Source organism: Lampris incognitus, chromosome 1, assembly GCF_029633865.1.
Source record: "Lampris incognitus isolate fLamInc1 chromosome 1, fLamInc1.hap2, whole genome shotgun sequence".
Classification (NCBI taxonomy): domain Eukaryota; kingdom Metazoa; phylum Chordata; class Actinopteri; order Lampriformes; family Lampridae; genus Lampris; species Lampris incognitus.
The window spans coordinates 101,506,224-101,578,312 of record NC_079211.1 but is presented as its reverse complement, the minus strand read 5'-3'; the positions used below and the strand labels follow the sequence as shown (position 1 = coordinate 101,578,312).

Genomic DNA, 72,089 nt, shown 5'->3' with positions numbered 1-72,089 from the left:
GTTCTTACACACCCACAGTATTTTTTTAGCCCTCCAAATTGTGTGACGGGTAGCAGCAAAGCCTCGTGGTTATCTGTAATTCCTTCCCCCTAACATCTATTGTCTACATCTTGCAGCGAGCAATCACTCAGGCTTGCAAATACATCAGTGTTAGCCAATTGGTGTCTAAATTCAGGGGTTAGCCAGAGTCTACACTGGTCTGTCAGGTAAACCTCAGGACTAAAAAAAATCCCATGGGTGTGTAAGAGCAAATTTGTACGTAGGAACGATTGATGAGTGAGGCCCCTGGTCAGTGGGGAGGGGGAACAGGGGGGAATAGCCTGATCCTCCCACGCGCTACACCCCCCTGGTGAAACTCCTCACTGGCAGATGAAAAGAAGTGGCTGGCGACTCCACATGTATCGGAGGAGGCATGTGGTAGTCTGCAGCCCTCCCCAGATCGGTGGAGGGGGTGGAGCAGCGACCGGGACGGCTCGGAAGAGTGGGGTAGTTGGATGGGTACAACTGGGGAGAAAAGCGACTTTGAATGTTAGAAAAGTGCTATATACGTTTGATTTTATTGTTACTATTATTAAGGGGGAAATCCAGAAAAAGAAAAAAGAAGATATTTTGTTGTGGTGTTATGTGACCTACCTGAGCCCAGTGGAATTCACGTCAACTTGGTGAACTTAGCTGGCCGATAGTACTGATTTGGAAATGTGAGTCCTGATAAAACTGGTTTGCTTATTATTCACGACTCTAAATTCGAAAGGGTGGAGTCGTGGGCTGCTGCTGGGAATTAGACTGTCTTTATAATTGTGTTGTTGTGTCCTGTTTCCTACAGCCTTGGCTTGCATGAGCAGCCCGCCCGTTCAGATATCACCAGTTCCACCTAAGTCGTCTGATAAAACTGATTCTGAGGATTTACTTTGGAAGGAGTTGGTTCATTTATTATTCACGACTCCAGGCGTGGGAAAGGGCTGGCTTGGAAATCATCGGTCCCGCTTTTCAATCAGTGATGGTGTCGCCTAGTTTCGCTAATCATTATTCATATTAGACTGATTTGCTTCCCCGCCCCTGCATCTCCTTTTTTTTTTTTTCTTTCTTTTTCCCCCGCTGTTAAACGGTTTACAGAGGAGCTGCCTGCCTACGAGAGAGATCTGTCTTGTGGCCCTTTGCCCCCTGAATCAGAGTTTGAATGGTCTCCAAGTTCCTAACAATAGGCTCATGAATACCGGGGTGGCAGTTTATTTTTCTTCGCCCGGCTCTATGAAATTCACTGTCATAAAGGAAATGAAATCCACTTGAAAAGGAGGCCTTTTGGATCATTTGCATGCGAGCAGGCCCAGTAATGGAATGAAATATGACACGCCAATTTAATTACTGCTTGAGGATTGTCTCGCCTCAAAGTATAAATATTGATTCGGGTCTCTCTCGCTCGCTCGCTCTCCTGACATGCTGTCCCCTGATTCCTGTCTCCTCTTCTCCCGGTGGTTCTGTCCTCAAACTATTCCACCCCTATTTTCTCTCGTAGACTCGCTGTCTAACTATCTGTCTCTGACACATACATGCACACACACGCACAGAGAGAGAGACTTGGGGATGCTATCATTTTCCCCTCTCAATTTGTCGACCTCCTTCATCACCACTGCCCTTTTTGCGTCGCTCTCCTCTCCCCAGCTCGTCCATTTTTTTCTTCGGTTGACGCTGGGTGATGCAGATCGTGTGACGGGGGTGGAGATCGGCGGTATCGGTGGAGGCCCGGGTCATTATCACAGTCCGCCACTGAGGCCTCCTGCAAACTCCGGTGAGATCATCACCGCGCCCTATACGTAGGCGTGCACCCCAGCCATTAACAGCCCTCTCAAACTCACACAAGTTTTCCATAGGAAAAAAAGGGGTTTACAGTGGGGGAAAACGGGTCCCCTGAGGGAGGCATCCAGGCACGCCTTTACAGTTTAGGCAGAGAAAGGAAAGGGAGAGGAGAGAGATGGGGGGGGTGATGTACAAGGGCAAGGAGCAAGGTTAATGTCCAGCAGGCATATCCCATGTCGACGCTCATAAACTCTTTGGCCCCGACCACTTCCCCTCGGCGTTTACGACGAGCCAGACCCCTGGCTAACCTCAGCTCTCTGCGGACGGGAGATCAGCCGGGGATCAGCTGAGTGTGTGGACCTGACTGGCAATTGGCACGCAGCTTTGTGGGCGTCTGCCCAGCCGATTACAAGGCGGAGGGGCAGAGAGGTGGAGACCGCCTTGGGAAATCTCCAAAAAGGCAGAATCAGAATACACAATTAAACACAATGGGGTAAAAATGCCCTTTTAGGCATTTAAATGGCGATAACAGTGGGGCTTTTTTTTTCCCCTTCACAAAGCTGTTCTGAGTCAAAAAGAAAAAGCATTTAGCATCCTTAAAAGCCCAGGCATTTTGTAAACAATGCAGGTCCTCGCCAGGCCAAAGTGTTTCTCATGTTTTTGTTGAGCTCTTAACAGGCTGAGTGCCTAACAAGGGTGTACAAACAAGAGAGGGAGAACTGAATCCTTGTCCGTGGTTTTATTTGGACAAAGTGAAACGAGATACCCACATGGACACATCTCAGCCTTGGCTGACTTACTTACTTAGTCTTATCAAAACAGTTTTACAAGTCACAAGAAAGATTGCACGCTTTTGAAATGTACTTTTGGCGTCACCATTAGCAGTAGGGGTCTAAGTACATTTGAGAGGAGGGATTTGTGTCTCTGTGTGTTTTGCACAAATTGGAAGTCAAAGATACGCATACACCATGCCACTGCATGCTCTCTCTCTCTCTCTCTCTCTCTCTCTCTCTCTCTCTCTCTCTCTCTCTCTCTCTCTCTCTCTCTCTCTCTCTCTCTCTCTCTCTCTCTCTCTGTGTGTGTGTGCATGCTATCAGGGCGTTTGCCTTTTGGAAAGGCTGCACTTTTAATCCAATCCCCCTTACAGGGGGTCATGAAAACATCGATTTCCTAATAGCTCACTCATGTGAATCATCGTAATGTAGCCCTTCGACATAATGACAGCACTCGCCGGGCCGACGCGTTAGTTAACACCGTGTCCCTGGAGACATAGGGATGACAGGGACATGACCCATCAAAAATTAGTCCACCTAAAGGCAGAGTTGATGTCGGGGCCACTGCTGCAGACGCCACACCAATAAGCCTACAATCGCCAACGCTGACAGGCAAGCATACGAAATAATATGAACCTTCTTCAGCTTTTAGTAAAAAAAAAAAGGTATCTTGGGAATATATTATTGAGAAAAAGGGAAGACGAGGAATCAGAGGAATCATGAAGAAGCGGGTGCATGGAGGTGCAGTTTTACAAGGCCTTGTGGCGTTTTGTTTGATGCTTTAATTAGATACTGCGAATCTAAATGTACATGTGTGTTGAGAGGTTGTATGAGTTGGTGTTTGATTTGCAACGAGAAATCACTGAAGAGGCAGGTCAAATTCTCAGAAAGCAAATCTTGTGCAATATAGACTGGGTCTACTAAATCCACCCAAAAACCACTTGTATTGGTCTTTCGGCTGATGCTTGGTTATACTGGAGGCAGACGTTGTTGATATGAAGGACTGAATAAAGACCAATACGGACTAATAATAGCAGGATGTAAGTGAGGCCTGGTATGTTTGGAAGGCACAGTGGCCCAGTGGTTAGCGCTGTTGCCTCACAGCAAGAAGATCTTTGGTTCGAACCCCAGGCCGTCCCAGGTCCTTTCTGTGTGGAGTTTGCATGTTCTCCTTGTGTCTGCGTGGCTTTCCTCCGGGTGATCCGGTTTCCTCCCACCATCAGAGAGACATGCATGTTGGCGTCCGCGTAGTACAGCGGTCTATTCCGTTGCCTACAAACAAGGGGATCGCTGGTTTGAATCCCTCTGTTACCCCCGGTTTGGTCGGACGTCTCTACAGACACAATTGGCTTTATCTACGGGTGGGAAGCCGGATGTGGGTATGTGTCCTGGTCGCTGCACTAGCGCCTCCTCTGGTCGGTTGGGGCACCTGTTCGGGGGGGGGGGCGCTGGAGGGAATAGCATGATTCTCCCACGTGCTACGTCCCCTTGGTGAAACTCCTCACTGTCAGGTGAAAAGACGTGGCTGGCGACACCACATGTATCAAAGGAGGCATGTGGTAGTCTGCAGTCCTCCCTGGATCGGCAAAGCGGGTGGAGCAGCGACCAGGACGGCTTGGAAGAGTCGAGTGATTGGCCAAGTGCAATTGGGGAGAAAAAGATGGAGAAAAAAAAAGACATACATTTTAGGGCTAATACTCCTTGCCTGTGCCCCTGAGCAAGGCAATGGAAATAAGAAAAGGAGTTTGTCCCCGGACGCCGCAGCTGCCCACTGCTGCTACACAATAGGATGGGTTAAATGCAGAGAACACATTCATTGTAACCTGTACATCTGCATAATGACAAAATAAGGTGGCTTTCTTTCTTTCTTGTTTGAGGTAGTTTTGTCCTCCATCATGTTGGCTTCATCCCCAGCCCGACAAAGCTGCCCGACTTCTGCTGTGAACCAGGGCTTGTTTTTAATCTAACACACAGGCCTCTGTGGGAACCCAGCTGCTCCTGCAAACTTCTACTGTGGGACGTCAGGGTGGGATACCGTCATTTAGAAGGACAGGGGATGTGGACAACAGAGTCCATTTCAAGTGATGGGATGCTTTTAATCGGAAACCCACACACGGATATCCACCATAATTTTTATAACAAACAAACACAAATTATTGTGTTTGTTAAATAAAATCCATGGTGGAGCAAATGTCTCTGTGTGGATTTCCATTGAAATCAACAAGAAGGCCATATCATTCCCCTTATTATGCTGTTCCCAAATAAATTAAGCAAATGGATCAAGTACATTAAATTTGACTACAATGGTTTGAGTAGACTCCTAAGCGTTATTAGATTTATGCCATTTCTGTCATTATTGTTCAGCTGCAGTATTGTACAGCCTGAATAATGATGCTTTCATCCAGGCTCTGTGTATTTAGCAGTTCTGAGCTTATCAGCAGTGACATATTTACTTTCAGGGAGCCAAGCATTTTATTTGACTGTGCTGTTTGTTTTAGGTGCATCGTACACCAGACACTTGGAAGAATCAGCAATAACCTATTGCAAATTAAAACATGTTCAAACAAAATATCCTTGACCACATGACAAAGTCGCTATCATTGCATGTTGATTTAAAGTGATTGTCAGCTATACACAATCTCTCTAAGAGATTGACACACACACACACACACACACACACACACACACACACACACACAGAGCATGTGTGGAAAAACAAAAATGCTGAAACTAATTGCTGTGTGCAGCCACTGGCAAAATAAGAGCCATTTTGTTATACAGGGAATCTGTAAGTCTCTGAGTCTTCTTACATCGAGGCTGTCTCTGAGGACTGGATGAGTCAGGCTGACTATTGTACTTTCTGAAAGGATGAAAATGTCAGAGGGAAATATGATTGCGAATTATTCCTTTGAAAACCAGCCAAACAACAAGCAACAGAAACAAAAACACAGACATGCATCATTCATTTGTTATAGCTTACATGACATGGCTATGGCTATGTCAGAGATCTCCTGCATCGCCACCTTGCGGTGGTGGAGAAGCTTACGTGTTCCAATGATCCCAAGAGCTATGCCGTCCAGAGCTTGGCTCCTGGTAGGGTCACTCCAGGCGGATGGGTCAAGCGCGATCCAACAAAAACCTCAATGGCGGAACCAGCAGAAGATGTCTCCAGGTCACAATGGCAGTGAGGGTGGATGAAGGCTGCAACAGAGGGTAGTCCCCAATCACCTTGGTTCTCCATGCCATTGGACTCTGACCGCTCCCTGCTAAGGATTGTGTGGTGGCTGCAGGCGCATCAGCTACTTCATTTAAAAAGCTGTCACGTGCAGGCGCCGTCCCATTATACGGCTCCAGGATCGACCTCTACGCCCACCTTAGGACCCAGAGGGACCCAGAGGGAGGACGGTCATACTTGACCCCGAGGACCAGTGATGATGATGATGATATATCAGCTGACATGACAACAGTTAGCTTACCATAGCAGTGTGGCTATAAGGAGCTCAGGTCATACTTTTGGACAAACTCAACATGTATTCATTATATTTTCTCTTAAATAATAACAATAATAATGATAATAATAGTGGATTACATTTATATAGCGCTTTATCTAGACAAGTGCTTCACATTGAAGGGGGAAACTCCCCTCAACCACCACCAATGTGTAGCATCACTTGGATGATGCACGGCAGCCATTTTGTGCCGGAACACTCACCACACATCAGCTTGAGGGGGAGAGGGAGGGAAAATTATTACTCTTAATGCTGAATGACAAAAAGGTCAATCACAAATACTGGTGTGAAAAACAAAGGACTGCTGTCAGCTTCAGTAACAGATGTGGCACTGCATGAATCTCTGCATGCTCACTACAGGCGCTGTTAATAAGTTTGGTTTGGGTGCATCCACTTTTAAGAGGGGGTGGGTACCTTCTTTCAATCAAGCAGCCTATCATCCATGTTTCACAAGGACGTAGGTCTGACCCAGAGACTTGGACCCTACCTGTGCACACTCATGTGTGACTTCAAGGTGTTTGTGTATTCATCCAAGCTGCTGGTTGCGTCCCTGAAAATTGGCGATGTGAATGTCAGCCAGCACGGCTGAATTCTAATGGTGAAAGAGTTGAGGTCCGGTCCACCTAACAGTTAATTTTTGAGCTGTGTTTTTTTACGCCATTGAGTGGACAAATGCCAATGTTTTCTGCTAATGATGTTTAACAAAACAAATGACAGGTGGACCCTCTGGAAACTAACACCCCCTTGCTTTCAAGTTCTTAAAGGTTGGGGTGAAATTTAGTGCCTGGCATTCAGGATGGAATCAATAAATGCAATCAAAGCTCCGTGTGTGTGTGTGCGTGTGCGTGCATGTGCGCGTGTGTTCTTTGCGTGCATGAGATTGAGTCAGTGACTCCAGATGTGCAAATAAGGCTGAAGAAAGTTGTGGCAAAGAACTCACATTGGTGCACACAAGAAAATCTCACATTTTGAGGGATCAAGCATGTTCTAAATCTTTGAAACTAAATGTACAGACGGGGACAAATCTGGATCTACACTGCCACAGCTGAGTCCATCCACACCATAACTGACTGGTTTATGTCAGCCACCTCGTGGGACAATGCCAGAAAACGGCATCTTCCAGTTAGCTGAGAAGAAGAAGTTAAACATTTGCAGCCCCCTCACCCTCCATGACCTCTATGTTGCAGCACGCGGCTGTAATCATGGTATTAAAAGATAGCAGTTAGGGGTATTTACTGTAAACAAAGACAACAATCAATAACAAAACAACAGCCGGGGCATAAGGGTAGAAAAGTGGTCTACTCCGTTGCCTACCAACACGGGGATCGCCAGTCCGAATCCCCGTGTTACCTCCAGTTTGGTCAAGCATCCCTACAGACACAATTGGCTGTGTCTGTGGGTGGGAAGCTGGATGTGGGTATGTGTCGTGGTCGCTGCACTAGCGCCTCCCCTGGTCAGTCGGGGGCTCCTGTTCAGAGGGGAGGGGGACCGGGGGAAATAGCGTGATCCTCCCACGCGCTACGTCTCCCTAGCGAAACTCCTCACTGTCAGGTGAAAAGAAGCGGCTGGCGACTCCACGTGTATCGGAGGAGGCCTTTGGTAGTCTGCAGCCCGCCCTGGATCGGCGGAGGGGGTGGAGCAGCGACCATGATGGCTCGGAAAAGTGGGATAGTTGGACGAGTACAATTGGGGAAAAAAGGAGGAAAAATCCCCCCCCCCCAAAAAAACCAGCCAATAGACTAGCTCCACATAAACAACGTAGTTTTAACACTGTGATGAAGGCCACATGCCGAAACACTTTGGTTTTTATAAGCTGCTTCTCTCTGTGCATGGTGAGTGTGGCTGGAGTCCTTTCATTTCCTAGTTTTTTTTCCATTTCCATTCACCTTGCAAGGGGGAGAGGTGGTGCCAGTACACCACCCAAACTATCTGAAAGGAGCCCCAGTGTTGCAGAGACAGACACATTGAACATGTACCTGCCGTGTATCCCTGATGCTTGGGTTGCTGAGTGACCATATGCTAAACTAGATTGTAAATCTAAATAAACACACGGTTTAGGGAAATGTGTGTAATTACGTGAATTTATGGAATTATGAGATTGTAATTACAAAAACTCTGCACCTGTGTACACCTATGTAAATCCTTGGGGGGGGGGTAAGAATTAATGAAAACGTGTTTGATCATTGGAATAGTAATGTGGCGTAGATGTAGACCGAGCTTTGCACCGTGCTGTTTGTCCTCCCATAAGACCCCAAGGAGCAGCGAGCAAGCGTTTTCACTCCATAAAGCAGAACAATTTTAATTCTCTGCCATCCTCACATTGAGAATTAGGGGCCACTCATCCTTGATAAATATTTCATTTTTATATTCGTATGTGTTGTGAACTCGGTGGAATACAATTTGCCCTTGCGCTGAGAAAGAATACAGATGATAAATGGACCAATTCTGTCAAAGAACCAGAAACCATTTTTATTTGTCGAGTTAAGTTCGCACGTTCAAAGATAACAAGTACATGACCTCATTTCGCAATGTTTATATCTGCATATTTATCATCAAAGCTAAAAATACATGTTCTAACATATAATTTAGTCTCACGTTAAGTCTTGAAAACCTCACTTCACTTGAATAAGACATGAGGCAGGTCTCTCCGCTAAGAAAGTGACAAGTGATTCATTTGTACTGGAAAGAGGTGAGAATATGTTGCTCCCTAAGCAAATATGTTGTTTTCACTTGTTTTTATAAAAAGAGGATTCTACAATTCAATGGACTAAATGACTTCTTAAGGTGGGTATTTGCAGTGTGACTTTAAAAAAAAACCATCAAATCCAAAGTGACACAAATAAAGCACTTAAGTGGGAGACGTGGGTGAATTCAGCAGCTCTGGCAGCGGGGGGGATGTGCGGCAGTTCCCACATACTGTTAATGGAAACGTCTCAGTACACAGAATGACAAGAGTCCTTTCATTTTCTCAGCGTGATTTTTACATGGAGGCCCGTCCATGTATTATTACATCGATGGACCACTTGGTGATGGGATGAATAAGACCGAATGGGTTGCCCTCGTGGACAGCATAACCTTATCCTAGACTGTGTCAGCCAGTGCCTTAACATAAATCATTCCCTTGAGACCACCCTGCCAGTGTTAAATAGTTGATTAAATGTCAACATATTGACTGAAGCCTATTTTTTTTCAGTGGGGTAACATAGTGCATGTCTGATTCGTCTTCAGACCTTGACAAGGTACCGGGGAGCCAGCATCCCTCTTGACATTTTGGGGCAAGTTTCCTCCACAAATTCAAGTTGCACAGACTTTAAGTTTGTTTGGAGGCCCGTTAACCGCTACCAAGGTGACAGCTTCTCTTTCGGCAGTTCAGTCGGGGGTTGCTAAATTTTGCAGGTCTAGCTGTTTTTCACACCTTGACAAAATAACCCTTTATCACCATTCCCCTCGAACTACTCGCTGGCAGTGGGCAGAAAATACACTTTGGCTAGCGAGTCAAAAAGCTTTTCTAGGACATAAGCAGGCAGCCTCCCTAAGCCGTGCAAGTTACCAGTGCAGAGCGTTCCTTTCTATGCAAACGGTGTCTTGTCTCAGGCAGCCTGATGTCAACTCAGCTGTTACATCTGCCCAAACTCTCCCAATCTCCCCCTTAATTCCTCCGGCAGGCAGCTGGAACCGGGTGAGGCAACACGCCAGAGCTGAAGGAGCAGCCAGCCGCTACAGTGGCAGCCTCACTCTCGCGCACACACACCATGATGATGTGGCATACTCGACATGACTGAATCTGACAAGCAGGCACATAGAGAGATGTGCTCAATATCTGCTGATAACGTTATACCATGCTCTTTTATGGTTGCTTTTACATCATGTGCCACATGAGTAAAAATGGCAGGAGAAAACCATCAACTACTTATGAGAGTCCTCATATTGTGGTTTGTACGCATATGATCGTTACTTACTTGACTTGAAAAGATAGCGTACTTGTTCATGTGCTCAATGAATTCAAAGCCCCTTGGGCCGATGAAAAGCCATACAAGATCCCTTTATCTACCACTACTACTACTACTACTACTTTCGGCTGCTCCCGTTAGGGGTCACCACAGCGGATCATCAGTTTCCATCTCTTCCTGTCCTCTGCATCGTCCTCTTGTCACACCAGACACATGCATGTCCTCCCTCACCATAAACATCCTCTTTGGCCTTCCTCGTTTCCTCTTCCCTGGCAGCTCCATAGTCAGGATCCTTCTCCCAATATATCCAGCATCTCTCCTCCACACATTTCCAAACCATCTCAATCTTGCCTCTCTTGCTTTGTCTCCAAACTGTCCAACCTGAGCTGTCCCTCTAATATACTTGTTCCTAATCCTGTCCTTCTTCGTCACTCCCAAGGAAAATCTTAGCATCTTCAACTCTGCCACCTCCAGCTCTGCCTCCTGTCTTTTCATCAGTGCCACTGTCTCCAAACCATATAACATAGCTGGTCTCACAACCATCTTGTAAACCTCTTTAACTCTTGCTGGGACCCTTGGGTCGCAAATCACTCCTGATACTCTTCTCCACCCACTCCATCCTGCGTGCACTCTCTTCACCTCTCTTCCGCATTCCCCATTACTTTGAACAGTTGACCCCAAGTGTATACATTTCAAAAAAAGCATAATGACCAATCTAAGAGTAGACCCTCCCTTACACGTTTTTTTTTTAACTCAGTAATGGTTTTCGTCATAGGCGGTGACATTGGTAACTCCATTGGTAATTCTGTAGTACACATTGCTGTGAATGTAAGAATGATATGCCATGGCTGTCTAAAGTGTTTGCAGTGGTTGGGCGAAAGGGGCCAGCTATGATTGGAGAGGGCATCAGTGAGTGGAATATTTAGATTTCAAGAGCTGTGAAGATAAGAATAATGGCTGTAATAGTACACTAAACCAATTGCTGCTATTGTGTTATATTAAATTACAAAATACAGCCTTAATAAGGCATCACCAGGGGAGAGGTCATGGCGATGCTTGGTTTCCATGGCAACGGGGGGGGGGTGAGCTGCTATAATGATATCAAAAGATAAATTGTGAAACATAACACCCACACACACACACACACACACACACACATTTCACGGCGACTGGAGTTTAGGATCTTTCCACCGATAAGTAGCTGTCAGTCAGCTAAATAGGAGAAATCGGCCTACTCAAAGCGGCGGCCGTACAGAAGAGAGACAAGCTGCGTGATTCGTTGCAACAGACGGGCAACAAATGAGTGAGGAAGCGCAAAGAAACGAGCCCACCTTTGATTGAGACGTCGGCTCATTAGTGGACAAAAATGAAAGGAGCGAGGAGGAGGGAAGGGAGAGGGTGAGACTGCGTGGCGAGGTATAAGAAACTGCGATATGACAGCTGAGAACATCTGTTGACGAAAATTAGATATCCCCTCGACCCACCGCCTCAAAGGCTGCTGAGATCTCACACAAGGCCTGACGGAGCTCGTGTCCGACGCCAACCGAGCACACGCCATTTGAAGCCAAGCCAAACACTTGTCTGTATTTTATGTATTCCCGATGCAAGGTGAACGACTTCCTCCTGTCCCGTGTCCTGTTCCTCACCACCTCCGCGGCAGACTTCCTCTCTGAGACTAAGTAGTATGCAAGGCACTCTCACCCATGTCGAACTCGATATACTAACGCGGAGCTGAAAAGAGGGGAGACTTTTTTTTGGAAGGCAACTTGAAGGGAAGATGTTGTAGACTCGTGTCAAGAATATTGAAATTCTTCAGACAAGAGGGCCAATTAAAATATACAAATTCAGATCATTTTTCATCTTGACAATTGGGGGAGGGGGATGAGCTGTGATTACTCGAATTAAGAGTCCAATATTTCTGCCTAATAGATTCTACTGAGTGGGAAATAACATTCATTAATTTTAATTTAGGGCAAAAAAAAAAAGTTTTGCTATGGATAGGTGTATGTGGTAATATGCAAAAAGGGAAGAGCAAGGAAAAACAGGATTTATATTCTGGGTTGTCAAATGAAAAAGAAGATACCCTAGGAGTTGTGTTTGCTTCTTTGGCAGCCCCCATGAGGGGTCTTGAGAGTAAACTAAATAAATGGGGGGGAAATAACTAAAGCGAGGCGGCGAGATGTGGAATGACACCTGCTGAATGAGTTTTTTTCTGTCGTGAGTCTCGAAGTATTTTGATATGTCCTCTTTCTGGCTGCACTTTTATTTTGGGTACAAAAAAAAAAACTAAATGAACTTTGTTAGCTTGAGATGTGTCCCCTGGCGATCTGAGGCTGCGTGACTGAAGCTGATCTAAAGGACTCGGTGAGCTAACGCTAGCAAACAATCTTCAACGCTACTCCAGCCTCGAATCCGCTACATCTCCTCGACGAGAGGTGGAGTAAGTGGGGTGTAATGGGGGTGGGGGTGGGGGGGGGCACTATAGAAGCATCGAGCATCAAGGCTTCGGCTGATGAGGTGCATTTTCAACTCAGTCAGACGCCGGCTTAAACAAGGATTCATCCATCTTCGCGTCACGTAGGTGCATGGGATGTGTTGTTTCTCTTGCGCACGCCTAATCACTGTTAAATTTGAAGAGCTGTGGGATTACAGGATGCAAACGTCATCAATCTGTCACCGCAACTGGTCCCCTGGCAAAGTTTCAGGGAGGGAATCAATCAAAAGAACCTTTATTGCCAAATTACGGACGTAGATTCAAAGATGGATGGCTCCTGGCTGACACCGGCTGATGGCACAGAGGGTGATTAATTTGACTGCACCCAGGTGATTGGCAAGGAACTCAAAACCCAATACCGTGCCTCGTGGAGGGCAACGCGCCGTTGAATTTTTACTTTTTTTTTTCAGCAGCTGGAGTCTGACGTCGCTCCCTGTCACCCCACAACGCCAAGAACGCTGTGAGGTGGGCAGAGCAATCCCGGGAGGCCTGAGCCGAAAAGGCTCTCTGAAGGGTCGGTGGCGCCTTCGCAAAAGGCCTCAATTTGAACTGGTGACAGCAATGAGTTATGTGGTCACTGTTCTGTCAAATGCAATAACAGCAGCCAGGCAGCCGGAAAAAAAACCCCAAGGATTGTTTTCTCTCTCTCTCGCTCTCTCTCTCTCGCTCTTCCAGTCCCTTCCTACGATACGCCGCTCCAGTAGCGGCCGTGGGCGATGGATGATGCGGCTGTGTTTTCATATCAGGGGAGGACAGGTCCATGTCCTCGCCTCCGAACATACCGAAAGGCTTCGCTCGGATTATTGCAGTGTACTTGAATAAGTGTGTGTGGCCTTTCTTCAAAAGGTCCATCGTCGTAATGTACGTCCAACACTCAAATGACAGACTGAAAATGTCAGGCGCCCCTAGTCACAGCTCGAACACACGGTGGAGAAGAAATATATGCAACAGCAGCAAATTCGTAAGTGCAGCCAAAAATTAAAAAGGAAAAAAGATCGCCTACTGATCTTCGGTTTTGAACCCCCCCCCCCCCCCCAATCCACTCCACCTATGATATTGGTATCAGGAGACAGGGGAGTCCAATGAAATCTGTTATGGGCTTTTGTGTTGCTGTAAAGTTGCGGCAGAGGCTAGCGTTGTCATAGAAACACCTGCAGTGGAAAAGGGTTAGATTGTTGTCGGACTTGGAAGGATGTGCGGAGTAACAAGGGAGTCATCATTATGTGAGATAACAGGGTATGAAGACAGACACACAGCAGAGAAGGGGGTTATTTTGTTGTTTGTTTACCTGGAAAGCAAAACTTTATAAATGAACATGCGGTGCTGATTGCAGATTCCTTGGCAATATGGAAATGTAGGGAGGCTCTCGGATAATATTGAGCTAATGCAATATATTGCCACACAGGTGGAGGGATTTGGCTGGATTCTTGCATACCAGAAACACTTCGTTTCAAAAAAAACCCAACCCAAAACTTCCTTTTCAGATCTGAAACATCCTTGTGCTTACAGTCAATATATCTCCTTCCCAATATAAATTTAGCCTGCCTGCATTTAGCTGGGGCATGTTACCTTTTTATGTTTTGCATACTGTGTGTAGCAATGACACTACCCTGCAGCAAGGCAGCAACATGGACAATCAGAGCATAGACCTACAAATATATATACGTATATGAGAGCTGATGATTGCTTATGGCATGAAACAGGCTTGTACTGTCTCATAAAGAATTTACTTGACTCATTGGATTATTTTGCTTCTTATTTGTTGAGCACTTTCCCTACCGTTGAGTGTTTCTTTTAACAAAGTTTTATATATGCATATATGGGGCGGCACGGTGGCGCAGTGGTTAGTGCGGTCACCTCACAGCAAGAAGGACTTGAGTTTGAGCTCCGGGGTAGTCTAACCTTGGTGGGTCATCCTGGGTTGTCCTCTGTGTGGAGTTTGTATGTTCTCCCCGTGTCTGCGTGGGTTTTCTCCGGGGGCTCCAGTTTCCTCCCACAGTCCAAAGAGATGTAAGTCGGGTGAATCGGCTGTACTAAATTGTCCCTAGGTATGAATGGGGGTGTGTGTGTTGGCCCTGTGATGGCCTGGCGGCCTGTCCAGGGTGTCTCCCCGCCTGCCGCCCAATGACTGCTGGGATAGGCTCCAGCATCCCCGCAACCCTGAGAGCAGGATAAGCGGTTCAGATAATGGATTGATGGATATTTTTTTATATAAATATATGAATATATACATATATATGTATATATATATATGTGTATGTATGTATGTATGTATGTATGTATATGTATATGTACGAGCCCTTCTGTTGTCTACCGGGCAAAAATGACCCATAACAATTTTTAAAAGCAGAGAAAAGACTCTAAATGATATTTGTTTAACCTGAAATTTGAGGACTTTTCTTGAGTGACCCCAACATTTAAAAAAAAGTAAAACGTTGTTTTTGTTCATATTTCCATGAAAGCTGTATACCACTAGGGCACTAAGATTGTCTCAGGGTCATTTTTGACCCTAAGACATGTTTGGGTCATGTTTGACCCCATAAAAACGAGTGGTGTCCACTGGTTAAACGCAGTCTTTCTGCACTGTGAAGAGGAAAGACCCAGATAGTCACAACGTTTGTGATGAATGGCTGCTTGTTTCTACATGCAAAATAGATTTGGGGTTTAGAATTAAAGTAAGTTGCTTTAATTTAGAGGTTTAATGAAGACTCAGAATCAGGATACGTTATTCATCCCAGAGGGGAAATTGGGTCATAAGGTGGGTCATAAATGACCCCTAAGACGAGGGCAGTATACAGAATGTGGGGGCTACACAAGGGCTGGAAAGCCATGTGTGCAATGGATGCTGTCCTCACCATAGCAAGCCTGTGTCTACGACAGCATTTTAATGCTGTGAAAATAACTTTACATGTAATCAACATATAGATAGCTAGATAGATATAGTACACGTCTATAACCACTTCAGAGCTCTATGCTAGCACACTCAGTTGAAGTATCATATAGATTACCATCTGTGTAAAATTAATTAATAATAATAATAATAATAATAATAATAATAATAGCAATAATAGTAATGGAGAAAACAAGTTTGAAAACAAAACTATTTGTGTTTAAATGCAGCTCTACAGATATACGACCTAGTTTGGTTTAAGGTGGGAATGTGTATGTGTGTGTGTGTGTGTGTGTGTGTGTGTGTTTCCTGCTTGTGAGTCACAGCATGCGTGTGGCAGTGATAGTACATTTCATTCAAGTCACAGTAAATAAATGTTGTGCTGTCTCCAGCCTCTTCGAGTAGAGAACAGCAGAGGCAGTGGAAGACGGGGCTTAGTTCCCTGGCCCATCATGGCAGAAAGCCTCCACTTTTTGACCATTTAAGAGCCAAAATGTCCAAACCGAATCAAGAACCTCAGAGATGGCATCCAGAAATGAGAGACAGCGAGGTCAGGTCTGTAGTCTGGACAATCAGACAGCGGTGGTGTAGGCTGTCAGGAATATGCACAGCAGGGCGTCCGGGTGGTGTAGTGGTCTATGCCGTTGCCTTCCAACATGGGGATCGCCAGTTGGAATCCCCGTGTTACCTCCGGCTTGGTCGGGCGTCCCTACAGACACAATTGACCGTGTCTGCGGGTGAAAAGCCAGATGTGGGTATGTGTCCTAGTCGCTGTACTAGCGCCTCCTCTGGTCAGTCGGGGTGGCTGTTGGGGGGGTGACTGCGGGGTATAGTGTGATCCTCCCACGTGCTACATCCCCCTGGCGAAACTTCTCACTGTCAGGTGAAAAGAAGCGGCTGGCGACTCCACATGTATCGGAGGAGGCATGTGGGGGTCAGTTGAGGGGGTGGAGCAGCAACCAGGATGCCTTGGAACAGTGGGGTAGTTGGACGGCTACAACTGAGGAGAAAAAAAGGGGGGGAACCCCCCCCCAAAAAAAACTGTCCAGGGCACAGCATTAAAGAACAGGGAGACCCCACCAGCGACAGGTGGTGATTTCACCTCAGTTCAGCTGAAAATGAAAGGCTGATTTGATTTTTTCCACCGTACTTAAAACCAGTACTTCCTTTCCCCCAAAGCCCCCCCCCCCCCCGACACCCATGAACCACAAAGGAGCCTTCTGTAGCAATAGCTCCTGGGGTTTCAATGGGACACCCAAGTGCCTAGGAACTTTCTGAAGTCCCCCTCCACCCAGCCCGCCCAGAGGCCCCAGATTTGTTGATGTTTAATTAAAATTGGACCCACCTTTGCCACGGGGGATTATGCTCTCTCTTCAGGACTGAAAATATTGCCAGCATTCAAGATGTATGATACTTATTATGGAATTAGTGGCTGTCTTGTTTCAGATCAATTAAGGGGGAGCAGATTGAATATTAATTTGCCCTCTTGCATCGAGTCTCCATTGATCTGACTGCAATGTGGGCTCTCCTCTATCCACAGCAGAGGCTACCTTGTGATCATTATGCCTAAAAAAGGAGCCAAAGAGGATTTTTTCCCCCCGTTAAATAAAAATGCGAGAATATTAAAACGCCGAGAATATAATGTGAAGATGCAGAGTAGCAGCATTGCACAGCTGCAGTGTGAGGAAGCCCACATGATTGGTGCTCCGTATCCAGTCTGAAGGAGTAGGTTCTAGGAAAGGCAACCTATAAAGGGATTACTTGACAACCAATTTGTAGGTGCGTGCGTGCATGCGTGTGTGCATGTGTGTGTGGACAGATTGCACATTCTGAGAAATCAAAAGGGACTAGATAATATGACAAGAGTCTTGAACCACAGCGTGTATACACGTCCACAGCTACTAAGAGAGCTGTGCATGCTTGCAGTCACACACACACACACACACACACACACACACACACACACACACACACACACACACACACACACACACACACACACACACACACACTCAGAACATGCTGCGTCTTGTTGCATGGCTCTCTGCATCATATTGCCGAGGAACACAGAGATTCCCCTCAAAATCTCAGCAGGGCCCATGTGAAAAGCTTAGAGGGACTGCCCGGCCGCCGCAGTGAGTCTTGCACCTCTGGGAATTCGCCACACAAAGACGCAGCTGAGCAGAAAGGGAGTATTGCTGTGGGGTGTTTGGATTTGACGTTATAAACACACTCTTGTGAGGATGGAGGCAATCTTCTAATGGGCTTGAGACACTCGTATCTGAAATTTAAGTGAACCAGGTCCCTTTTAAAGACGGAGACGAGGATCCTCCTGAAAAACATGGGCATCGACTGTGCAGACCTGAGCTGCGGCCATCGTCAGAAGGCACAGAGGGGAAGAACGTTTTTAAAACATAAAGCTACATGCTGCCTACCTACGCACAGTGGACACACTCCTTACGTAAATGTCATATTCGGTGTGTGTAGGCATTCCCAGAGGTCCAGTTGTCCCTTTATTTTCCAGCGTCAAAATAAACGGTGCCTCCGCAAAGTGTTATGAATCTTTTCAAAAACTTGTAAAAAACTTGAACTTGCGCTGAAGAATACCTCAGATACGTAGCTGATAGGTGAGCTATCTAGGTGTCTTTATATCCCAAGCAGTGTATCAGGCGTGACGGATTTTAGCAATATACAAAACACTGGCACTGTGCAACTGCGCGAGGTGACGTTTGGTGCGTGCAGCCAGAAATGCAGGGTGCGTGCTCACAGGCTCGGGCAGACCAGCGGCGTGTGAAATGACAGTTTCCAAAGCGCATCGGCTTTAAAGCATAACAAAAAGGTGCAGATAGAGTACACCCTTAGCGAGGAGACGAGCGAGGTGGTAGATTATAGCGTTGTATGCATAAAATTACATCCGCCTGACCATGTCTGTTTAAACATCTTATTTTTTCATATCCAAGTGTCTCTTGGAGACACGCTTGGAGAAAGTAAATACCTGGCGTGCGACAGCCTGCTTGGGAAATGAAGCTGACGCCGATAATGGCATTCTCTGTGTGGCAAAAGACAAAGAATACAGGTGCTGTGTACACAGCTTTGAGGAGTCTGTGGGAGGTGTGGAAGTGACTGTCGGTGGTTGAGTCAGACACGAGCTGACGGGCGGGGAGAAGGATCATAAAGATTATCGCCAGGCTTTGAGGAGCAACAGAGCCCAGCTCCAATGAGTCATCCTCCCATTGGTTTTTGACCTCTGTCAATCAAGGAGTTTATTAGCGCCCGCTCCCGTTCATTTTTTTTTCTCTCTGCTCAGTACCTTCCCTCCTCGTTCTGAGCCAAAGCAGACCTCTTCTTCCGGCGATTAGGTCACCTTAGCAATCACCGCAAATGAGACTCAATATGGGCCTCAATCATCAATGGTTTGTATGTACAAAATCCCCCCCCTTTTTCTCCCCAGTTGTATCTACCCCGCTTACCCCACTCTTCCGAGCCATCCCGGTCGCTGCTCCAACCCCTCTGCCGATCCAGGGAGGGCTGCAGACTACCACAGGCCTCCTCCGATACATGTGGAGTTGCCAGCCGCTTCTGTTCACCTGACGGTGAGGAGTTTCGCCAGGGGGAGGTAGCGTGTGGGAGGATCACGCTATTCCCCCCAGTTCCCCCTCCCCCCCAAACAGGCGCCCCGACCGATCAGAGGAGGCGCTAGTGCAACGACCAGGACACATACCCACATCCGGCTTCCCACCCGCAGACACGGACACTTGTGTCTGTAGGGATGCCCGAACAAGCCGGGGGTAACACGAGGATTCAAACCGGCGATCCCCGTGTTGGTAAGTAACAGAATAGACCGCTACCTCACCCAGATGCCCCTGTATGTACAAATTTGTTCTTACACACCCTTGGAATTTTTTTTTTTTAGCTCTCAACATTGTCTGACAGAAGCAAAGCCTGGCAGTTATTTGGAGTTCCTTTCCCCTAACAGTGTTTCTCAACCCAGTCCTCAAGGAACCCCTATCCTGCAGATTTTCTTTGCAACCCTGAATAGGTACCTGTTTGTAGTAATTCAGCAGTGAATGTCAGAGTTTGCACACCTTGCATAATTAAGTGCTGTGAGATGATTGGTTGAGTAAGTACAAGCAGAGCTACCTATGCAGGGTTACAATGAAAATCTGCAGGATAGGGGGTCCTTGAGGACTGGGTTGAGAAACACTGCCCTAACATATATTGTCTACCTCTTGAAATGGCCAATCACCCAGGCTTGCAGACATCAGTGTTGTGTAAATGCAGGGGTTACCCAGGTTCTACACTGGTCTCTGAGCATAGGCAGCGCTAGCGGGGTGCTTGAGCACCCCCCAATAAAGGCCGTAGCACCCCCACAGCAACCACGAGAAATTTTGTAACTTCTTCACACATTAAATTTTTTCACTGAATAAAATTGTTTGACTGTGTGACATTGTCTGGTCGTCATCCAATCAAACAATTGATTTTATCAAGTAAAAAAATGAAATGTGTGACGATGTTACAAAATAAAATAATGAATTAATTTACAATATAAATTAATTGTAAATTGATTGTTCAACTGTGGACGGCACGGTGGTGCAGTGGTTAGTGCAGTCGCCTCACAGCAAGAAGGTCCTGGGTTCGAGCTCTGGGGTAGTCCAACCTTGGGGGTGGTCCCGGGTCGTCCTCTGTGTGGAGTTTGCATGTTCTCCTCATGTCTGCGTTGGTTTCCTCCAGGTGCTCCGGTTTCCTCCCACGGTCCAAAGACATGTAGGTCAGGTGAATCAGCAGTACTAAATTGTCCCTAAGTGGGAATGTGTGTGTGTGTGTGTGTTGGCCCTTTGATGGACTGGCGGCCTGTCCAGGGTGTCTCCCCGCCTGCTGCCCAGTGACTGCTGGGATAGGCTCCAGCATCCCTGAGAGCAGGATAAGCAGTTTGGATAATGGATGAATGGATGTTCAACAGTCATACAATTATTTTCATTTGGTGAAAAAAATGAAATGTGTGATCAAGTTACAAAATAAATTAGTAAATTGCAAATTAAATTAATTAAAATAATTGTTCGTGTACAGTCGAACAATTAATTTAGTGATCATCTGTCATCTAATATATTATTTTCGGTACATTTGCTAGCACCCTCATGAATTTTACTGATCGCGCCCAAAATGGCAGGTGTGGTTGGCTAATGGCTAATTGAGCCTGTTTATTGATTGAAAATGTATTTTCAACCACCCAGAACTCAGTGACCAATATCGTCCGAAATGGATTGTATCTTGGTCTTCAAATGGCCATGTTTTATGGATGATCAACCCACAACAGTTGATGGCAAGTCTCCTGAAACAAGTTTAGAGATGGGAGATCAGCTAGAGCAGGAGATGAATCAGTTTGACGATGCTACGGCCAACGTGGATGCTAACGTGGATGTTAGCTAACATTCACAGGACGGGCCAAGACATCCAATTCTTAAAGCATACCGATCACAGAAGTGTGGGACTCACCAAAGGAGTTTTATTAGAGGCTGATTTGAGCAATATGTCTGGCTGGGATATAGCATCACCAAAGATGAAGCTTTTTGTTTGGCATGTTGGCATTTTTTACAACCAGGTCAGCACAGATTATGAAATTATGGGATGACCCCACCCTTAGCAATAGGACCACCCTTAACACTGACCAAGTGTGTCTCCTCCTGAAGCTGCGTCTTCAGTCCATGTACTTCACATACAGGGGCCACTACTATAGACATAAACATGGGTGTGCTATGGGATCCCCAGTTTCACCTATAGTTGCCAACTTGTATATGGAGAAAGTGGAAGAGGGCTCTGATGTCCTATCGAGACACACCACCTAGCCATTGGTTCAGATATGTGGACTACATCTGGGTTAAATTTAACTCTCAGAAGGTAAAACATTGCACAGACCACATCAACTCTGTGGACAACCACGTCAAGTTCACCAGGGAGGATGTGAAAAATTACAGGTTAGTCTTCTTAGACTGTGAATTTGCAATTGGTGATGGGGGACATTTGATTGTTGATGTTTACCATAAAACAATATATACTGATCGGTACTTAAGGTTTGACTCTCATGATCCACTGGAGCACAAACTAGGAGTCATCAGGACGCTGTACCACCAAGCTGACACAGCGGCCGGGGAAGGGGAGAACTCACACATTAAACAGGCCCTGGGTAAGTGTGATTATGCTAACTGGGCGCTTGTCAAAGCCAGGACGACGCCCAAACTGCACCAGCCGATTGAAGAAAGAGAAGGACAACAGCTGCCTAAGCATAAACCAGTGGTAGTTCCGTATGTGGCAGGAGTGTCAGAACAATTGAATACTGCATCTCAGTTGCTTTCGAACCTCAAAAAAATGCTGCACCAGAAATTGGTCCACCCCAAGGATCGGGTCCCCCAGCACGAACAGAGCAACATAGTGTATGCTGTTAAGTGCCAGAGGCCTGCCATGAATTTTACATTAGGGACACTAAACAGACGCTGGCGAAGAAACTGACAAAGTCACTTAGATGAGTGATGAAACATTTCTCCCACTAAAAGTTGTGTCCAGATGAAGTGATTCAAATTTCTGGGATCATATCTGATCAGTTGCAGTCACCCAATCTTGATCGAGCATCGGTGGGAGACCTGGCCCCGTCCGTAATCACTGCCATCTCCAAAAAAATGCACAGAGTATTCATGGAAAAATATGAGAGCAAGCAGAGTACCTGTGCCTGAAGGCAGGCATCGCTGCACAGAGCTCACCACATGAGAAAAGACAGGCCCAAAGACCTCCACACTTGGAGGGTTTTGTAGTCGAGGCTCCAATAGAGAGAAGGCATGGCACCATGGATGACGTGCGAAAGCACTCATTCTTTCCTGTTACTGACAGACTCTTAAGTGAAATGAAAGGACGCTTTTCGACAGGAGCACATGATGTGCTGATGGGTGTGACAGCCCTCAGCCCTAAACACATCTTTTCTTGAGCAACAATCTATACTGCCAATGTCTCGGTGTTATAGAGTCGGTGAAGAGAACCCGACTGCAGAGTTACACCAGGTCCGCCAGCTGCTTCAAAGAAAAGAGCAAGGGCACACCATTAATAGCACCATGGAGTTCCTGTCACTTATGAGCCCATACGTGGATGCCTTTATGGATTTGTATAAAATGATATGCATATCGATAACACGTCCCTTGTCATCCAAGCTGCAAGCGGAGTTTCTCTTGCCTCCGGCATTGAAAACATACCTGAGGAGCAGGGCGGCCGGGTAGCGTAGCGGTCTATTCCATTGCCTAACAACATGGGGATCCCGGTTTGAATCCCTGTGTTGCCTCTGGCTTAGTCTCTACAGACACAATTGGCCATGTCTGCAGGTGGGAAGCCGCATGTGGGTATGTGTCCTGGTCGCTGCACTAGCGCCTCCTCTGGTCGGTCGGGGCGCCTGTTCGGGGAGGAGGGGGACCTGGGGGCAATAGCGTGATCCTCCCATGTGCTACGTCCCTCTGGCAAAACTCCTCACTGTCAGGTGAAAAGAAGCGGCTGGCAACTCCACATGTATCGGAGGAGACGTGTGGTAGTCTGCAGCCTTCCCCGGATCGGCAGAGGGGGTGGAGCAGCGACCAGGAAGGCTCGGGAGAGTGGGGTAATTGGCCGGATACAACTGGGGGGGGGGGGATTTTCAACAAAAAGAAAACGTACCTGAGAAGCGGCAGTGGCGACACCCGGAACAGTACCCTGCCATTGTTGGCCATAAATACCAGGACAACAAAAGATCTGGACACCGATGAAATCATCGATGCCTTTGCCAACAATCACAATAAAAGACGCAGTTCTTCTACGAAGACGTCTAATGGTGAATGGCTGTCTTATAATGGCACTGTATTACTAGGCCAGGTAACAGCTGCTCTCATGCTTCACCATTATTCTTTATATTTTGTAAATTATTCTTTATTGGGGGTGGCACAGTGGCACAATGGTTAGTGCGGTCGTCTCACAGCAAGAAGGTCCTGGGTTCGAGCCCCGGGGTAGTCCAACCTTGGTGGGTCATCCCAGTCGTCCTCTGTGTGGAGTTTGCATGTTCTCCCCATGTCTGTGTGGGTTTCTTCCTGGGGCTCCGGTTTCCTCCCACAGTCCAAAGACATGTATAGATCAGGTGAATTGGCCTGCTAAATTGTCCCTAGGTATGAATGTGTGTGTATGTGGGCCCTGTGAATAGGCTCCAGCATCCCCGCGACCCTGAGAGCAGGATAAGCGGTTCAGATAATGGGTGGATGGATTCTGTACTGCATGTGCTGTGCACTCGGTGCCTGCAGCATTGCGAGGCGTCTGACGGTTTGTTGCCGTCTTCAGGATGTTGGAGAGAAATGGCAGTCGCGTTGCTTTATCTCCGTTTGTACAGTTTTGGTTTTGATCTGGGTCGAGGTCTGATACGCGGTTTTTGGACCAACAACGGTGCATAAGGTTTCTGTCACTGACTTGCTCTGTGTGTGTTTGTGTGTTTGTGTGTATACAGTGTGTGTGCACTGTTTGGAGCGCGAGTCTGATTCTATCATACTTTTGTATTGCTCAGTGTGTGTACTAGCCACTCTTGAAATGCGTGACAGCATTTTGTCATGCGTGCGTATACTGGTATATCCACAGTTAGCATCCCCAGTTAATAGTCAATCTCTCACTCAGCACCCCCAATACAAATCCGCTGATGCCGCCAATGTCTCTTGAGACAAACCTGAGGGCTGCAGATGTCCATGGGTGTGTAAGAACACATTTTTAAATACAACGACGGACAAATGATGTCCATTAATGTCTGTGTTTACACACACTCCTATAGATTAGATTTAATGCAAGTCAGCAGCCCCATAGAGACATGGGTCCTGTGCTCAATTATATATAATAATACGAGGGGTCCGGGTAGCATGGCGGTCTATTCCGTTGCCTACCAACATGGGGATCGCCGGCTCGAATCCCTGTGTTACCTCAGCCTTGGTCGGGCATCCCTGCAAACACAACTGGCCGTGTCTGCGGGTGGGAAGCCAGATGTGGGTATGTGTCCTGGTTGCTGCACTAGCGCCTCCTCTGGTCGGTCGGGGCGCCTGTTGGGGGGGGGCTGGGGGGAATAGCGTGATCCTCCCACGCGCTACATCCCCCTGGCGAAACTCCTCACTGTCAGGTGAAAAGCGGCTGATGACTCCACATGTATCAGAGGAAGCATGTGGTAGTCTGCAGCCCTCCTCCAGATCGGCAGAAGGGGTGGAGCAGTGACCGGGATAGCTTGGAAGACTAGGGTAATTGGCCAAATTTCAATTGGGGAGAAAAAGGGGAATATATATATACAATGTATATAAAATATACTACTTCCTATACAGACATGGAAGCTACTAGTATTGTTGTGACATTAGTGGAGAGTCAGTTAGATTAGTACACATCATATTGTAGGTAAACTATGAATGATGTGTGATATGCAGTATTGCCAAAAATGGGCTATTATTTTTTTTTTATTTCCATTCAACTACTACCTTGATGTCCAAACTACATGCATTAAGTCTCCGCTTTAAATCGTTTGCGGTTATGTTTGACCTAAGACCAAATGCAAAGGTAGCAATGCTGTTGCAGTTTATGATTATCACGATGAAGAATGATTGACAGTGAGGGCCACATGGGTGCAGGCACACGCTGGTCTATTTATTCGACGAAAGCCAGGCTGCAAGACTGAATTAAAACATCACTTTCCACACTAAATTATGTATGTAGCCTTACAGATCAAGTAACATTCATATTACCATGTGCATGTAAACATGGTCATTGATTGTTGCCTACACGATGTAAACAGCTTGTGATTGCCAGGTCTTGAAGACCTGTAGACCAATATCACGTGATTTATGGCCGCAGACACTCAGGAAAGCTGAGGAAAACAGTGTTTTGCCTTATAACCCAACTGTTATGAGGTACACCATCTAAACAGACACGGCCTAATCTGAAAAACTACATGCAACTAGTTCTCTTCACCATGCTTTCCCAGCCAAGTCAATTTCACTGCTGGGCTGCACCACGCCCCCCCCCTCCCAACACACACCTCCTTTTACTCTCTTTCAAACTCAATTTCCAAGAGTCCTGGGAGACGGCGGTGGCCTCAGACTTGGTCGATCACATTTTCTCATTAATTTAGAGGCTCCGTAGATGCCTTCCGATTACGACATGAATAATGAATAAGCCCGCTTGTCTCCATGTGGCAGGAGAGGCCCTGTTTAATTCACTGTCTATCTGCCAGTATTAGGCAAACCGCTACGCCACAAAAAAACAAAACTCAGAATCGTGACATTGTTGTTCAAGGCTTAATAAACAAGTAGTTGGGGGGTGTCATGGAGGGATACGCCGCTATTCTTTGGGCAACTTTAAAAGTACTCCTGTGACATTGTGTGGGGTTTGAATGCTAAAGCTAGTTTTCCTTCGTCTTGCCGACATGTGACATTTCATTTCCTTCAAACGGATTGACTCGTCTTCTGATAGACAGGCCTGAATCAGTATGAGTTTTCCTTCAAGGTTACTCATTATCAAAGGCATGATTTAAATTCCATTTTCTAATTGGAACCACATATGACATCACATTTCTTGATGGTATTGATACTTACCTGAATAACTTATGGTATTGATACATACCTGAACAATTAAGTGAGGCACAGAAGGCAGAACATTTTACATTCTGATGAAACGATCAATACGCGGTAACGTTTGTCTATATACAGCTATTCATGACTATTAAAAAAAAACCCAGATCAAAGATCTGTGTGATTTTTTTTTTGAACAGCTAATCTTCATTCAGTGGAGTCTTCCTGATTACCATGGCTTTAATGCTATGTATGAAGCTCGCATTATTGATGAAAAGGGTTGTCTACCTCAATCCTGAATCCCCATTAAGGTTCAAGACTAGTCAGTACAACACGGAGCTGCGCTGTTAAGGTGTTATGTCGTCACCTACAGGTAACCCGTGGAAATGAACAAGTCCTGCCGTCTGCAAGGAGCGCGCCCCACATGACAAAATGCTTAACTGATAAGCAGGGTAATCGTATAAACCCTCTGAGCAGCGTTTTAATCAGAGGCAATTACTGATCTCTGTCATATTTAACGACACATTAAGCTAACTGGAAGTAATTTAGCCTGTGATGTTAGTGTTTCATGGGAGATCCACATCCAGTCACACTCATAAATAAGTCTGCGCAGCTTTTTCCACTGTGTAGCCAGTCATGTCGTAATCAGCTTTATTGATATCACCCTTGTACCCATCTCAGTGGTAATGAAGTATTCTTTATTCTGAACACCATGCAAATACGCAGGGAAAATGTAAAACACCATGTACTGTAAAATGCTTTTTGCATAATCTTTGTTAAAAGTGGCTAGAAAACTCTTCTTTAAAGTGCTGTTAAAAAATGGGGGGGGGGGGATTTACATTAGCATGGAAAGTTTTTCCTTCACTTTCTCTTCAATGTTTGCAAAGTATTTCATTTGGACCAGCAGTGCCTTGGCAGCTTGAAGTTCTCCTGATAACAAAAAGAAGAAAAAGAACAACAGAGAGGTACAAAGGGAAGTTCAGTCAAACGACTCACGCGGCGCCTCCACAGAAAGCTTCACAATAGAGTAAAACTAAACCACGAGTGAGAGGAGGAGAAAGTGGTGAGTGCTGTGTTTTTGTACCGTACCTTTGTAAAGGGCAGTGTCTATTTCTTTCGTCAATTCTGTCAGTTTCTCTGCAAGCGAAAGAGAAGGTTTAACTTTTGCGTGTCGCTCAAAGGCTGCCGTGAATATAGGTTTCTTTTAGTTCACGAGAACATTGTCCCCTGAAACAGTAATAACATTCATATTAAATGAAAAAAAAGAAATGACTGTACAAGAAATGCATTTGGTGTATTAACATAAACTACATTTCAGCTGCCCATCATGCAAGATATGGGTACAATGAAATTATGCAGTTTACAAGACACCGATTGGCTGAAAACAGACTAACAGGTGAACATACAGATACAGGTGGATAAAGTAGACAAATAGATATACTGGCGATAATATAGGATTGTTAGCAACATATAAAATAAACCAGCTGGATTATTCAGTTTACATGTCTTGTCAGTTTACATGCATCATTTTCTCTCTATTTAAGACGTGTTGTACTTGGGAAACCAGCTTTTACCAGCCTTGCCAGTGTTACTACCATGGAGGAATTGTGTAGCTCTGAATGTGGATCCAAATACGTGGTTTACCTAAATTACATCACCAGTCTTACAGTTTGTCTTGTCTGCACTGGTGTACTGTATCCAAGTCTTGGACAGTCTTGCATTGTGTTGTCACCGAAAAAAAAACAAAAAACATTCATATTCCTTCAGAAAACGTGATTCTGACTCTGTTCATATTAAATTCCATTTTCCGAACCGCTTATCCTGCTCTCAGGGTCGTGGGGATGCTGGAGCCTATCCCAGCAGTCATTGGGCGGCAGGCGGGGAGACACCCTGGACAGGCCGCCAGATTATCACACAGGGCCGACATACACACACACACACATTCATACCTAGGGACAATTTAGTATGGCCGATTCACCTGACCTACATGTCTTTGGACTGTGGGAGGAAACCGGAGCACCCGGAGGAAACCCACGCAGACATGGAGAGAACATGCAAACTCCACACAGAGGACGACCCGGGATGACCCCCAAGGTAGGACTGCTTGAACCCAGGACCTTCTTACTGTGAGGCCACTGCGCTAACCATTGCGCCACCGTGCCGCTTGTTCATATTAAATGTTCATATTAAAGTGAAAGGAATTTCACCAAATGACACTAGCTGTTGTAATATCTGACCTTTCATGCTTTGGCCGATCTTGCCGGCTTCGTCTAGGGTCTGTGCTTCATCCAGCGACTCATTGATCTCCATCAACTCCATTAGAAGCTGAGGATTGGCCCCGGGATCTGTTCCCTCCTCAATATGCATCCCCTTCAGCTCCAACTGAAACACACGATGGCAGTTAACCTAACTGAACTAAGAAATATAATAATAATAATCCAACCATTTTGTATATACTGATCCACACTTCACTGAGTTTTGTGCAGATGATGATTTTATATTTATCTGTTTTATTAACCTTTTAGTGTCTACCTGACTTTGTTTTGATTTTATGCTGTCTGATACAGTGGTGCGTGTTTTTAACTGTTCTATAAGTCAAGTCAAGTCAATAAGATGTCCTTGAGTACTCCGAAAGGCACCCACAAATAAAATGTATTATTATTATACTGTACTGTACATTGTACATATACTGATACCTCTGCCATATCCATCTACCTCAGACATATAGTATGTAGGTAACCTGCTAACATCTATTTCAGCATCTCTGATATATTCTCTGCACCACTGCACTTTATTGCCTCCTATCTCATCTGTATATAGTCAATCCTTGTGTATATATCTGAAGATTGTTATGTTGTAGTGTTGTTATTCTATGTTAAATACACTTGAGAGAGCCACGAACCCGAAGTCAAACTCCCAAGTTTGTGAAAACCTACATGGCCAATAAACATGATTCTGATAATAATAATAATAATAACAATAAAGAAACTATGATTATAGTGTTATTATCATTTATCTTAACTTATCGTCCTAAGAATGACTTGTGCATGTTCCATCTGAGCAACCCAGCAATTCAGATTCCCTGCATGGACAAACTTGCTGGTCTAATAAAAACAGATTGTGATTCTGCTGCTCCAAAACAAGAAACGAGAGGGAAGAGAGGGGAAGAGAGACAGAGAGAGAGGGAGAGAGAGACAACACAGCTATGAAGATGAATTATACATCAGGCATTAGGCATTAAGGGACTTCAAACTCACCATATAAAGACCACGACTCAAAGGCTTGAGCAGAGTCTGGTACGCTTTGTTCACCAGCGCTGACTGGCTTTCTGAATACTCTTGCTCTTTCTGCAAAGGAAGCACATGTTTACGTTGCCTGCAAACAGTAGTACCCACTTAATGAGAGATGGTTCAGTACATACATAACCACAACAACAAAAAAGCTGTCTAACATACATACAAATGAATACAGGCATGCTTTATTTAGACATTAAGAAAAGAATCAGCCAACAAGCTGTTACAGACGTCTGCGAAAAGACATGGGAACTGCATTCAAGTGGTTTTACACCAGGCCATTACATCTGCAGCACTTTGGTGAGTTTCTTTCTTTCTTTCTTTTTTTAATCGATCTCATTGTGTAAAAGCAAACACTGACGATAGTCGGCACATATCATTTGTCTCTGGTAGTGGTGGCGGTTTTTTGGGGAGACCCTTCTGGGGGTGCAGTTGTCGTGTTGCTTGACACGGTGAAAGTGCGAAATAAAGAGGTGGCAGGAGAGGAAAGAAATGAATTAGTTAAAAAAAAAGGAAAAGGGAAATGCTTGGAAATGGTTGGCAGATCAGGTACATTTTGTGGCTGTCAGGTCTGTCAGCTCTTGTGAAAATCAATATCTTCAAGCGGCCGCCCATGGGGCCAACGTGGGATGCTGTTTCTGTAGTAACAACCAATGCAGTGGGTGACTGCCTTGTAGCCTTGTATAAGTAATGAGTTTTCTGTATATGATGAAGACCCCCTGAGGCTGGAAGATGTCTAATTAAGAAAAATGTCCGGAGGGGCTGATAAATAAAACAATGAGTCAGTACAATATTAGACAGGCTGCGGAGGAGCAGGCCATTTAAGCTAACTTGACTTTCTTTCGACCCAGCTGAATTAGTTTGGCCATTATATCCTGTCATAGCTGCAACATGCTGTCATGTGCTCCCCCACCTGAGTGAATTAATTCTTTGCAGTAAACCTGCGAAGCGACCCATAACACCAACGCACTGTTCCTCCACGTAGGTGTGCCACTTGCTCCTTAGACATAATGAAATAACCACAAGGGGACATCAGATGACACATTTTATAGCTAAAGAGTATATAGCTAACCCACGAAAATTTCGTATCTGACTTTTTTTCTTTTTCTTTTGTTCCACGGCCATGATGAAATCTGCATTGTTCCTCCTGGATCCGAGGTTTGACAATAGGTCGGAGCCTCCTTTCCAGCACCCTAGAGTAGACCTTACCAAGGAGGCTGAGCAATGTCATGCCCCGATAATTGGAGCACACCCTCTGGTCCCCTTTTTTAAATATGGGAACCACCACCCCAGTATGCCACTCCTCAGGCACTGTCCCTGACCTCCATGCGACACTGAAAAGGCAAGTCAGCCAAGACAGCCCAACTATGTCCAAAATGGCAGTTTGCAGCTGAGTGTGAAATGGCCGGGATGAGAGTCAGCACCTCCAAGTCTGAGGCCATGGTTCTCTACTGGAAAATGGTGGATTGCTCCCTCCAGGTTGGGGATGAGTTGTTGCCACAAGTGAAGGAGTTCAAGTACCTCGGGATCTTGTTCACGAGTGAGGGTAAGATGGAGTGGGAGATTGGCAGGCGGATTGGTACAGCATCAGCAGTAATGTGGACATTGTACTAGACCGTTGTGGTGAAGAGGGAGCTGAGCCAGAAGGCAAAGCTCTCAATTTACGTCAGTCTTCGTTCCAACCCTCATCTAAGGTCATGAGCTTTGGGTAGTGACCGAAAGGGTGAGATCACAGATACAAGCAGCTGAAATGAGTTTCCTTCGTAAGGTGTCCGGGCTCAGCCTTAGAGATAGGGTGAGGAGCTCGGACATCCGGAGGGAGCTTGGAGTAGAGCCGCTGCTCCTTTGCGTCGAAAGGAGCCAGTTGAGGTGGTTCGGGCATTTGATTAGAATGCCTCCTGGGCGCCTTCCTTTGGAGGTTTACTGGGCATGTCCAACTGGGAGGAGACCCCAGGCTACACCCAGAACTCGCTGGAGGGACTACATGTCCAGTCTGGCCTGGGAACCCCTTGGGATCCCCCAGGAGGAGCTGGAGGGTGTTACTAGAGAGAGGGACATCTGGAGTGCCCTACTTAGCTTGCTGCCACTGCAACCCGACCCCGGAGAAGTGGCCGATGATGAGATGAGATGCGATTTTTTTTTTTGAGAAATTATGCAGAGGACACAGTAAAGGGGACAAAACAGTAGGATTGGAAGCATAACTGTGACTTCTGCTGGCAATAATTTTCACATTTCAAGATTATTTGTCATTTGAAAGTTATACACGGTGCAGCAAATGCAACAAGATGCCTTCTTGCAAATCCACAAAAATGATCAAATTTAAAACGGGAGATTCGAAAATATGAATGGAAAAAGGTGAAAATATACAAGGTAAGAGATAAAATATATTTTTCGAGGATAGAAAATAAAGGCAAAACAAAGGAGAACAAATATGTAGCAAAGAAAAAATTGTACATACTATAATGCAATTTAGTTTGGCGGATGTGCAATAAAGCAGTTGTAACAAGGCACTGATAACAGTGTATTGTACACAGTATAACATGCAGGTTATCTTAATGGGGCTAATGATGTTTCTATCCACCTCCGCAAATGGTGGTCGCTGGTCGGTAGAATGTAATTTCTTAACAAAAATTTACCATTGGAGAAAAGTTGATGCAAGGTATTGTGTACTGCGCATGTCCAATGTGCTGTATTCCAGCAACAACCTGCTCAACATTAACAGTTCACACACACACACACACACACACACACTCACACACAGTAACTAATGTCCAACTACACTTCTCTATAGTAGGCTACTGTTCAGGGTTCACTGGAGCTTTTCTTCTTTTATTTAGTTCATTTTACTCGATGAGTGCAAGAAAAACAAAAGTTAACTTGCCCCATTTTCCAATCAAATTTCTATTCTCTCCTCCGATGCTTCACACCATCATTCTCTGTCTCTCACATGCCCATACCCATATATAATAAAATACATAAAACCATACACACTCACAGACACCCATAAGCACTGACAGCACCCGTATTCACTGAATAGCGCTTCCTCTCTTAAGAGGAAGGAAAATAGTTAGATTTTTTTTTTTTTTAAAAAGAATGAAGAAAGAAGAAAACCAAATAATTTAAATAAGGCATAGCAAGTCGAGGAGAAAACATATCTTTTGGTTGCCTTTTAGCTTTAGGTGCAAATTCCTGGGAGTTTCGGAATGATTGGGTCCATTTATTTTGTGTGTGTGTGAAACAGCTCTTTCTTTATCTGAAGTCTTGCTGTAATTCCCCTTCGTTTGACAAACACAACGTTTTCTCTCAGTTGTTCCACAGTCGGAGGCTGTGGCATCAGCCAGGAGCCAGTGATCATTTTCTCTGCTGTCAAAAGCAAAGTCCCTAGCAAGTATGTTGTGAAGTCTTGCTTTTAATGCACAGGCTCTTCCTAAAACAACTACTGCTGACTCTGGAGAATCCCCCCACATCTGTGTATTCACTTCTGTTCAGATGTTTCTCACAAGTGAAATGTTGTTGTGATTATTGAATGCTCGAGAGTAATGTAATACTGCATACTGAGACCCACTACTTTCAGATACTGTTTGTAAACCTATAAAATAATATCTCTTACAGACTTTGGCTGACTTCTTATTTGCCACTTGCACACGGTATAGAGGACACCCAGTATTCTCTAAATTCTGTATACTTCAGTTGGCTACTTAAACTTGCATACTTGTTTTGCATGTTGTTACATCTCTATGGATTCCACGTTAGCAATAACATCCCTCAACGTCAATAGGAGTGAAGTCAGAGTGTCTCCTTGGTTTAGATGGGGCCAGCTGCTCTAATATCATGGGGGGGGGGGAAATCTGGGGATCTTATTCAACATTTCCATGAGCGCCGCTACTAAAATTGCCCACAATCATTAATATCATTCATTCATTATCCAAACCACTTATCCTTACTGTACGAGCACAAGAACACCCTACGTTATCGTGGTATTGTTTTGCGTCATCGACTAGTGCATCAAATCCCAGAATCCCCCCTCTCCTCATTCTTCCCAAAGGACATCTACGTAAGTACTGTAGCACCTTTAAGGAATAGGGTGGTGCGTAAAGTGTGTGCGTATTGAGTGTGTGGTTGAGCCCGTTTGAGAGAGACAGTGGCAGAAAAGTGACAGGGAATGCAAGCAGAGCAAAGGAAAAGGTTAGTAAGTTGTCAATCTGACAGTAAATGTACAGCATAGGGTACAGTGTAATATATTCGGCAACTTTTCAAGACCAAGAAAAGTCTCATCTGTTGACTCCCAAACTGCTGAAAAAGTGAAGGGGGTTAGCCCTAGCGAACATCTCCCCTGTGCTTCCGCAGGGCATTCCCCTATGGATTCAGGCAGACGGTATGAATCTAAGAAGCAGAGGTGCAGCAAAAAAGCCGTTTTGGGCACCACCTAAGCCGGATGAATGTAATATCAGTGTGGAGAGCATCAAAACTAGTTAAATTACTTTTCCCCAGATCGAATAGTTGTACTTGGTCCCCAGTGGAATTCTTTAGCAAGTTTTGTCTTTAAGCTTTTTGGGTGTTTATTATCGGCTCTAGCTTTTCCAACTTTTTGTACACATATATGTTAATAACAATGGTCCACAATAATGTGAAATTGCATATTCTTTATTTAAAAATATGAATTGTCTTGGGGGAGGACAGTCAAATCCCCCATCAAATACATACACCAAGTCTTATACAAACCTAGGGAAAATGCTGAAATGTTGCACATGAATACAGGCCAGTGTTCTGTCAATATGTGCTACCTACCGAGATGTTCTACTTAGCGGTTCTGCACAAGGTGGACAGGTTAGGCTTAGGTTTAGGGTTAGACTGCTGTCCACACATGCTTGTGGACATACTGCATGCACAACAGCACCGCTGCTGAAAAAAATTCTAGGAGAAACACTTGATCTATTACACTGAGGAGCCAGAACACTCACAGGTGAACCAAATAACGTTGATCGTCTCCAAACAACGGGACATGTCAAGGTCTGGGTAGATTAGATGGTCAGTGAAAAATCAGTTCTCGTAGTCAATGCATTGGATGCGGACGTGGGCAGAATTAAGACCTAATGGACTTTGACAAGGGCCAAATTGTTATGGCCGGATGACTGGGTCAGAGCATCTCAGAAATGGCAAGGCTTGTGGAGTGCTCCCGGTCAGCAGTGTTGAGAACCTATTGACAGTGGTCCGAAGAGGGACAAACCACGAATCGGCGACAGGGTGTTGGGTGCCCAAGGCTCATCGATGCGCGAGGGCAACAAAGGCCAACCTGTCTGATCCAAACCAACAGAAGGTCTACAGTCAGGGGTGGGCAATCTTATCCAGAAAGGGCCAGTGTGGGTGAAGGTTTTTGTTCCAACCAAGTAATTACACACCTGTGTCTCCTAATCAAGTTCCTCAGCAAAGACTCTACTGGTTGATTAGTGGGATCAGGTGTGTAACTGCTCGGTTCAAACAAAAACCTTCACCTACACTGGCCCTTTCTGGATAAGATTGCCCACCCCTGGTCAACAGTGGTACAATTCACAGAAAATTGTAATGATGGTTAGCGGAGGAATGTGTCAAAACACACACAGCATCACACCCTTCTGCCCCCCCCCCCCCAAAAAAAACGAAACGCTGCAGACCTACATAGACTATGTACACAGAATTCCTACATTATATACACAATATAGAAAAGTATATGATAACACAACAATGGAGGGTGCTTAAGGGTGCGTCAGCTGTTCATCAACCTGACTGCCTGTGGAAAGAATCTATTACTGAGATGGGTGGTGTGTGATGTGATAATCTGATAACACTTTTTAGATGGAAGGAGCGAGAGCAGAACATGAGTGGGGTGGCTGGTGTCCTTAATGATGTTTTGGGCTTTCCTTTTGAAGCATGTGGTGTAAATATTATTAAGTTGTGGTAGTTCCATGTTAATGATTTTTGCTGCTGTCTTTAAAGTCCTTTGAAGCAGTCTGCAGTCCTGAGTTGTCAGGTTGCCACACTGTGATACAGCCTGTCAAGACACTCAATGGTACTGCGATAAATGTTCATAAGAGTTTTGGTACTCTCACCAAAACTCTTGAGACCCCTCAGAAAATACAGTCTCTGCTGTGCCTTCTTTAGGATGCAGTTAGTGTTGAGAGACCATGTGAGGGTGTCTGATGTGTAAACTGAGAAATCCAAAACTGTCCATAATTTCAACAGATGACCCATTGATGGAAATAGGAATGTGATTTCCTCTGATTTTTCTTAAGTTAACAATGGTTTATTTTGTCTTACTGACATTTAGAGAGATGTTTTTGTCATGGCACCAAATGGTTAAATCTTCTACTTCCCTCCTATAGACCTTCTCATCACTGTCGCTTATTAGTCCAATCACTGTGGTGTCATCTGCGAATTTAATGATGCTGTTATTGTCATATTTGGCAACACAGTCGTATGTAAACAGACTGTAAAATAGGGGACCGAGACAGCGGCCCTGAGGCACGCCGGTCCTAAGAACTAATGTGGATGAGTACGTTTTACCTATTCTCACAGTCTGGGCCCTGCCTGTCAGGAAATCAAATAGCCAATTACAGATAGAGTTGCCCAGACCAAGACCTCTGAGTTTCAACACCAGTTTGAATGGAATGGTATTAAAAGAGGAGCTGTAATCAATAGGATCTAATCGTAGGAACAGCTCTCCCATCCATCCAGGCCATCTATGATGCATGGTGCACCCGGAAGGCTCTTAGCATTGTGAAGGACCCCACCCTTCCCACATCCACTTCACCCTCCTACCCTCTGGCAGGAGGTACCGGAGCATCCGCGCTGCCTCCACCAGACTATGCAACAGTTTCATTCCTCAGGCTGTGAGGTTCCTCAATAGCCCGAACACTTAGACCTTCCAGAAAATGACTTTTTGACCGTCTTACTCACTGTCTGTGTCAGGTGTGCTTGTAATATTTTGTGAAGTAATCCTTGTTTTTAATGCACTTTTTGTTTTTAATATTTATTGTGTGTTTTGTTTATGTGGCACTGAGGTCCATGTGAAATGTAATTTTGTTCCTTTGTATGTATGAGATATGCATATAAGGCAATGACAAATAAAAGCAGTCTAAGTCTAATTACCAACATTCTGACATAAGTATTTTTCTTTTCAAGGTGTACTAAAGCAGTATGCAGAGTAAGTGAAATAACATCATCTACAGATCAAACTGTAATGGTTCATGGGTAACAGGAATGTTACATTTTGTATGATATTACCAATCTCAAAGCAACATGTCGGTAATCATTCAGGCAAGAGACAGGCTATGTAAAATGCAGTCAATTTACCATTTTGATACAGGCACAATGGTGGTTTTCTTAAAACACAGTGGAACCACACAGACAGGGACAGGTTAAAAATGTCAGTAAAAACCTGAGATAGCTTAGTGTAACATGCTTTGATGACACAAGAAGGGATGTTTGCCAGCAGCTTTATGAGCCTTAACCCTTTTAAAATTATCATCATTATCATCAGATCCAGCAAGGTCCATGGATTTGAAAGAACCACCATTAATAGTCTATTGAAGACGATGTAATCTCAGATAGCCTGTACATGCTAATGAAAAATCAGTGAAAATGAGTACACAGGCCTTGTTAAAACCTCTTCCCAGTGGGTGAAACAAATGTGAAGGATGTGCTCAATGTAGTTAATGGGCAAATGGAACTACTTTACTCATCCTCATACTGGGAAAAATATTTTATCAATGATGTCATCACATGCTCCACTTCTCGTGTAATTTATATGATCAAATGTCTTGGTGGGTTAGCCTGTGTTGGTAAGACATCATCACGTTCACAAAAACTGAGAATAAGTGAACACAAGCGCTCCATAAGGAGAAATGATAGAGATGACCTAATAGCAGTACATTTCAACGGCGTCAAACCTGACATCTCATCATTCAGGTTCCGGGTCATTGAAAAGGTGACTAACAGAGAGAGGTGGGAACGTCGATGAAATTCTTAATAGAAGAGAAGTACACTGGATATTTAAATTGCAAACTTTATACCCTAAAGGACTGAACCATATGATTCCATGGCATATCATGCTCTAAGGACCTTTGGGATTAAATAAACCTATTTATGGTGCACTCAAGATACAAGTATTTCATATGAATGCACAACTTTGAATGACTTGTGAAAGTTGCAAGGCCGATGTTTTCATTCATTAGATGCAATTTCTGTAAATATTCTTGTAAATAGAACTATGTGTCATGGTGTTTCACTTGTTCCTGTTTTTCTTTCCTTTTTCTTATGTGTGGACTATAATGTGACAGATTGTACACAGGTCACTGTCAATTATTGAGAGACACTCCCACAGGAGAATAATTGTCCCACAGCTCTGCACACAGAATGTGCGGAACGTTATTTAAGATCATTGTAAGAATTATTCAAAATGCTCCTGGCAAAGGTCTAGAGGGATTGAAACATTAGTATGATCAATAAATTGTGATGCTGAGCAAGAGCAGTGTGCAGGATCTTCCTTTCTTCATACAATAAAATCCATTGCAGTTTCAAACCAAATCACCAGCTCTATAAGGTACACGCTATGTCAGTGATTTTAAACTATGGGTCATCACCCATAAGTGGGTCACTGCAGAAGGCCAGGTGGGTCACACATGATGTCCACAATAAACACAGACAGGATTTAATTTTTTTTTTTTGAAAAGAACAAGAAAATATCTATTTTCATACTTTGCGTCAATACAAACAATATGATTTAATTTTATTCCAAAATATCACTAAAATAATGTTTCATGTCACCATGCCTTGTCTGTTTCATTTGAGCATTAGCAGCCCATGACCAAAGACTGACAATGCAAATACTGCATTGATGAACAATATGTACAAAGGGTTGTTAAATGTCTGGGTTTTTTTTGTTTTTTTTTGGGGGTTTTTTTTGACAGCTTCATCCCTGCGACCCTGGGAGCAGGATAAGCGGTTTGGATATTGGATGGATGGATGGATGTGAGAATCAATTCCTTATTTTATTGCACAAAATATTCGGTGGGTCCCAGGCCAAAAAGCATCTCCACATGTGGGTCACAACTCCTGCAGACTCAACTTATTAACTTAACTGCATGGATTTAAACTTATAGTGTTACAATGTTTCCCATGTAGGCTTCCACTTATCTATGCAAAACTCGTTTCTATTTCAATTGTACTTTCATTCTTCCTTGTTGCAACATTTTCTCACCATTTTGAGTCAACTTGTTTTACACAAATTGTAACACAAATTACAGCAAATACTTGTAAACTATTCCAAGCAGACACTAAATTTCACAGCACTGTACTTAGCTAGTCAATAGTCTTAAAGTAGGCCCTGTGATGGACTGGCGGCCTGTCCAGGGTGTCTCCCCGCCTGCCGCCCAATGACTGCTGGGATAGGCTCCAGCATCCCTGCAACCCTGGGAGCAGGATAAGTGGTTTGGATAATAGATGGATGGCTAATCTTAAAGTACATTACAAATGCAAGAATGCTCTTTTAGATACTGTACTTTTTCTAGGTATATCATACACATTGCTTACTCTTGGAAATATCACAACCATGTGAATTGTGTTTTTGTAAACTTAAGTCGTGTCATATAATGCTATTATCCATTCGAGATTGTTTTTTAGTTCCTGTTTCTCCAGCATCCATCACCCCATGACCTGTATTTGCAAATAACATGTATACATGTTACAACACTAAGTATGTAGATACGTTTACTGTTCATTTTTTTTTGTTTTCAACCTTAAAATGTTTTGTTCATGTCACTCTGTCTTTATGTTGAACATTTCTTCAAGGAAAAATCCTAATACCTGTGAGCTTACTTTAGCTGTCAATAAACTTGAACTTGAACTAACAATTTCAGAATTTCTTTTAGCTGTGAAAAATAATAATTGGTTATTTTTCAGTGTTTTTAAATGTATTAGAGATTCATTATTAGCAGAAGTAATAGTGGCAGCAGCAGTTGCATCAGTAGTAGTGTGTAAGTATGTACACCTATATGAAAATATCTTAGGAATGACATCTGATCATATAGCTTGCCAGATAAGCTGAAAATGCCGACAGAAGAGTTTTTTTGGCAAAAAAGTGGGTCTTGGAAGAAAGATCAAATTTACGGCTGTTGATGTTTTGAGTCAAAACATCACGAGCCCTTCAGTATCGACAGTTTGTTGGGTTTGCCTGCCAAAAATGATTGTGTTGTGACTTGTCAGTAAGTAGCAAAGGCCCCTATTTTTTTAAATATGTCACTAGAACTGGCAAAACTGAAATCCCACACCCTGAACTCGGACATCATCCCTCTCTGCCAAGACCCTATACTCATCCATTTTAGGAGCAGAAATCTTCATACCACAGCTTTCTGGCTGAAGTTGTCTGGGTGTAGAGAGCGCTGAAGCTGCAGGTATCTTTTCTGCAGCTTCTGAGTGTCCAGCGTGAATGAACGGTCACTGAAAAGAAGGATCAAAGGTAACTGTCAAAAGCTTTGCTCACAGCTATTTAGCGACCATTTAGTGTTTAGCAATGCATAAGACAGCCGTTAAGCAAGCTGCATAACGCTGTGGGGATATCACGAATTGGGGAAAACGGCAGACGTCACTCACCAGTCCAGGATCTGGAAGTATGATGCCCCCTCATCCGGGGGTTGGACGACCTTGCAGGACACGCAGAAGAATGCCGGCAGTTTTTCAATGGGTTGCTTGCAGTTCCAGCAGTCGGGTTTAACTTTAACACAGTAAGTCCTTAATGGCTCGACGTTACTCTTATGAATGACTTCTCTCCTCTTTAGTCTCACGCTGTACTTCGCAGTGCTGTAACTCCTGTCCGTCCAAAAGGAGAAACACTTGTATTGCGTTGCGTAAGCAGCCGCTTTGGACACGCGTCGATTCGTTACCAGCCCGCTGAACCGCTGCAAAACCTGGGCTTTGCACATCAGCCGCAAACTGCTCAGTGGCAACATGGTGGAAACGCCACTGTGCCATTAAACAGTGCCGACGCCGCAACTGTCACAACATCACAGATACTTCCACTAGGATGTGGATTCTTCTTCGACGGCTGTAAACTCGCCCACAGCGCCACTGTTCGGCCTGGCGGTCGGCGTAGACGTCAGAAAGTCCCGTGTACAGTAAAACTCGTCAACAACAAAGCTGGCCGGCTCCGTCGCTGGCCACTAATGTCTTCGTTAGCAGATTTTTCCGTTAATGTGACGTCGGAGTTTATTGCCGCCTGCCTAACGTAGTAAGTTGTGTTAATTATCTATTTTCTGTCGCCCACTTACTCTCCGTGCTGGTATTTTCAAGTGGTTGACAGTGGGGAAACTCCGGAGGACCGACAAAGCCGGCGGATGCTAACGCGTAGCCACTGTATAGCTAGCTTACTAGCAAATGCGAGCTAGTTAGCCAAGTTAGTCAATTAGCCTCCAGGGGTACCGTGGTCATGATTGTGGTCGACGATGATCGCCTAACTTGTTGACTATAATAGCTTGTTGTGTTTTCTTTGCTAACTGAAAGAGCCAGATAATTAACGTAGATACGATTTTATGTGAGGCCAAAATGACATTAGCTAAGAACAGGAAACTTTTGGTGAATTTTATCCCGATAACATAGCCAGTTTAAAGAGGCAACCCCAAAGCTAACGTTCACTAGCTCGTGTCAGGTTGATAAACAACAAAACCAGCTGAAGTATGAGTGACACAACAAAAATGACGGCAAATCGCGGTACTGTAATCACAACTTAAACTGAATGATATGAGGCTGCACACATGGATTTTGAAATAGGCACAGCATGTTAGAACACAACTTGAGTTTGTTCTTAATTTTCGATAAGGAAAGGGTGACTGGTTACTGGGTCTTCATTCACCAAACTGCTTTCAAATGCTGAAGTTATAGTGGTCGTTTGTGTGATATAGTGGCAAAAAAATAATTACTCTTTTATTATCTGAAGATATCCCATCCAACTCCATCGCGATGACAGAGACAAAGGCCTATGAAGATTTCTGGATCCACAGAGAGTGGATTGTCCACCCGGGACGGCATCAGGCACTGGAGCACAGATAACATCTCCAATTTGGTGAGTTTCAAATATTTTCTTAATCTTTTTGTGTATACGTGTAGGCCTTAAAATAAACAATTCAGCTTGACTCAGTTGTAGTCACAGACTGTAGGTTTGAAACAACACTGATAATGTGCTTAAAATGAACAGTCTCTTTGAGGTTGGGTTTGTCTAAATGTGCCCAGACAGCAATGTCTAGAAGGCCAAAGGGTTGTCTGGCCAGGCGTCAGACTCCTCGCCTGCACAGGAAAAAGTCTATCTTCCTAAAAGAACAGTCGGCGATGAGTGCCAACTCCAAGCTCTTTGTGCAGTGTATGTTTCTGTGTGTGTATTAAATATGTGTGTGTGTGTGCGCGCGCGCGTGTGTGTGTGCACATGTTGTTGTGGGAGGGGAGTGCAAAAGGTGACAGTAGAGCATTCCAGAGAGACAGTGGCTGGAGACAGCAGCCCCTACAAGGTAAACAGGATCTCCTGCTGAAGGTCAGGGGAGGTGCTCCTCAAGGCCTCGGCAGACAATACCCTGAGTATTGTTAACGGAAATGGCTAAGAATAGAGAACAAGGGGAGTTAGGTGGCTCCTTTGGCTGCCACGTTATTTGGGACAGAAGAGCCTAAACGGAACATCTTCTGTAGAGGGATGGCCTCTAGCTCGTTCACTAGGCGTGGCACTGTCATGCAATGCTGAGTGGTGATGTTAAAGGTTTTTCTCTTGGAAAGATGTACACTAGTGATGAAGCAGTAGGAGAGTATGTCTCATCAGCATTATATGCATGGAGTGTTTATTGCACCCTACTCAGGATTTGTAAGTAGAACTACACACATGTGGAATGGGGTGACTTTTAACTGGCATTTACTCTGATGGAATAAGTTGGGGTTTTTTATGTAGGCTATTGACTCTGTTGAATTGTACATTTTATTACATGCTGCTGGCCGGTATACCAAGTGTAGATGTTCAGCTGAATGCCATTGAACATTGAACTAGCTGTGGTGCCACAGCTGAAAATTAGATCTATGTATTTTATGACAGGCTTTCTTCACACTCCAATAATATTAACAATGAGTTGATTTGGATGTAAATTATTGTGACTTTCTTCTCCCTCTGTTAATAACCCAGTGTCCATATTTAGACTTTCTCTAATTTGTGTGATACCTGTGATTTACTATTATGTATAGGTGTATCACCAATGTCAGTTCTTTCAAGCCATGAATTATAACATTGATTGCCTTTGTTTATGTATGGATGGCTTGTTTGGCATGACAATAGCATGACAATAGCAATGCTGTCCAAGTGCATCGGAGCAAGATTAATTTTATCTGGTCAACAATAGTAAAATCGATAACAGTGTCACCCACGCAGTGAAATCTTTCGGCGAATACTGTGTCACAACAAGTGAGAGTCTCTATTTCATTATTGCTGACAGTCAAATTAACCATTTGAAATGTTCTGATGCGTGACCTTGTTGGTTAGCCATGTAGTATTGATTTTTCAGCTTTGAAGTAGGCATTGATTATTTTACAGGCTATTCAGCGATGAAAGGAAAAGAGCTTTCTGCCATTACTGATATTGGATGAAACAGCTATACTGTGTTTGGATTTCAATCAGGCTCATATGTGATCCAAAATGACTTGCTGTTTCATCATGATCATATCTTTCTCTCTCTCTTTTCAGGTAAGCCATGATCCCCATCACTGAGCTGCGGTACTTTGTAGACACCCAGCCTGCTTACCGCATCCTGAAGCCATGGTGGGACGTGTTCACGGACTACATTTCCATTGTCATGCTTATGATCTCCGTGTTTGGGGGGACATTGCAGGTCACCCAGGACAAGATGATCTGCTTGCCCTGCAAGTGGGTGGTCAACCAGACCTGCAGGAGATACTTCAATGGCACCCTCTCAACTCCACTTACCCTGGAGCCCAGAGGGATCCAGTACGACCTGGACCGGCACCAGTACAACTATGTGGATGCTGTTTGCTATGAAAACAGACTGCACTGGTTTGCCAAGTACTTTCCCTACCTAGTGTTACTTCACACCCTCATTTTCCTGGCCTGCAGCAATTTCTGGTTCAAGTTCCCCCGGACGAGCTCCAAACTAGAGCATTTTGTGTCCATCCTCCTCAAATGTTTTGACTCCCCTTGGACCACCAGGGCACTTTCTGAGACAGTGGTGGAGGAGAGTGATCCAAAACCAATGAAAATGAACGGTTCTGTGGACCACAAAGAGTCTGTTATCAGTGAGGATGTTGAAGCTAGTGTTCCTATGCTCCAGAGGACAAAATCTCGTCTCGAACAGGGCATTGTCGACCGAACTGAAACCGGGGTTCTGGACAAGAAAGAGGGTGAGCAGGCAAAGGCCCTGTTTGAAAAAGTGAAAAAGTTTCGCATTCATGTAGAAGAAGGGGATATTGTGTACAGACTGTACATCCGCCAGACCATCATCAAGGTCATCAAATTCATCTTGATAATCTGTTACACAGGGTATTATGTGCATAACATTCAATTCAGTGTTGACTGCAGGGTGGATATAGAAAGCCTCACAGGTTACAGCATGTACCGTTGTGCTCATCCTTTGGCGACACTTTTCAAAATCCTAGCCTGTTTTTACATCAGTTTGGTGGTAGTCTACGGTTTAATCTGCATGTATACCCTCTGCTGGATGTTGCGACGATCACTAAAGAAGTACTCTTTTGAGTCGATTCGGGAGGAGAGCAGCTACAGTGACATACCCGACGTGAAGAACGACTTTGCATTCATGTTGCACATGATAGATCAGTATGACCCGCTGTACTCCAAACGTTTTGCTGTGTTCCTCTCAGAAGTGAGTGAGAACAAACTGAGGCAGCTTAACCTCAACAACGAGTGGACGCTAGACAAGCTGAGACAGAGGATCACCAAGAATTCCCAGGAAAAGCTGGAGCTTCACCTCTTTATGCTGAGTGGTATCCCAGACACTGTCTTTGACTTGATGGAGCTGGAGGTCCTCAAGCTGGAGCTCATCCCCGATGTCACCATCCCACCAATCATTGCCCAGTTGGTCAACCTACGAGAAATGTGGCTCTACCATACGCCAGCTAAAATTGAAGCACCGGCATTGGCTTTCCTACGTGAGAACCTGAAGTCCCTGCACATCAAGTTCACCGACATTAAGGAAATTCCCTTGTGGATCTACAGCCTGAAAAACCTCAGCGAGCTCCATCTGACGGGGAACCTCAGTGCCGAGAACAATCGCTACATTGTCATCGATGGATTACGGGAGCTTAAACGGCTCAAGGTTCTCCGTCTGAAAAGCAACCTCACCAAGCTACCTCAGGTGGTGACTGACGTGGGCATGCACCTCCAGAAGCTCTCTATCAACAATGAAGGCACCAAACTGATGGTGCTCAACAGCCTGAAGAAGATGGTGAACATGACAGAGTTGGAGCTCATCCGCTGTGACTTGGAGCGCATCCCACACTCCATCTTCAGTCTGCACAACCTACAAGAGATTGACCTAAAGGACAACAACCTGAAGACCATTGAAGAGATAATCAGTTTCCAGCACCTACACCGACTGGTCTGCCTCAAGTTGTGGTACAACCAGATCGCCTACATCCCCATCCAGATCGGCACGCTGACCAACCTGGAAAGGCTCTACTTGAACAGGAACAAGATCGAGAAGATCCCCAGCCAGCTTTTCTTCTGCCGCAAGCTCCGCTTCCTGGACTTGAGCCACAACAACCTTACCTACATCCCAACGGACATCGGCTTCCTCCAGAACCTGCAGTACCTAGCAGTGACAGCCAACAGGGTGAGTATGTTTTGTAATGTTTTTTTTTGGGGGGGGGGGTCCCAATATTTTGGTATTTTTCATTTCCACGTTTCACCAAGATTCAGCTAATCAGTTCAACAGAGGACAAAATGGTTGTTATGCACTAAATAAAAGTAAAACACAGGCTGTTTTGTGTGTGTGTGTGTGTGTGTGTGTGTGTAAGCAGTTTCTCTGATTGCCCTATAGAATTCTTACACGTGACGTAAAGTCCACACCCAGATAAAGGATTCCAGATCCAGTCCAATGTAAAAATGCATAGAGGTGTAAAATAATTGTCTTTAAAGAGGTACTTAACACTTAAACGTGTTTTTTGAGCTATAAACTAAATGATATGACTGTATGGTGATGAAACACATCAATGTTCGTGTTAATATTGATATTTCTTTCCAAATTTATAAAAATCGGCATTCCATGAGTTAAAAATGGCTCAGTTTGCCATCTACTGTTTTAAATCAGCCCTGAATATTACAAGGCAAATGCTGACTTAGAGTCGACCGGTTGGGACTTACCTACATCATTAAATTAAAAAAAAAAAAAGCTCATTAATGCCCTCTAATCAGAGGTGGGCGACCTAGCTCCCCCTTCCGTCTACAGCATATCTGTGTCGCAGCGGCCAGGGCATCTTCGTGGGGTGGTATTTGACACCATGCTGGAAGGCGGGCCAGTGGAGGTGGCCACAACGGTGTGCGGCGGTGACTCTGGACGCGCACCGGGCCCTTCTCACAGATCTCCCCAGCTACTCCTGCCTCACACATCCATGCCAGCCCCTTCTTGCCCCCTGCCTACTTTGTGGCATTTTTCAAAATAATGCAGTGGGTGGAGTTAGGCTCAGACCTGGGGGAGAAGTTGAACTTGTAAAACACTGACAATGACTTGTTTGGCTTTTAAGGATCGCTCTATTATGCATTTCTAGATTGGTTGAGATGGATTTTGATTGGCTTTGAATCTGCATTAAGAAAGTGCTAGTAATTTTTACCTTAGTATAAACAGTATTTGTCTCTTATTTCGACTGACTTATGAAATATGAATAAAAAAATAATCCATCCATCCATCCATTATCCGAACCGCTTGTGTAAAATAAAAATAAAGCTTTTTAAGAACATAATGAACATCTCTGGTTCGAATCCCCGTGTTACCTCTGGCTTGGTCGGGCGTCCTTACGGACACAATTGGCCGTGTCTGCGGGTGGGAACCTGGAAGTGGGTATGTGTCCTGGTTGCTGCGCTAGCGCCTCCTCTGGTCGGTTGGGACGCCTGTTCAGGGGAGAGGGGGAACTGGGGGGAATAGTGTGATCTTCCCACACGCTATGTCCTCCTGGCGAAACTCCTTACTGTCAGATGAAAAGAAGTGGCTGGCGACTCCACATGTATCGGAGGAGGCACGTGGTAGTCTGCAGCCCTACCCATATTGGCAGAGGGGGTGGAGCAGCGACTGAGATGGCTCGGAAGAGTGGGGTAATTGGCCGGATACAATTGGGGAGAAAAAGGAGGGGGGGGGACATAATGAACAATCATCAATTTATCATATAATGTATTTACAGGAATATTTACAATTGGTTAATTTTATAAAAGTCATAGTCAAGAATTAAAGATAGCTCAGTCAAGCGGTGGATTACGCTTTCAACTTTCAATCGTAGGCAAAAAATAAATGAATTAATCCCGATGTTTGAGAGCTTTGAAATGACACAACTTTTGAGGTCTATTAATGTAAGGAGCCTTGCATTGAATATAGCAGAGCCAGCGTCACAAAAACAAAAGATAAGCAGTCACCACTTGTTTTAGGGGCGACAGTGACTCAGGAGGTAGAGCAGGTCCTCTGGTACCCGGAAGGTTGCTGATCAGATGCTCAGCACCTCCTCACTAAAATGTGGTGACCCTGAGAAAGACACCAAACCCCTAACACCCCCCCCCCCCATGAGCTGGTGTTTGCCTTGTGTGTGTGTGTGTATGTGTATGTATGTATGTGTGTGTGTGTGTGTGTGTGTGTGTGTGTGTGTGCGCGCGCGCGCGAGTGAAGGTGCGGCAGTAATTAATTGTAAAGTGCTTTGAGTGACTTGCAGGTAGAAAAGCGCTATATAAAATGCAGTACATTTACTTTTTGTTTGTGTATGTGCGTGATTAATCAAGTGATTTTTTTTTGTTCCAGTTCTTCCTGTGAGCACATAAGTTAATTACAACAGAATAATGGCATACAAAATACACATGTGGAATTTTATTTGTTATTGGAAACTGCTGCTCATGCTGATTGCCGTATCGATGTGGAGTGTTGCTTTAGAGCTCATTTGTCTGTCTGCTCTGCCTTGCAAAACAAGAATTTCATTCAGCGCCCGTACTTATATGAGACAAGTGTAACATGACAGGACGCACAACAGTGTTAGGTTGGTTGAACAGGTTTGAGTCATTGTTGCCATGGAGTAGCTAGTTTTGTGCTGCGACACTTGTCTGTTAAAGTATTACAAAGTCAACGTGTGTGTTCTGGTCATTCCAGTCACACTTGGCCACTGAATAGAGCAAAGATGCAGTCACACAATGTGGCAGGCCTAATTGTTTTGTGCTTATTTGTGGGGAATTTATTTGGTGTTTACTATAACAGAATAATGGAAAACAAAATTGAGAGGAGGCTTGACATCATTTCTTAACCAAACTATTGCCATCAATCATTGTCTGGCAATGTCAGCCATGTCCATGCACATGTTTTGTATGGGCGTGGGTGGCTAGACAGTGTGATAAAGTGTAAAGCAGATCTTTCTTCCCTGGATTTATCACATGTTTAAATCATAATAATTGCCTCAGTCATAATCGAGCATTGGTGTAGGTCCCTAGAGGTATGCTGCTTCATCCTTCTCACTGCATGGATCAGCTACCTTGACCAGATGTCCCGGTTTGACTGGAGCAGTTTCGATTTCAGGCTATGTGTCCCAGTGGCCCAAAAAAAAAAAAATCTGAAATATATAAATATATCCCGGTTTCTGCAGGATGTCCCCCCCCCCCGGTTATCCAGTTATCAGAATTTGAGAAGGAAAAAAAAACAGTCCAGCTCACACATCAAACAGTCTCACTGAAGAAAAGCAACATGCTCTGTAGCTAATTAGCTGATAAAGGTGTCAATCAGATTTCACTGTCAGGTTGTCATGACAGTGATTCCAGCTCTGAGGTGGCAGGTGTGGAAGAGGAGGAGGAGAACGTTCAAGTCGTCTTGTGGTCTAGGATGGACCCTGTTATCTACCATGCTGAAGAACAGTGCCTTTTCAGTAAAAATCAATACATAAATCCATGAATCAATCAAGACTACTGGATTTAACCAAGTTGCATGCCTGCTGCAGTGATGCACAATCTTGGAGGCTACAAGTTTGAAGTAGACTATGGATACATCTATCGACAGGCCGAGCTAACGCTAATATCTGCTAGGGGTGTTAACCCATTTAGATGGGGCCTGCCCTTTCAGCAAAGTCATTTATCAGAGAGACATTAAAGTATTCACCTAATGGATCCCCATTCAATATTATGAAGACTCCTATGACATATAAGTGGGGCCTATTTAAGATTATTTCCCCTAAATGTTTTGTCGTGCATTTCTTCTTTGTCGTGGCCCTGCAGATGCATTTTGCTTTGTATTAAATGCAATTAATCATTGCCTATCATGTGATTAACCCATTAAAAATGTAATCACAGTTATCAATCTGAGTCTAAAATTTAGATGGTAATAACTATATTTCAAATTAAGTGAAAAAGGGATGTGATGTGACTCAGCTGCTAATGAACCAGTTATTGAAGGAATTCGGATGCGCACGATGCACAGGCATTGTCATGCATGTGCGTGACGACATTGCACACACAACACCTTATCAGTCTCTAGTGTCCAAGACTGTTTAACTTCTTAAAGAAAAAACTTGGTCTGTTTATACCAATTGATAAAAGTATTTTATTTTAAAAAGTTACTTAATTATGGTGTATATTTTTTTCTACAAATAAGTTTATTGCTGGGGCATCCAGGTGACACAGCAAACACGGGGATCGCCGGTTCACATCACCATGTTACTTCCGGCTTGGTCGGGCGTCCCTACAGACGCAGTTGGTCTTGTCTGCGGGTGGGAAGACGGATGTGAGTATGTGTCCTGGTCGCTGCACTAGTGCCTCCTCTGGTCGGTCGGGGCGCCTGTTCGGAGGGGAGGGGGAATTGGGGGGAATAGTGTGATCCTCCCACATGCTACGTTCCCCTGGCGAAACTCCTCACTGTCGGGTGAAAAGAAGCGGCTGGCGACTCCACATGTATCGGAGGAGGCATGTGGTAGTCTGCAGCCCTCCCCGGCTTGGCAGAGGGGGTGGAGCAGAGGCCAGGATGGCTTGGAAGAGTAGGGGGTGGGGGGTAATTGGCCTAGTACAACTGGGGAGAAAAAAGGGGGGGGGGATCCAAAAAAAATAAAATTTATTGCTGGCCCTTCAACTTAATCATTGACAGACACTTTGGTATCCCCCATGGTAAATGTTTGATTAGAAAATTACAACCGAGTATCTTTGGGTTTTTAGAGCAAGAGGATTGGCGAAATTTTTAGAACCACACGAGGGATCTATACTAACAGAGGCAGACACAGAAAGAATGAGGCCCACGCCCACACACACACACACACACACACACACACACACACACACATAATGAACCAAGGAAATCCACCCAGCCATTAAGCGTTACAGTGGGTCAGGCCCTGATTTCCATCTGGATCTCTTGGTCATAACGAGCTACTCTTTCAAGAGTCCACAAGTCTTCATTACATAGAAAATTATCAAATCAATAAATAAAGATAAAGTTTACAAGAAGTAACACAAAAACACACCCACAAACACAATAATTTTGCATGATACACATTCCATTACAGTTTACAAATAAAAATTATTGTACATTTAAAAGTATTCAACCAAACTGTTAATACTTATAGACTCACAAAAAAACAGTGCCTTCATCTGTAGCCACACAGTTAATACACATAACATAACTGACATGCAGACATTTTGATTTCAGAAGACAGAAGGCTCTGACAGCTAATATACATAGCAGGAAAGGATATGTTCTGCCTGCTATACAGAATTCAAAGTACATATTGCAAGTATAATAAGCAGGATACTTAAGTCACACTCTTAAAGAGTGAAAACACTTCCAAGAGAGAAAAGTGTTTTTGTTGCTGTGATAGAAAAAAAACAAAACAAAAAAAACACTTGTATTTGCTCAAGCTTCAACATTAATGGTTAGATTGCATTGAATATTTGCAAACAATCAATCTTTGCTGTGCTCAATTGCTAGGCTACATTGTGTAACTAGCTTTTAGTTGGTTTGTTATAGTGTAACTTTTGCAAGTAGGTAGCATTACCTTGCACAACTATCTTAGCCAGTTTGCATGAAAATCAGTTTATAGAGGGAGAAAATGCAAATAAAATAAAATAAAAATTGATTCCATTACTCAAAACTTACCTGCCCTCTCAAGAGTTTCTGCTTCAGGTTGTAGCTTGTGACTCAGTTACAGAATCCTGACTAAGGTCTATAAAACCTCTCTATCCAAATGAGGATCAGAACTGCTCTATTCAGACAAAATATTACAAAAAATTGCCAATATTGCTGTCACTGTCACCAGTGGCGTATCCGTTTTGGCATTGGAAAAGGGTGGGTATACACCAATCAGCCAAAACATTAAAACAACTGACAAGTAAGTGAATAAAATTGATTGTCTTTTTACAGTGGCATCTGTCAAGGGGTAGGATGTATTAGGCAGCAAGTGAACTGTCAGTTCTGGAAATTGATGTGTTGGAAGCAGGAAAAATGGGCAAGCATAAAGATCTGAGCAACTTTGACAGGGGCCAAACTGTGATAGCTAGAAGACTGGGTCAGAACATCTCCAAAACGGCAGGTCTTGTGGAGTGTTCCCAGTATACAGCCATCTTTACCTACCAAAAGTGGTCCAAGGAAGGACTAGGAACAGGGTCATGGGCACCCAAGGCTCATTTATGTGCATGGGGAGCAAAGGTTAGCCCTTCTGGTCCGATCCCACAGAAGCGCTACTGTAGCTCAAATTGCTTAAAAAGTTAATGCTGGCTATGAGAGACAGGTGTCACAACACATAGTGTATCGCAGCTTGCTGTGTATGAGGCTGCATAGCCACAGACCGGTTGGTGTGTCCATGATGACCCCTGTTCACCGTTGAAAATGCCTACAATTCGGCTCTTAAGCACGACGTCACGACGCACGACGCGATGTCACGTGTGGGCGGAGTTATACTTCCGGTGCCTTGGGGAATCTCACTGCATTATTTTCCACTCAAAACAATATGTCTGAACCCGTAAATATATTTACATTAACGTCTTTTTTTAAAGACGAACCTCTCAGGGTGAAAAAGGGTCTCAATGTTTTCAATTCAGATAGAGTTGTGAACGTAAATGTTTCAGGGGGCATTATAAAAGGCAAGGTACAGGCTTCCATGAAACAGAAAGTTTATCAGGTTGAGGTGAGTGAGCTAACAGGGTTAGCTAGCGTTAGCTTGGTAATGTTGGGTATTCTGGCTTCTGATGTTATATCCCACGTTTACTGGCGATTCATAAGCCTTGGATAAAGACTGCCAGTGCTTTATTTTGTCGGTAGATAATTGTTTTCCGACGTTTGACTTGTTAAAATAACTCTGACGTTCTTGGATCCAAGGCTAGCTTTTCATGTGTCTAGCTCCAGAATGGCTATGATCGTACATACTGTAACGCTGTAAAGGTTTAATGAATTTAAAATACATATTAGGAATTAATGAAATATAGACTTACATGTAAGATCACAGCCATTTTAGGGCTACCATGTGTGCTACGATCTGTTTCTTATTAACGTTATAGGCCACGTTGGATACAGGTCAGCTGGGCACCAGGAAATCTCTGGGCACCTTGATGTAAAATGTTCTATTTTGTCCAAAATGTTTGGAAACATGTAATATTAGAAGAATGGTCTTAACCACATGAACCCCAGCATTCATTTAGTCATCCTCAGACGAGTTTGCCAAGGGTTTTAATTAAATTTAATTAATCAAATTAATCAAATTTAAACCTTTGTGCGTATTTAAGGACTGTGGGGCACAACTCCTCACAGCTCTTGAACCATTCTTAAGTCTGTTCCCTCCTAGACCAGTTTGCCATGTGTGACCCTACAGTAGCGCAAGGCTACAGACAACATAGCTCTCGGGATTCATGGGGTCACTCAAACCTCTCCACCACGTTAAGGTGATGGTTCGAGGAGAGCATAACATAATAACATAAAACACAAGACACTTAGTTAGAGCCCTGAAGGACTCTGTCCAACCATATGGGTTGGATAAGTGGTTAAGTAATGTAAAGTATACATGATGTGAACATGCACGGTACATCATTATCATTTAAATATGCAAATTTGCATATTTAAATGTTGTATTCATCATATGGTGATCCTCTTCTTTACGTTGACAGTAGTTTTTGCACTATGCATTTTGTTACCAATGTTGATGTTTTGCACTTTATACATTTTACGTTGACAGTAGTTTTTGCACTATGCATTTTGTTACCAATGTTGATGTTTTGCACTTTATACTTTTTACAGTGACATTAGTTTTTGCACTATGCATTTTGTTACAAATGTGTTTTGATTAAAAAAATCAAGCAGTGTTCTTAATTCAGTATTACTTTATTAAAAGTATAAATACATGAATCTGATTCTGCTTACATTTATTCAAGTCATTTCATGCTATTTCCCGAAGAATTGGTGTTTGAAGGTTGGTAAGACACACGCACACTTTCAGTATTTTGTTTATGTTTTTAGTGAACTGATATGGGATATTGTCCAAAATGTTGAACAATTTCAATCTCTGAATGGAGCGCTCCACATGGATCCTAGCACTGGATATGAGTTTGTTTTTCTTAACTTCTTCTTGTGTGAACTGTCCATTAACAAGGAAAGACGGGATGTTGAGTGAAACCCCTTCTGGCAAGATGTCCCGGATTGTGAAGCCTTTATCTGCCATCACCATGTCTCCTGGGCGTAGATGATTGAGAACTCCAGAATCTAATGTAATAGCCTTGTCTGAGGCACTTCCACCATAATAGTCACTGACAAATGTTATCACTCCATTAGGAGCCACACCTATTAAGGCTTTGTGTGTGGTCCGTTTTTTGTACTGGCTCCATAAATGATTCTGTTTGTCAAGCCTCTCTGTCCTGGAGACTGCTAACTCTGTGCAATCGAGCACAATCCTACAGTTAGGAAACGGACGGAAACACTCTGGCAACGATGCCTGGTTCTTCTCTATGGAGGGGATGTTGTTCTCAAGCATACCAACATATAAAATGTCATACAGGGCACTGACAATGGTGATAAAAATGTTGGTAACTGTGGCTGTACTGCAATTAAACCTGGTTGCAAGGTCTTCATGACCAGAATTAAGTTTGAGCTTCATCAAAGTCAGTAGCAACTGATCGACTAGTGGCATAGACTGGACTGTCCAATTCGAATGATATTGTAGCTCAAACTTAGATAAGAGTGCTTCCAAAACCAGGACGGTAGCAACATCTGGTAAGCCAGTGAAATATTTTACTTTGACACGATTGGAAGATATTTGGCTGAAGGAAAAGGTCTGTTTTTGTTTCTCCAATTCTCTTTTCAATTTTTCATTCTCTCTTCTCAACATGTCAACCTCTATCTCTAGCAGCGCAACACTGTTAAAAGGGTTGTCTGAAGTATGAGGGGTGTCTGCGGTTGGGTTGTCTGAAGTACTAGGGGTGTCTGCGGTTGGGTTGTCTGAAGTATTAGGGGTGTCTGCGGTTGGGTTGTCTGAAGTATTAGGGGTGTCTGCGGTTGGGTTGTCTGAAGTACTAGGGGTGTCTGCGGTTGGGTTGTCTGAAGTATTAGGGGTGTCTGCGGTTGGGTTGTCTGAAGTACTAGGGGTGTCTGCGGTTGGGTTGTCTGAAGTACTAGGGGTGTCTGCGGTTGGGTTGTCTGAAGTACTAGGGGTCTCTGCGGTTGGGTTGTCTGAAGTACTAGGGGGCTCTGCGGTTGCAATGTCAGAATTTTGTAATTCAAGTTCATTTGTCCCTTCTTCACCACTGGGAGGGAGTGGTACTGTTTTTCTCTTCTTGTGTGGAAGGCTGAGGTGGCCTGGGAAAGTCTTCCCCTCGTTCCAAGCAAAACGTGATGGGCCAGCAGCTTTGCCATTTGGAAAATGCCAACTGCACACCCTTGAGCAGGGGCTTGGTGTAAAGCCATCACGCCTGTAAAAAAAAAAAGAATGAGAGATTTAGAAATGATTGGCAATGAAAACTTGAAGCTGCATTGTAACTTATCGTCTGCCCTGGATTTGAACAATTAAAGTGGCATTCTTTAACTTTTTTCGATAAAAAATAAAGTTGATTTTGGTCAAGATTTACCACTATCTTTCACTGAAGGAGGTAACACTGTACTAATTCAGCCTATTTCCCATTCATGAAATCTTCAGCATCTGCTACAATGCCCATTTTTGTGTCTGTGTCTGGTTAGACACAGTCACAAACATGGGCATTGTAACAGATGGTGAAGGATTTGTGAATGGGAAATAGGCTAAATCAGTCCTCTGTTACCTCCTTCAGTGAAAGATAGTGGTAAATTGTGACCAAAATCAACTTTATTTTTTATCAAAAAAAGTTAAAGAATGCCACTTTAACCATCAATTATTTAAAACACAATTTCTATTGTGTTAACATACTCTACTGTAAAGATTGTATAATGATATTATACAAACAGTCTACCATACAGATTGGGCAAGTTATATTGTATTCACATACTATACAATACAGATTTTTTTTTGGGGGGGGGGGCAAATATTATAGCCTTTTCATAGCCTTTTCATAAAGGAAAGGTTACATAGTAAGGCTTTAGAATTAGATGTCAGTCTCCCTACAGAAACATTATTTTTTGTAAATATGAAGTTTCATTGTTTGATTTATATGGGAAAAGTCAGAAGTGAAACTACTGTAACAAAACAGGCGTGTCACCACGAAGACAGTCTGGGGTATGCGCTGCCTTGGTGACACAAAGATATACACTGTGGCCCACAGGGCTCTTTCACAATGGAGGTGTGGTTATAGTGATGCCAGCAAAATTAACTAAAAAAGGAATATTAAAGCATGCGCCACACACACACACACACACACACACACACACACACACACACACACACACACACACACACACATGCATGCATGCAACAATTACGTGACTTACAATAAAATGATCAATATGTAATGTATGTTAGTAGTTAATGTCATCTTCTAATTACTCAACTTGGAATAAAACCTATCACACAAACCATGTAACGCTAACCAACATACAGCGCGATACTATCGCAATGGGCAAAAACAAACTAGCTACTCAACCTAGGCTGAGACAGCTATTTTGGTAGCCAGCACAGAATGAACACAATTCTAATGGACCATCCATTCATAAACAAGCACAGAAAACAGACACACAAATAGGCCTAAAGCTAGGCCAACAGCTTGCCCTGTGTTAATTTGATTCCATGATTAATAAATATCCCATACAGAATCAAATGTACTCTTTCTTACCTTTAACAATGACCAAGGCGTCCTTTCCTCCTTGCATTCCTCTGCGAATTCCTTGACAATGTTTGTTAAATCCATCTGGTGAGCGCGCTGGCACTTCAATGCTGAGAATCACTAGTCTGGAGAGTCTGTCCTAGACATACTGCTTCTCAGATAGTTTTTGATGACATTACAACCAGGCTTAGATTGTTTGCAATAAAAGTCATTTGAGAAGCACCTGCAATTTTTTCCCTCCCTTTTTCTCTCCAATTGTACTTGGCCAATTACCCCACTCTTTTGAACCATCCCCGGTCACTGCTCCACCCCCTCTGCAGACTACCGCATGCCTCCTCCAATACATGTGGAGTCGCCAGCCGCTTCTTTTCACCTGACAGTAAGGAGTTTCACCAGGGGGACATAGCACGTGGGAGGATCACGCTATTCCCCCTCCCCCGAACAGGTGCCCTGACCGACCAGAGGAGGTACTAGTTCAGCGACCAGGACACATACCCACATCCGGCTTCCCACCCGCAGAAACGGCCAATTGTGTCTGTAGGGACGCCCGACCAAGCCGTAGGTAACACGGCGATTCGAACCGACGATCCCCATGTTTAGGCAACAGACTAGACCGCTAGGCTACCTGGACGCCCCCGATGCCTCCCGTTTTTATCCCTGGGAAAGGGACCTTCAGGTTTGCATGAACCCAAGTCAAGTCTGGTCCTCTTCACCGTAGGATCTGTTAAATCGACCGGGAAATTAGCTCTGTCTGATTGAAACTATTCATAATTTTCTGCATGTGATTTTGTTACTTCCTCTTGATTACCATGATCAGGCTCAGTCTCCATGTCTACCTGTTGATCAGGAGGGGTGCAGCTAGTAGCGTTAGCCTCCATGTTGCTAACAACAGATGTGCCTATGTTTGTCCCAGTGCTATCTGCATTGGCATCCCCCACATTTATAATTGCTTTCACAGCCATAAATATTGAAGATATTTTTGGTAATTTTGCTTGATTTTTTTTTTTTCCTTTCTCATTTTGCAGTTTTTGCACTCCACAGGTATTTCTGCTTGGTCATTTTGAATTGCTGCTGCAGAATTGCCTTTTCATGACCAATGTTTCACACGATGTTTACACAAGGTTGAAGTTCAAAATCACTGGGCTGACTATGATTGGATCACACAGGATGCCAATTTTAAGGTTGATAGAACAATAAAGGTTTGCCTCCTGGCTTTTTTATTTAAAAAAAATGAGATTACATTTTTTTTATTCATCATTAGAGGGGCCCCCAGATGCAGGTATTAAGGCAGTGCATGCCTTGCAGGCCCCTCCCCTTCGCCTCTGGATACACAGAGGTCTGCTGTGTAGTTTTGGGTGTGGTTGAGGAGGTTGATGGCTACAATGCCTGGGGATGCACCTATGGACTAGTTATTATTAGGCGTTTTTATGCCAACAATTGCCTTAACTATTCAGATCAGCTGCAACTATTTTCCAAAAAAAGTAAGTGCACGTTTTTATCATGTGTAACGTTACTGTTTAATTGACAGCTTGATAATGGCGACTAGAAAACAGACATGAGGTAAGCTAAGTTTGCTAGCTAGTATAGTCTCAGTTTTTACACCATATAAGAATAGCCTACGACTTACAGCATTCAAGTGATTTATCATGCTTGTTGTGCCACAATGGTAGGCCAGTTTCAGACTGCATATTTGGCACACTACCTTGTCATCGCTCAATTTAAAGTGCCGCCACAGCTGAGGTCTTCGGCATTTTGTCTTCCCTTTACCGGCCAAAGTGAACTGAAGTGTGACGTCACTACTGTGAGTGAGAGGGATGTCAGGCGCGGTAGGTGAGACAGTTTATATTTCCACATTTTAACAGTGCATTTAAAGAGTATAAATATAGTACAGGAATGGGCTGATAGCCTACATTTAGCCCAAAAAAACCCCCCGAATATCCGAATCCCAAAATTGAAAACTGAATACCTCTCCAACGAACAAATACCAGAATGGTCGGATATTCGGGTCCAGCCTTACTAATTACAAAGAAGTAGAGGTAAGGTTGAAAATCATCACAGAATTGCTTGTTTCAATATAATGAGTTTGTGCTTTCTTTGGGTTCTCAAAACGGTTGGCGGGATGATATTTTAAAGATGAGTACTGTAGGAAATTGCAGTGCAAATTTTGTTTGTAGTTTGTTGAGAAACTTTTTGCAGTTGTATTTGGCTTGTTTTCCTGCACCCAGTCTGAAAGTGTTTCGAAATCACTCAGTTCAGATTTATTTGTATAGCCCTTAAACACAGTTTTGTTCCAGAGGGCATTATAATCATGTGGAATGTGCAACAACTCCAATCTTTACTTGGTGCTTTAGCGTTTGAGAGCCACGAATCTAACATGTTGCAATTTTTTTTCCTTTCTGACCCTATTCCCCACCCCAACACACACACACTTGAAAATTTAGATTGAGACCCTCCCAAATGAGCTGTTCCAGTGCAAGAAGCTCCGCACCCTGAACCTGGGGAACAACTGCCTGCAGTCGCTGCCCTCCCGCTTTGGGGAGCTGACGGGGCTTACCCAGCTGGAGCTGCGAGGTAACCGCCTGGAGTGTCTGCCTGTGGAGCTGGGCGAATGCCGGCAGCTGAAGAGAAGCGGCTTAGTGGTGGAGGAGGACCTCTTCAACACCCTGCCCACCGAGGTCAAGGAACAGCTATGGAAGGTTGACAAGGAGCAGGCCTAGACAGACCGTGTGGTGTGTAAGAGACGTGACCATCCACCCACTGCTGCTGTAGCCTGAGGCATGGGAGGACCGCCCAGAAAGTTGCAGCGGAGCTGTAAGTGAAGCAAGTGCTGCTCCTATTACTGTGCACAGCTGAGGGGACTGAGCTGCGTCTGTCACAGTGGCAAGATTGCACTCTCTTTTCTATTTGTGTTTTCATTAACATGCAAAGATACGAAATTGTTGAAATTAGGGGTGTAACAGTACATGTATTTGCACCGTAACTATTCGGTACAGGCCTCTGTTTACAGAACACAGGATGTTCCCAAACGTCCCCTTATCTCTGCCTGATCATGGGAGTAACAGTCTACAAACAAACAGCAAGTCATTCTGATTACTTTTAAAGCCTGGGTTTGATTTTTATTTCTTTTTTTGTCTTTTTCATCTTAACCTGAGCTCTCCATTGTAGTTAGCCAGCTCACTCTGTATGTGTGCAGAGGCAGAGATAGCAAACAAAACCAGTCATTGACATTGTAATCAACTTCATTCATCATAGGCTACACCATGTCAGCGTCCTCAAATGACTTCACCAATTTTTACTACAAATGAACGAGAAAGAAACAGACTTAGAGAACATATTAATAATATGTCATTGGTTTAAAGAACAATGTAAGAATATTTTTTGTAGATATTGTTTAAGGTTAATTGCCAAGTCATCATTATTTACCATCTTATCACAGAATCTCATAATGAAAACTGTAAGAGAAAGTCCCTGACTCTTTCTACTCACGTCTTTTCAATTTCTTATTTATGATGGAAGTTGAAAATTTTAAGAGTTTGATATTGTCGCAACTGAACTGTGATCCAAAAAACGAGGTACAGACCAAACCATGAGTCTAAGTGAACTGTTACACCCTTAGTTGAGATAAACGCATGTTTAAATGAACGAGTATCAAACGAGAAGAGCCATTGGAACTTCACTGGGTGTGATTTCAGCATGACATCTGCATATGGGATGAAATGTTGTTTGCCTCCAGAAGTCGGTGTGATTGTACACTGACACAGGTCACTAACAAGGTTGATTGTGTTAGCCTATTCACATATTCACTTATATAGTGCATTGCTAAATAACCCAGGATGTTTGGGGGTATAAAGAAACTATAACAAACTTGCCACCCTCCCTGTTTTTGTGCCATGAGGGCTAAGAGCCAGTACTCACAGATATCAAGCAAAGGAATGGACACTTCCAGAACAAGTATAGGACAGGGAAACTGTGTTTCTTGTTTGTTACCTTAGCATGCTGTCATGATAGGTTTGGCATTGCCGCTTCAATAGGGCAGATATTGTCTTAGGGGGAGTTGATAATAGATCGGTCTCCCCTGGATAGAAATTTTGAAGTTGAAATGTTGTGCAATCTTCGTACTAGACACTAGCTGCTTGTGCACTGACATTTCGGCCACCTTTTACTCAGAGAGGATTTTGCTGCTTGTAGCAGAGCGAACACTTTAATTTTACTCCAACATGATGTATTTTCTTTTCCCGGACCAGTAGATAAGAGAAGGCAACAAGACTTTAAAAAAGGCCAATTCTGAAACTTCAGAAATGCAATTTCCGTTTTTACGTTTAATAAGCTTATATGAACATAGGACATTCCAGTTTTTCCAGAATATGTTTAATTCCTACAAGCTGGTTGGTTACTGGATCAGTCACTACTAAAAAAAAAGATGGAAGGGTGAAGGGGAGTGCAGTAATTTTGTAACTATGCCATGGTCAGGTGACTTTCTTCTTTGAAAGAACATAAAACTGCTGTTATGTAAATTGCCTTAACTTAAAATCACTCTTGGTGTATGGGATTGCTTTATTTTTCATTTCTTTCTTTTCACTGTAACCCAGCATACTCTTATTTACACTGATAGTTGATCGTATTGACCACACCAGTATTATTACATGTATTTGTTTTAAAACTCTAAGCCGGTCTGTGGCTCAGACCAGTTGAACCAGCACTGACGTGCACTACGAGCAGCAGCACATTATGGGCCAAAAAGATTATTAGAAACAAATCACGAGACAAAAGTATTTCATAATTACTTAGCAATCAGTATTAGTAAGAATAAACTAATTGCAAATCTGTAAACACCTTTTACATCACCCTCATTTATCTGCAGTGGGAACTATTGCAGTTATATTACTACTGGAATTGTTGCAGTTGCATTACACAGTTCAAATCATTTTATTGAATAGTTTTGTTTCAAACCATTTATGACTTAATATTTAAACCTCGCGTTAATGCATATTACTATTCATTTGGCTAAAAGTGTATTTATTTGTTGTGAACAAATGAATACTATCTACCTGACAGTGGCTTGCTGGCACTTGTTTGTTTACACTCAGTTTGATGCTTCAGATTTTGGACTTTTGAATGCAAGGCCACTGCTAGCATTTCACACAACAGGAGAACACAAGTAAGACATTGATATTGTCATCCCAAGACAAATAAAATGGGATTTGTTTTAATGAAATTCTGCAGTATAAACAAAACATGCCGAGTCCAGATATAACAGCTGAAGTGCATAAGAAGAAGTTAAGCTATGTACATTTAATTTAAGCAACACAAGACAGAAGTCTTGATTGTGCAATATTGCCTTTATTTAAACAAGTTTAAAGGCAAAAAAGTGATGTACTTTTCTCATTTACGTGGGCATTTTGTTTCACTCGTTTCACAGAAGGAATACTAAAACATTATTGAGTATAGATGATTTTTTTTCCTTTCTTAAAATGGGGATCCTTCATAATCCATTTTGCACTACATGACCCCCTGCAGGAGGATAGTTAAATCTTGGTAAATGAAAAAACAATTTTGCCAACTTCTAACTTCTTTTAGCTAAAGCCGGTGGTGTTTCACTCTCACAGTCCGGTCTTATTTTCTTGAGACAGAAAAGTCGAGCCGTCGGCATAATAACAACCGTGTTGTGTTACACTCACTAGCTAATAACAGTACACTAATGCAAAAAAAATCCCCAAACAGTTTTGTATTTAGCCTGAAAATTTCCGTTATCCAAAGCAGGAAAAGAATCTAGTTAAGGGAACAAAGTTCACAGTTGTGTTGAATATAAAATGTGATATTGGATCAATGAATCATTTTTTTATTAAAAAAAAAAACAAACAAACGGAGCATCTTTAGTGGTGATGGCTTGCAAACTCCTCAGCAATACATGGCAGATTTAGACAATCAAACACAAACCTAGTTGAAAAAAAACTAAGGAACAAAAGAGAACTTCCACCATTCTTACAGTGGGATGTATTGGTGTACACTCTGTTCACTGCCAGTGCAATAAGGATTCAGAAGAAGAAAGAAAGCAGGAAGTGGGCTGGTGGGAATGATGAGCACGAGTGGTCATAGTAAATAACCCATGTTTTCATTGCCCGATTGTGTGATATTGTTTGGAAAAGAGCTGTCTTTTCTGGAGTTTTCCGTGCGTACTTAGTAACCGGGAGCCATACGTTGTTCAAACGACCGAGATTTGTATCTCCGTACATTTTAACATTTTAACCACTCTTATCCTTCTCAGTTTTGACAGCTATTAGAGTCATTACAGTGCATCAGAACTTTCTCAGGAAAATAGGTAGCACTCTTCTTTTTTTTTTATTTACTTTTTTTATTCCACCCAGTATTTTTATTAATTTAAACAGTTGTGATAACAATACACATTTTATATACATTTGTATGTTCTTTTCTAGTTTTTATTGATGTATTTAATGTTGACTGCTGATTTGAAACGGGGAGGGGGTGTGCATCTGGAAACAAAAAAAAAACAAAATTTTAGTTCATCATGATTTAATGTTATAATTGGTGACCTTTGTGTAATAGTTTTGCCATGTCTTTTCAAAAAAGTATTGTAGTTTCATTGTGTTTAGCAGAGAACAGGTGTGCGTATGTGCGCCTGTGTGGGTGGATGTTAGACCTCCCTTGCCTTTGAACATGCATCTTGTTTTGTTTGTTTTGGGGTTTTTTTTTAAGATCATTGTCATGGGCACTATATTCTGAACCGTCGAAGAGATTTCCCCCATTTCCCATCATAGTCAGATGGACATATATGATATGATTCAGTGTTTTTTCCAATAAAGTATTTCAACATTTCATTGTGGGGGGAAAAGCAAACTCAACAGTGCAACAGTGTTTTGTGCAGATGATGTGGATGAGGTGATGGTGGAACAAACAGATGGAAGTTTTGTCTCATCCCCTCCTGTCCACTTTTCAATAAAGGTAAATAAAATAATAAACTCCATTATGCTCAAATGTGTCTTGGTTTGGGTCTTGGTTTTTGGCATTCCAGTAAAGTTGTGCCTTTAGTGTGATCGCAGTGAAACTCAAGTCATGTGCCGTGGAGGGCCACGTGTATGCAGCTTTACTTTCAAATCCAACACACAGTTCGTATGGTGATGAAAAACCTGGAAAAGTTTTTGAAAATTATATTTTTGTAAAAGTTATTGAAAAGTCATGGAAATCTGACAACTACTACTTTTGGCTGCTCCCATCAGGGGTCGCCACAGCCGATCATCCGTTTCCATCTCTTCCTGTTCTCTGCATCTTCCTCTGTCATGCCAGCCACCTGCATGTCCTCCCTCACCACATCCATAAACCTCCTCTTTGGCCTTCCTCTTTTCCTCTTCCCTGGCAGCTCCATATTCAGCATCCTTTTCCCAATATACCCCGTATCTCTCTTCCACACATGTCCAAACCATCTCAATCTTGCCTCTTGCTTTGTCTCCAAACCGTCCAACCTCAGCCGTCCCTCTAATATAATCTTCCCTAATCCTGTCCTCCTCCGTCACTCCCAGTGAAAATCTTAGCATCTTTAACTCTGCCACCTCCAGCTCCACCTCCTGTCTTCTCGTCAGTGCCACTGGCTCCAAACCATATAACATAGCTGGTCTCACTACCATCTTGTAAACCTTCCCTTTAATTCTTGCTAGTACCCTTCTGTTGCAAATCACTCCTGACACCTCTCTTCCGCACTCCGTTACTTTGAACAGTTGACCCCAAGTATTTAAACTCATCCACCTTCGTCAGCTCTGCTCATTGCATCCTCACCATTCCACTGTCCTCCCTCTCATTCACACATATGTATTCTGTCTTGCTCCTACTGACTTTCATTCCTCTTCTCTCCAGTGCACACCTCCACCTCTCTAGGCTCTCCTCAACCTGCACCCTACTCTTGCTACAGATGACAATGTCATCCGTGAACATCATAGTCCACAGAGACTCCTGCCTGATCTCGTCCATCAACCTGTTCATCACCATTGCAAACAAGAAAGGGCTCAAAAGCCAATCCTTGATGTAATCCCACCTCCACCTTGAACCCATCTGTCATTCCAACCGCACACCTCACCACTGTCACACTGCCCTCATACATATATCATGCTCCACTCTTTCATACTTCTCTGCCGCTCCAGACTTCCTCGTACAATACCACACCTCTCTCGGGAACCTGTCATATGCTTTCTCTAAATCCACAAAGACACGATGTAACTTCTTCTGGCCTTCTCTATACTTTTCATCAACATTCTCAAAGCAAACATCGCATCTGTGGGGCTCTTTCGTGGCATGAAACCATACTGCTGCTCGCTGATCATCACCTCTCACTTAACATAGCTTCTATTACTCTTTCCCATATCTTCATGCTGTGGCTGATCAGTTTTATACCTCTGTAGTTACTACAGCTCTGCACAGCACTCTTATTCTTGAAAATCGGTACCAGTATGCTTCTTCTCCACTCCTCAGGCATCCTCTTCCTTTCCAAGATTGTGTTAAACAATCTAGTTAAAAACTCCACTGCCATCTCTCCTAAACGTCTCCATGCCTCCACAGGTATGTCATCTGGACCAACTGCCTTTCCACTTTTTATCCTTTTCAAAGCTTCTCTCACTTCCTCCTTGCTAATCCACCTCACTTCTTGATTCACTATCCCCACATCATCCAACCTTCTCACTCTCATTTTCTTCATTCATCAGCCCCTTAAAGTATTCCTCCCACCTTCTCAGCACATTCTCCTCGCTTGTCAGCACATTTCCATCTCTATCCTTGATCGCCCTAACCTGCTGCACATCGTTCCCAGCTCTGTCTCTCTGTCTAGCCAATCGGTACAAGTCCTTTTCCCCTTCCTTAGTGTGTAACCTCTCATATAACTCACCATACGCCTTTGGCTTTACCACCTCTCTCTTCACTTTACACCACATCTCCTTGTACTCCAGTCTACTTTCTTCATCTCTCTGACTATCCCACTTCTCCTTTGCCAACCTCTTCCTCTGTATACTTTGCTGTACTTCCTCATTCCACCACCAAGTCTCCTTGTCTTCCTTCCTCTGTCCAGATCACACACCAAGTACCTTCCTAGCTGTCTCCCTCATTATTTCTGCAGTAGTTGCCCTGCCATCCGACAACTCTTCACTACCACCCAGTGCCTGTCTTAACTCCTCCCTGAACTCCACACAACAGTCTTTCTTCTTCAACTTCCACCATTTGATCCTTGGCTCTGCCTTCACTCTCTTCCTCTGCTTGATCTCCAAAGTCATCCTACAGACCACCATCCGATGCTGCCTAGTTGAGTTCTCCCCTGTCACCTCCTTGCAGTCTCCAATCCCTTTCAGATTGCACCTCCTGCATAAGATATAGTCCACCTGTGTGCATTTTCCTCCACTCTTAAACATCACCCTGTGTTCTTCTTCTTGAAATATGTATTCACTGTAGCCATTTCCATCATTTTCACAAAATCCACCACCAGCTGTCACTCCGCATCCCTCTCCTTGGCACCATACCTACCCGTCACCTCTGTTCCCTTTGCCAACATGCCCATTGAAGTCTGCTTCAATCACCACTCTCTCTTCCTTGGGTACCCTCCCCACCACCTCATCCAACTCAGTCCAGAATTATTCTTTCTCTTCCATCTCACACCCAACTTGCGAGGCATATGCACTGATAAAGTTATTATTATTTTTATTATTATTATCATCATCACACCTTCGATTTCCAGCTTCATACTCATCACTCCATCTGTCACTCTTCACCTCCAGCACACTCTTGACTTACTGTTCCTTCAGAATTACCCTATTCTCCTCCCATCCGCACCATGGTATTAGAGTTTGAACCCACCTCCGATGCTCCTGGCCTTACTCCCCTTCCACCTGGTCTCGCACACATAGTATATCTACCTCCCTTCTCTCCATTAGATCAGCCAGCTCTCTCCCTTTACCAGTCATTGTGCCAACATTCAAAGTTCCGACTCTCACCGCCATACTCTTACCCTTCCTCCTGCTGCCTCTGGACATGCCTTCCCCCTCTCCTTCTACTTCACCCAACAGCAGCATAATTTCCACCACACCCTGCTGGTTAACAGTACCAGTGGTGGTCGTTGGTAACCCGGGCCTCGATTGATCCAGTATAGAAATCTGATTTATGAGCCATATATTTGATTTGGCAAAGGTTTTATGCCGCATGCCCTTCCTGATACAACCCTCCCCATTTATCCAGGCTTGGGATCAGCACTAAGAATGCACTGTCTGTGATATCAACTGTGATATCAACACCTAGTTGTGACTAGTCATATTAATTCACTAGTGCTAAATATATATGTCAAGTAAAACATATATGTTGTCTTAATTTATTATAGAAACTAGATCTCATTAAAATACTGAATAACAACTAGTAATGTAATTATGACAAATGAAAATCAATAGCAACTAATCAGTGATGAATAGTTGCTAGTAACTAATATATAATGACCAGTAGAATTGGATTAACAACTAGTGCTATTGAAATAGTGGTTAATGAAAAGTTGATATCGTCATGAGGTTCAGTTGATAAGCAGTTTTGTATTTTCCAAAATATAATAGTAACTAGTGCATTTAAATTAGGTTCTAATAACTAAAATAAAAGAACTGGTGTTTATTGATTTGTCGTGAGAAAAAAGTGACTAGTCATAATCAAATTAGTAACTAGTGCTTTTTCTACCACAACTAGTATCTGATTTTTTAGCAACAATTGGCTTTACAATGGCAACTAGTGTTTAGAAATTAAGAACTAGTGTCTAATTTTATTGACTAGTGCGTTAAAATGAATAAACGATAAAACAACGTGCCATAACTGATGGCATGGGTGCACAGTGAGACGGGACCATGGATAACGATATGCTGCATCGTTTACAATACTGCTGTAGAATTTATAGGGTTTATAGTGATGACTTTGAGCATAATCTCACAATTGCCTCATTTCTTATTCTTTCTTTTCCTATTTACCTCATATGTTATCAGACTGTCAGCCAACCCACATCGTGCAGTTTGTATCAACTGCACTCTGTCATCTTACATCATTCAATTATTTATGCTGTAGCTATTAATCCTCCTTAAGACCCCTCACCAGCATGTTACTTCTACCACGGCTTTTTATGTTTTCCTGTGTTATTATGTTGCGTTTTATTGTTTCCCTGCAAAGTCACTGTAGCAACAGGTGAAAGTACTGTAGGCCACAGAGAATTCCCTGTTCTTTCCTCGTGAACCCCAATTAGCCCGTGACCAAAATGGGGTTTCATCGCCTTTACGAGTCCCAGGATTTCCCTAAATGTCTGATTTTGTGGCGGTAATTGTCCAGAATTGTGCGACAAATTGAGCGATTTTCCCAATCAAAAATTCTCTTCTACTAAATTTCGAAAAGATTGTTCGGGAAACTGAAACATGTGACTGCATTAAATAAATTGTCAGATACGACTGGGGGGGGGTGTCACATTTCTATCCGTAAGGAGTATTTCTTTAGAGAGTTTGTGGAAATATCTCTATTCTTAATTTGATATTTGCCACTAGAAGAACCCCGCTACAATGTAGCGGTTTGGTTATCCAACGGTCTAAATCTCCCTCCTCTTCATCCTGCCAGCTAACCGCCTTCCCCCTGCCCCTAAACCCCCCCCCACTCCAACTCCCTCCCCCCAAATGCTCAGAATCATCTGAAATGCCGAGAAAAGTGGTTTTTAGCCATTTTTAGAGCATGCATATTTTGCATAATTATGCATAATTATTTTAATTTTCTGATATTTTTCTGGTCCTCTCTGGAACAATACGTACCACCTCCAAAAAAAAATTAGGATCATAAGTGCATTTTTGCAAAAATGCATATATTTTTGCATAATGCTAAAACATTTCTAAGTCCCAGAAAATGTTTTTTATATAGGTGGAAAAAAATCAAAGATGCTCAGAATCATCTGAAATGCCGAGAAAAGTGGTTTTTAGCCATTTTTAGAAAAATGCATATTTTGCATAATTACGCATAATTTTAATTTTCTGGGATTTTTCCCTTACTCTCCGAGACAATACCTACCACCTCCAAAAAGAATGAGGATCATAAGTGCTTTAGTTTTCCGTCCCGCTATCTACACTAATACACACGCGCACACACACACACACACACACACACACACATTCCGAAAATATATGAGTAGATTGTGTTACACGCTCACTTTGAATCCCCTACAGCGGAACTATGTAACCCGGGCTTAACGTACCCCCACGGACTGTTTTCTCCACCGGACACAGACTCGCTGCCAGAAAATGGTAACTTGCTAGCTTCGGCGCTGATAATTCGTAGATATGAGCTGTACGTGTGAATAAAGTGACGTTACTCGTAGCCAGCGACCGTCTCGGTTAGTTATGATATCTGTCTGTAAGAGCTGTCTTTAGTAATACGGTCGCTAGCGTTAGTTTTAGCAGGTTAGCTAAATGGCTGTCCAATCTCTGGTATCTGCTGAATTTAACTGCGTTGTTTTTATTTCTGAACGTCGTCCAGGCGGTTACTCTTCACACCGACCTGGGAGACATAAAGATAGAACTGTTTTGTGAACGCACGCCGAAGACGTCTGAGGTAAGTCAGCTGATTTGTAGGAGGCGAATCGTCGTTACGGCCACGTCCAACAACAGTAAGCTATTGGCAGTTGTGCGTCTGTGAAAAATCCAGGCCGCCTAAGTCTGGGTTAAGTCTCTTGAGATATAGCGACAAATAAAACTCAAGGCCGGTTTTGGCTTGTCGTCCTGCACCAGCAGAACTTCCTCGCGTTGTGCGCCAGCGGGTTTTACAATGGTTGCGTCTTCCACCGGAACATCAAGGGCTTCATGGTTCAGACAGGAGATCCTTCAGGTGTGTGGGCAGAATCGCTGGTTTTGGGGATGTACATACACAGCGTGGCTCGCTTCTTGATTCCCTTTTCTTCTCTTGTGCCCGGTGAACTGGTCTAGGGACGGGTAAAGGAGGCACGAGCATATGGGGGCGCAAGTATGAAGATGAATTTAGTGAACACTTAAAAGTAAGTATGGTAACCCCATCCCGTTTCTAAGACAAGCCAGGCGTTTTGTGTGCGAGCCGGGGGCTGTCTCCTGGCTCATTTTTCTGTCTTGTTTTGTCTTTTTCTTTTAGCATAATGTAAGAGGGGTCGTCTCTATGGCGAACAACGGCCCCAACACAAATGGTTCCCAGTTTTTCTTCACATATGCCAAGCAGCCTCATCTGGACATGAAGTACACTGTGTTTGGAAAGTAAGTGAGTGGATATGACTGAATATAATAATAATAATTAATATATCAGTATTGCAAATTATCAACATTTATTTAAATCATTTAAAATACAGCTAGCAGTCACTAAACACAAATATTATTGCGAGAGGTCAATTTTAAAGATAAATTTGACTTGTATTTCTGACATGATTTGCTTTGTACAGTTTTTTGGGGGGGGGGTTATTCCTTTAAAGCAAATATCTTTTTTGATGCTTTCTGTTACTGGGGAGGCATGGCTCAGGAGGTAGAACAGATCGTCTAGTAATCAGAAGGACACTGGTTCAATCCCCAGCTCCCCCAGTGAATGTATTGGAAGTGTCCTTGAGCAAGACACTGAACCCCTAACTGCTCCTGATGAGCAGGTTGGCACCTTGCATGGCAGCCTCCACCACAAGTGTGTGAATGAATGAGTGAATATGAGGCATACATTGTAAAGTGCTTTGAGTGATCAGTAGACAAGAAAAGCACTGTATAAATATAGTCCATTTACCATTTTACCATTTACTGTATTTAAGACAATAGCTACACAAATATCCTAATTATAAACTCTAGCTGCTCACTGTAATGGTCGCTGTAGAGCAGTGTTTCTCAACCCAGTCCTCAAGGACCCCCTATCCTGCAGATTTTCATTGTAACCCTGCATAGGTAGCCCTGCTTGTACTTACTCAACCAATCATCTCGCAGCACTTAATTATGCAAGGTGTGCAACATCTGACAAAATTCATTGCTGATTGGTTGAATAACTACAAACAGGTACCTATTCAGGGTTGCAAAGAAAATATGCAGGATAGGGGGTCCTTGAGGACTGGGTTGAGAAACACTGCTGTAGAGGAGGGCGTTCCTGGTAAGATTTGTACAGGGCATAATGTTTTACATCCTCAACATGGCAGCCAAATGAAATAGGAGGGAGGAAGGTCGCTGCAGGTTTAAAGAGGAAAATAAATTGTTGTAGCTAACAAGCTGATATGGTAGGACGAGATTGCTAAAAATCTCAGCCAACAGATTATTAACAGCTAAAACCAGTTCAACCATGTTTTTATTTGTTAGGGGATAGAGAAGATGCTTACATAATGACACTGGGGAAATCTTTCATTTTCACTAGATAAGGTGGATTTAGAGTCCAAAAAAAAACCTCTGCAATCACCCCAGTCAGTGTCTATAGTTATCAGAAAGTGAAAGAAGACGATCTTTAGGATTTTAGCTTTAAATGATGTAACCCTCTCTTTTACTAAATAGGATTATAGATGGCTTGGAAACCCTGGATGAGCTGGAGAAGCTGCCTGTTAATGAGAAGACATTCCGACCTTTGACTGAAACTCGGATAAAGGATGTGACACTTCATGCTAACCCTTTTGCTGGATAGGCAGCATGTCGTTCACCTGTGTTGTTGTTCCTGTAACTCATCGTCATGGACTAAGACATTCACAAGTCGCCAGGGCATTTTACTTGGAAGAGGAAAGTCCAGCTTAACCTGGCAAAGCCTCGGTAGAGAACGTATAATAGAATGCTTTTTTAAAAAGGGGGGTTATTATTTTTATTTGTCCTTGTTTGTAAGCAGTTTAACCCACAGCAAGAGATGACATTTCCTTTTATTTTTGTGAGGGAAACTTTTTTTAACTTGTTTATTTACCTTAATAGGCTTTGCAAATAAATTGGCATTGCTTTTTTTATTGTTGTTGTCTGTGCCTCTGTTATGTCTGAGCGAGTCATTATTAAATCAGTTTTTCTTCGTTTAGGAAAGTGACACCTGTCAAATCCAAGGTTGTCCAAACTATTAGTCACTGTTCCCTGTTGATTTGTAACCCTGACTGGTTTAGCAGACTTTTCTTTCTGCATAAAAGACTAACGGCCATTTGCCCGAGAGCCAGTGTTACTTCTGTTGGTAGTTGTGACCTTTTTTGGAAGCACAGATTTTGTTGTTGACAGTGTCTAATAAGTGTCTTAACCTAATAAGGCTCACCACAGCTCTCCGTGAACATGTTTGTCCGCTGTTTGTCTGAACAAAAACTTGTGTTTAGACAAATTAGGACAACAGTTGCACCTGTTCAGCTGTTTGTAATTCTAAGGGGTACAGTTTATTAAAGGTGTACAGCTTATGAATTATGCCACTGTTGTAGATAACAAAATGTTGATAGTCTTACAATCTTTTTTTAAAAAAAAAATTTTTATCCTAACTTCTGAGCCATGCATCAGGAATGCAACCCAAACTGAATTTTGCCACCTGGAAAATGTTGCAAAAGTCAGATTCTTTCAATCCCCAACAGAAAAACATAAGCTTCAGATTTGACAACAGGTTTGACTAACCCTAACACGGCAAATTAAACCTCTACAGAATGCTGTTGCACGAGTTTTGCTTGGCACCAAGAACAGAGCTCCCTTTATTCCCATCTAAAAGTCTGTGTTGTCAGGGATTTAGGGCACCATGAAAAGATATTAGATTGAACTGGTGGCATGGTGGCCCAGTGGTTAGCACTGTTGCCTCACAGCAAGAAGTTCCTGGGTTCGAACCCCAGGCCGTCCCAGGTCCTTTCTGTGTTGAGCTTGCCTGTTGTCCCCGTGGCTGCGTGGGTTACCTCCCACCAGCAGAAAGACATGCGTGTTAGGGTTAATACTCCTGCCTGTGCCCCTGAGCAAGGTAAGGGAAAGAAAAACTGGAGTTGGTGCCCGGGTGCTGCAGCTGCCCACTGCTCCTGTACAATAGGATGGGTTAAATGCAGAGAACACGTTTCATTGTAAGAACACAATGACAAATTAAAAGGCTTTAGTGAAATCACATTACACTGACGAATAAAAAAGTTATTGGACAATTTGTCACGAGCCATCAAAAAACATTCGGGGATTGATAAACTAGCGCATTAGAAAACAAAATTAAAAAATGAAATCCCTGAGTTTTTTGGTGTCGAGTCGCGGCCTTGCTGAGCCAACGAGGGCTCCTCTGAGGGCCGTTCTGGTCGGGGCGTCCTGCAGGGTTACTGGGGATAACAAGCTCAAGAGCTCGTGTTGGGCGTCGTCCTGTGAGATGCGTGGTGGTCATATTGAAAATGAGATAAGCG

The 72,089-nt window shown here is 43.6% G+C and overlaps 3 protein-coding genes across 4 annotated transcripts; 2 read left to right on the top strand and 1 right to left on the bottom strand.

The window, feature by feature from the left end:
- Positions 1–26,624: 26,624 nt before the first annotated feature.
- On the bottom strand, positions 26,625–40,351 carry hscb (HscB mitochondrial iron-sulfur cluster cochaperone). The gene is made up of 6 exons (XM_056287089.1): positions 39,919–40,351; positions 39,669–39,765; positions 29,257–29,346; positions 28,237–28,381; positions 27,089–27,136; positions 26,625–26,929 (listed from the first exon to the last, which is right to left on the bottom strand). Exons 1-6 carry the CDS (start codon positions 40,272–40,274, stop codon positions 26,835–26,837), a joined length of 831 nt encoding a protein of 276 aa, XP_056143064.1. The 5' UTR covers positions 40,275–40,351; the 3' UTR covers positions 26,625–26,834.
- A 26-nt stretch (positions 40,352–40,377) lies between these two features.
- On the top strand, positions 40,378–59,471 carry lrrc8ab (leucine rich repeat containing 8 VRAC subunit Ab). The gene is made up of 4 exons (XM_056287078.1): positions 40,378–40,552; positions 41,258–41,383; positions 43,034–45,152; positions 58,192–59,471. The coding sequence occupies exons 3-4, from the start codon at positions 43,041–43,043 to the stop codon at positions 58,465–58,467; spliced, it is 2,388 nt and encodes a 795-aa protein (XP_056143053.1). The 5' UTR covers positions 40,378–40,552; positions 41,258–41,383; positions 43,034–43,040; the 3' UTR covers positions 58,468–59,471.
- Positions 59,472–67,982: 8,511 nt separating this feature from the next.
- On the top strand, positions 67,983–70,699 carry ppil3 (peptidylprolyl isomerase (cyclophilin)-like 3). 2 transcript variants are annotated; one of them, XM_056291442.1, is made up of 6 exons: positions 67,983–68,043; positions 68,276–68,350; positions 68,530–68,623; positions 68,722–68,789; positions 68,900–69,018; positions 70,273–70,699. In XM_056291442.1, the coding sequence occupies exons 1-6, from the start codon at positions 68,041–68,043 to the stop codon at positions 70,397–70,399; spliced, it is 486 nt and encodes a 161-aa protein (XP_056147417.1). In that variant the 5' UTR covers positions 67,983–68,040; the 3' UTR covers positions 70,400–70,699. The 2 variants fall into 2 exon arrangements, with proteins under 2 accessions (XP_056147417.1, XP_056147409.1); XM_056291434.1 differs by having other exon boundaries at positions 67,990–68,043; positions 68,527–68,623.
- Positions 70,700–72,089: the final 1,390 nt, after the last annotated feature.

What these genes read in the sequence shown, in the direction of transcription:
- lrrc8ab (XM_056287078.1), top strand. Translation starts at nt 43,041, where the DNA reads ATGATCCCCATCACTGAGCTGCGGTACTTTGTAGACACCCAGCCTGCT. An exon ending in TAGCAGTGACAGCCAACAGG is followed by an intron (nt 45,153 to 58,191) that starts GTGAGTATGTTT and finishes TTGAAAATTTAG; the next exon opens with ATTGAGACCCTCCCAAATGA.
- ppil3 (XM_056291434.1), top strand. An exon ending in TCAGACAGGAGATCCTTCAG is followed by an intron (nt 68,624 to 68,721) that starts GTGTGTGGGCAG and finishes GAACTGGTCTAG; the next exon opens with GGACGGGTAAAGGAGGCACG. An exon ending in AATTTAGTGAACACTTAAAA is followed by an intron (nt 68,790 to 68,899) that starts GTAAGTATGGTA and finishes TTTTTCTTTTAG; the next exon opens with CATAATGTAAGAGGGGTCGT.
- hscb (XM_056287089.1), bottom strand. Translation starts at nt 40,274, where the DNA reads ATGTTGCCACTGAGCAGTTTGCGGCTGATGTGCAAAGCCCAGGTTTTG. An exon ending in GATCGGCCAAAGCATGAAAG is followed by an intron (nt 27,137 to 28,236) that starts GTCAGATATTAC and finishes TTTCGCTTGCAG; the next exon opens with AGAAACTGACAGAATTGACG. An exon ending in AGACACTGCCCTTTACAAAG is followed by an intron (nt 26,930 to 27,088) that starts GTACGGTACAAA and finishes TTTTGTTATCAG; the next exon opens with GAGAACTTCAAGCTGCCAAG.